This window comes from Schistocerca cancellata, chromosome 8 (genome assembly GCF_023864275.1).
Source record: "Schistocerca cancellata isolate TAMUIC-IGC-003103 chromosome 8, iqSchCanc2.1, whole genome shotgun sequence".
NCBI lineage: Eukaryota > Metazoa > Arthropoda > Insecta > Orthoptera > Acrididae > Schistocerca > Schistocerca cancellata.
The window spans coordinates 133,512,238-133,584,326 of NC_064633.1; positions in this window are offsets into that span (position 1 = coordinate 133,512,238).

Consider the following 72,089-nt stretch of genomic DNA (forward strand, 5'->3'; position numbering starts at 1 on the left):
CTGACAGATTTACAATGCTATCGGCAAACCTGAACGTTTTTATTCTTCTCCATGGATTTTAATACCTACTCCGAATTATTGAACTAAAATAGTTTCAGATATGAAGATTCGTTCAAAAATTACTAGCATAGTTTCTGTTGAAGAGTGTTCCGTAAGCCTAATCACTCTCACGTAATATTTCGTCAATTTTTATCCGTATGTACACTGAACAACGAAATTAAAGGATCTTTTTTTTTGAAACCCCGCAACTATATCCCATAAGTGTGAAATTTAACTGAAAGATGTCTACATCCATTGTAATGCTGCAAAAATGTCGCATTCTGCGACGTCCCCCTCGGGCTCAGTGATGCTTCAGACGATAAGGTGCCGACACACGCAAAAAAAGTGCAGAGACAGAGAGAAGCCACACCTCAAACATTCACGTGGGCTGCGGCGTGGGTTAATGACGCCACATTGGCAGCAAATTTCGCTATAATTATGCCCAATTTCGCCATGCACATGTCACACGCTGGGAGGGTCGTCACATCCGATCTTACCCACATTTCACATCTTCTTTTGTCCCCTCTCTGATAGACATACACTACTGGCCATTAAAATTGCTACGGAGATGACGTCCTACAGAGGCGAAATTTAACCGACTGGAAGAAGATGCTGTGATGTGCAAATGATTAGCTTGTCAGAGCATTCACACAACGTTGTCGCCGGTGGCGACACCTACAACGTGCTGACATGAGGATAGTTTCCAACCGATTTCTAATACACAAGCAGCGATTGACCGGCGTTGCGTGGTGAAACGTTGTTGTGATGCCTCGTGTAAGGAGGAGAAATGAGTACTATCAAGTTTGCGACTTTGATAAAGGTCGGATTATAGCCAATCACGATTGCGGTTTATCGTATCGCGACATTGCTGCTCACGTTGGTTAAGATCCAATGACTGTTAGCAGAATATGGAATCGGTGTGTTCAGGAGGGTAATACGGAACGTCCTGCTGGATCCCAACGGCCTCGTATCACTAGCAGTCGGATTGACAGGCATCTTATTCGCATGGCTGTTCAGATAGTTCAAATGGCTCTGAGAACTATGGGAATTAACTACTGAGGTCATCAGTCCCCTAGAACTAACCTAAGGACATCACACACATCCATACCCGAGGCAGGATTCGAACGTGCGACCGTAGCGGCCGCGCGGTTCCAGACTGTAGCGCCTAGAACCGATCGGCCACTCAGGCCGGCTCGTATGGCTGTAACGGATCGTGCAGCCACGTCTCGATCCCTAAGTCAACAGATGGGGACGTCTGCAAGAGAACAACCATCTGCACGAAAAGTTCGACGACGTTTGCAGCAGCATGGACTATCAGTTCGGAGACCATGGTTGCGGTTACTCTTGACGCTGCATCACAGACAGGAGTGCCTGCGATGGTGTACTCAACGACGAACATGGGTACACGAATGGCAAAACGTCATTTTCTCGGATGAATCCAGGTCCTGTTTACATCATCATGATGGTCGCATCCGTGTTTGGAGACATCGCGGTGAACGCACATTGGAAGCGTGTATTCGTCATCGCCATACTGGCTTATCACACGGCGTGACGGTATGGGGTGCCATTGGTTATACGTCTCGGTCACCTCTTGTTCGCATTGACGGCACTTACGACAGTGGACGTTAAATTTCAGATGTGTTACGACCCGTGGCTCTACACTTTATTCGATCCCTGCGAAACCCTACATTTCAGCAGGATAATGGTCGACCGCATGTTGCAGGTCCTGTGCGGGCCTATCTGGATACAGAAAATTTTCGACTGCTGGAGTGGCCAGCACATTCTCCAGATCTCTCACCAATTGAAAACGTATGGTGAATGGTGGCCGAGCATCTGGCTCGTCACAATATGCCAGTCACTACTCTTGATGAACTGTGGTATCGTGTTGAAGCTGCGTGGGCAGCTGTACCTGTACACGCCATCCAAGCTCTGTTTAACTCAATGCCCAGGCGTATCAAGGCCGTTATTACGGCTAGAGGTGGTTGTTCTGGGTACTGATTTCTCAGGATCTACGCACCCAAATTGCGTGGAACTGTAATCACATGTCGGTTCTAGTATAATATATTTGTCCAATGAATACCCGTTTATCATCTGCATTTCTTGGTGGTGAAGCAATTTTAATGGCCAGTAGTGTATGAACCTCAACAGACAGTGTTGAGATCACGCGGTTTTATTTCGAGTGGTCAAACTAAATAGTTCACACACAACGCTGCTCATCGACACGAGAAGGACTCATGGGATGGCGTAATTGGCGTCAGTGAAAACAGCTCTTCCCTTGGAGCGTTGATTTCGCAGTCGAAAACATAGTTTGCGGTGCAGTGAGCAACAACGTTCGACTCTGCCGCCAACCGCTGGGCGTTTTAGCCCTTAAGATATCTTGGGGCTGCAACATCATTTAATGTGATCTGACCCCTTTGCACAACTGTTGCGCAACCACAATTTTTGCTCTGCTGTACAGCTTGGAAACACTGGGGACTGTAAAAAACCATTCGACGAAATCTAAACGTGATCGGTAATTTGCAAATAGTTCATATGCTTTTTCATCCTTTTCCGCACTTCCTACAGCATGATCACGGGTTGGGGGTGGGGTGCAGGATTAAGATTTGCATGTAAAAACGGCAAAGGGTCTCTCTAAGACCCAGTTCGGCAACGCCCACGCTGCACACACTCCCTAGTTGAGCACGTTGAAACGTACCTGCCGGAAACTTCGACATGCACTCTGCCTTTCGGCTGCTCAGTCCCTTGAAGACAGGCAAACACCAACTGAGGGCCGGCCCGGGTGGCCGAGCGGTTCTAGGCGCTACATCCTGGAACCGCGTGACAGCTACGGTCGCAGGTTCGAATCCTGCCTCGGGCATGGATGTGTGTGATGTCCTTAGGTTAGTTAGGCTTAAGCAGTTCTAAGTTCTAGGGGACTGATGACCTCAGAAGTTGAGTCCCATAGTGCTCAGAGCCATTTTTGAACCAACTCTCAGTGGCTGGCAGTAATGTCGAAGACTGTCAAGGACGTCGTCCTCTTTCTCATTTCACTGAAAACTGACGTTTTCGATAGTGAAATATGTGGGAATCAACGCCGCAAGAGAAAGTGTGCTTTCACTGACTCCCATTACACCACCCACTGAATCATTTTCAGTCCATTCTGAGCGGCACTTTTCTTCTGAAATGCTGTACTCGCCCACCCGTAAGAAAACCGCGTGATTTCAACACTGGGTATCACGGTTCTGACCTCCATCTTAGAGGCAGTAAAAGAACAGGTGAAATGTGGGTAAGAGCGGGTGTAACGGCTTTCTCATCGTGTGATACGCGCATAGTGGCGTTGGACAGAATTATGGTGAAATCTGGTGCCAGTGTGACATCATTAACCAACTGTATATCTCAAACGAACTGGGGCCGCTCTTTTGTATGTGTCGCCCCCTTGCTGTCTGAAGCTTCACTTTGCATGAGGGTGACATCGGAGGGTGCAGTGATTTTGCACCGTTACGGAGGAAAGCTGTAGGCCAGGGGCGGCCAGATTTTGGCTGCCGGGCCGTGCCCTGGCATGAGTGCCGCACCACTCAGCCTTGCCGCGCATTTCCACTCCCCGCCACGGCACCCTGTCTCAGCGCCAGGAAGGGGGATGGATAGCGGGAATCTGTGAACGCGCCGCATTTAAATGGAAGTGCAGTCGCACTCTATATGACGTTTTATATTTCAAATTTCTCAACAGCATAGATCGCAAAGAAACAATTTTTTAGTATTATATAATTACTTTTGTCTCGCTGAGGCATAACATAATTCCTATCTGGCAGAGACTGTCGGCATACAGACAGATTTAACAAGATTTTCACACCCCAGTTGTGACATAATATCTACATCTACATTTATACTCCGCAAGCCACCCAACGGTGTGTGGCGGAGGGCACTTTACGTGCCGCTGTCATTACCTCCATTTCCTGTTCCACTCGCGTATGGTTCGCGGGAAGAACGACAGCCGGGAAGCCTCCGTGCACGCTCGAATCTCTCTAATTTTACATTCGTGAAGCAATATATTCGATACCTCATCCAGAAACACACCCTCTCGAAACCTGGACAGCAAGCTACACCGCGATGCAGAGCGCCTCTCTTGCAGAAGTCTGCCACTTGAGTTTGCTAAACATCTCCGTAACGCTATCACGGTTACCAAATAACCCTGTGACGAAACGCGCCGCTCTTCTTTGGATCTTCTCTATCTCCTCTGTCAACCCGACCTGGTACGGATCCCACACTGATGAGCAATACAAAGGATAGGCCGAACGAGTGTTTTGTAAGCCACCTCTTTTGTTGATGGACTACATTTTCTAAGGACTCTCCCAATGAATCTCAACCTGGCACCCGCCATACCAACAATTAATTTTATATGATCATTCCACTTCAGATCGTTCCGCACGCATACTCCCAGATATTTTACAGAAGTAACTGCTACCAGTGTTTGTTCCGCTATCATATAATCATACAATAAAGGATCCTTCTTTCTATGTATTCTCAATACATTACATTTGTCTATGTTAAGGGTCAGTTTCCACTCCCTGCATCAAGTGCCTATCCGCTGCAGATCTTCCTGCATTTCGCTACAATTTTCTAATCCTGCAACTTCTTTGTATACTACAGCATCATCCGCGAAAAGTGCATGGAACTTTCGACACTATCTACTGGGTCATTTATGTATATTGTGAAAAGCAATGGTCCGACAACACTCCCCTGTGGCACGCCAGAGGTTACTTTAACGTCTGTAGACGTCTCTCTATTGAGAACAACATGCTGTGTTCTGTTTGCTAAAAACTCTTCAATCTGGCCACACAGCTGGTCGGATATTCCGTACGCTCTTACTTTATCATGCCTCAGTGCGGGACTGTATCGAACGCCTTATTTAAGTCAAGGAAAATGGCATCAACCTGGGAGCCTGTATCTAATATTTTCTGGGTCTCATGAACAAGTAAAGCGAGTTGGGTCTCACACGAGCTCTGTTTCCGGAATCCATGTTGATTCCTACAGAGTAGATTCTGAGTTTCCAGAAATGAGATGATACGCGAGCAAAAAACATGTTCTAAAATTCTACAGTAGATCGATGTCAGAGATATAGGCCTATAGTTTTGCGCATCTGCTCGACGACCCTTCTTGAAAACTGAAACTACGTGTGCTCTTTTCCAATCATTTGGAACCTTCCGTTCCTCTAGAGACTTGCGGTACACGGTTGTAGAAGGGGGGCAAGTTCTTTCGCGTACTATGTGTAGAATCGAACTGGTATCCCGTCAGGTCCAGAGGACTTTCCTCTGTTGAGTGATTTAAGTTGCTATTCTACTCCTTGGACATTTATTTCGATGTCAGCCATGTTTTCGTTTGTGTGAGGATTTAGAGAAGGAACTGCAGTGCGGTCTTCCTCTGAGAAACAGCTTTGGAAAAAGGTGTTTAGTATTTCAGCTTTACGCGTGTCATCCTCTGTTTCAATGCCATCATCATCCCAGAGTGTCTGGATATGCTGTTTCGATCCACTTACCGATTTAACGTAAGACCAGAACTTCCTAGGATTTTCTGTCAAGTCCGTACATAGAATTTTACTTTCGAATTCACTGAACACTTCACGTATAGCCCTCCTTACGCTAACTTTGACATCGTTTAACTTCTGTTTGTCTGAGAGGTTTTGGCTGCGTTTAAACTTGCAGTGAAGCTCTCTTTGCTTTCGCAGTAGTTTCCTAACTTTGTTGTTGAACCACGGTGGGTTTTTCCGTCCCTCACAGTTTTACTCGGCACGTACCTGTCTAAAACGCATTTTACGATTGCCTTGAGCTTTTAAGTGTGACATATTGAGTTTCTTAATCGAAAAATGTGTTTCACATGAAAATGTCGATCGAAATATTGTAGCACTTTTGCAACTTTGTTATCGAGACGTAGAAACTCTGCCAAGGACAGCAATGTTTTAACGTACAAGGATTTGTCTATAAAATGGGAATTACCTCGCAGCTCTATCAGTTGCTTTTGTACATGCGCAGGGGCGCTTTCAATTAAAAAGGCAAGTTCTCTAAAACAGAAAACAGAAATAAGATTTAGTGTCCTCAAAACGTTTAGAAAACTGTGCTTGTAAGTCTTTCAAGGCCCCAATGAATTCTTCAGACGTTGCGTTTTCTGTAATGGCAGTGAGCTTAGGAAACTGGTCTGTGTTTGTTACACTGTGCACCTTCCATAAAGCGATTTTCCTTTTAAGTGCATCCTCACCAAATCAGAAAGATGATTTTTCTCACCTTCCAGTGTCTTACTGTGAGCAGTGTGCAGTCAAGTCCACTTAAAATGTGAGGTCTGCAATCCATTCTCGATCTAATTTTTGTTTCTGCACTTCTTTTTCCTTCATAAATATCACATTAGCGGGTTTTAAATTGAAAAATCGTTCGAGGCATGCTACTTTACTTAACCAATGTACTTTGCAGTGAAATGTAAAGTTTCCATACTCTTCATTAAGTTCGCGCCCAACTTCAGAAATTGTACTATTCATACATCCAATTTCTTCACGTCCTGGATGTTGGCAAACTTAGCACAAAGTGCTTCTTGGTGTCCTGAACAATGAATCCCATCTGCTGATCGTTGTAATTTTTTGCTCTTCCTTTGTTAACTATATCTTTAAATTTGTTCTGTATGGTATGGCAATGTGGTTTCATAGCAAATTTGCAGTACCTGTCGATTATGCGACTGCATAATAGCTAGTGAGAATACTCACACTTGTCTTCTGTCATTTCCATTCATATTTAAAGGCTTGTGACTATAGTTCGCTAGACTGCCTGTTTTTGTGCAAACAGCCACTGGACCTGTGAACGTCCTTCATAACACGATCAAACAACGAAAGGTAAACAGTGCTGCTGTGATTCTGTCAAACCGAAGGGAGTTGTTCCAACCGAACAACGCCACACAACAATACCAAATGAAATTTTACACTGTAACAAGTACTTTAGGGAAGGAATGAGTAAAGACGAAACATGCCGAGCTGTGACCGGCATTCGGCCCACAGATCCTGTCAGGCCCTTCTGTGGGAATCTTTGAGACAAAATCTAAACTTATGCATGGAAGTGACAATTACGGGGTTTCGAAAAAGTGAACCTTCAGTTTTATTGCACAGTGCACTTCTTACACCACATCTGTCACTTTTAGATTTTCGAGCTGTAATTCTAACAAAGAAAAGCAAATGGTAAATTAGGTGAAAGAGAGGAAATAATTTCCATAAATTATTACACCTAATTTTATTCATCGTGAAGTGGTTACAACAGTCTCCATGCCTTTGATCCCAGATGGCTTTGCATCCAAAAATAGTTGAATGAAGTGCCTGTGTAGCATTGTCACTTATAAATGTCGCGATATTACTGTCTACCTATGGTGATAAGATACTGGGAAATTACACACAAGCTATGTCTCGATAGACTACTTAGAAAGTGAAGACTCTACTAATTTACTACAGCTCCATAGATCTGTTGCAGCGATCATGCAGATAAGATTAATGTAATTACAGCTTGCGCGGTGTAACGGTTTTTTTATCAATTGAAGATGGTTTTTTAATCAACTGAGGGGTGGTGGAGGGGGGGGGGGGTGCGATCTTTACCTAGCCAGGCCAACAGTTTCTCTGTGGCATCCTGTAACTACTTCCATCACCATATGATACCAGAAGATGCAGTTTAAAACTTGCAAAACCGGTTTTCCGCTCTGCAATTGACTTGAATAAATACAGTTACTATTGGACTTTTAATTTATTTTGATATTTAGCAATTTTAACCTTTTATTAAAAACTATTTACTGTATGAATTGTCAGTCAATCATGTTGAGCACTGTTGTTTAAGAAGTCATTCAACCTATGCTCCATACATTTGTAGGGGATGTAACAGGTACAAGTGATGGTAATTCTACGTGTAGTACCTTAAAATGTACACACATCAGTGTGTTGGTTGTTTTTTCTCTGCATGGAAGACTCTTCTCGCAAAAGCATCGCAAACTTTACAACTTGATGTTTATAGCAAGGTTGTAACTGAACCAGTAAGTGGAGTACACCTGTCAGTGTAGACTAACCCTTGTGCACCAATGCATCCACACTTCAACACCTGACCTGCTGCCCATGGGAAAATAAGCATTAATGGCTTGCTTGTGCCACATGTACTTGGAGGTACTAACTAACCTACAAAAGATACCTTTCCTCATAGCTATAATTATTAGTTCAAAAATGAGGTAAATATTGATGTAACGTTGTTCAGTTCACTGTCCTCAGCCACCAATAAAAATATCTGCCCTTACACATGTTGAGCTGGTGCGCCTTTTCTGGCACACAAGCTCTATGGCACGACTATCTGTTACCCGGATGTACTACGATCTTTGCCCCTGTTGTGATCTGCCGACGGGTATTGGCGATAGGGAGTTGGTAGTCGGACTCGCTACGAGGCGCTAGGACGTGCTTGAGGAGACGACGGAGCAAACACGCGGGCTCGGCCAGCGGTGGCGCCGCCGGTCTACCTTGCAGGACAGTCACGAGTTTGTGGTGGACCTGTCTGATGTCAACTTCGGGCGCAGCTCGTCGCATGCTTTGGTGCCTGTTTTCTCGGATAGACCATTTCCTCGAGACCATCTCGAACAACGCTTTCCATCGGAGGCGTAAGTTGTTTTGGTGCCTTCGTTTCGTGGAACCATTTGCGTTGTAGTGAGTGTAACTTGTTGGTTGGTTGATCGCCCTAATGTATCTGTTGTTGAAGTAAGAGCAGCCGGCAAGAGGTGTGATCGCAAGGAGACCAGCAGTCACTACTTCCTTTAAGGAAATCAGCGTCCCCAAAAGATGTAGTAACTGTAAGGTATTGAAGATATTGGGTCATAGTCTGGTTGTAATTTTCTGCATACCAAGCTTACACAATTGGCAGTTACATTCCAGACCTACACAAGGAAATTAAAGTGCACAAAACCTAGTTTGCGGTGATGTTGTGCATTTGAATAACGCAATATTATCCTGATTTTTTTCCATTTCATCTTTGTACACATTGTCGGCGATAAAGTCTGATACTATTTTATAACCTTGCATTTGTGTACAAGTCTTAGTTTAAATGTTATACAGCCTTGATATTGCTGCAAAATTTAAGTCGTTTTATTGAAAGCACTTATTGTTTTTTTAATTATATTATTATTTATTGGTTCTGAACTTGTATTACTTGATGTTTGCTTGGTGTTTGCCGTGTTTTCTGCGGTCTGCTTGTGTTCCAGTTTTCTGCGACTTGTGGTGTGTGGGAGCGGCGCCACGTTCTGCTTCAGTGCACAGAAGCTGTGACGTGTCGTCTAATGGGAAGTGACTCCCGGTTGGGCCCTGGCGATTAGGTTTTGTTTTGGACGGCTGGTCTGCTGCTTCCGGCATTTTAAGCTGTTACCTTTTGCCCAGGGCAGCCTGGGGTCACTGCCCATTTGGTAGTTATTGAACCAATTTTTTATATATGTAAAAAAAGGTTTTTTTAATTACTTGGGAATTAATTGCATTAATTAGCTTTTTGTACTCCTTGTGTTATTTGGGTTCGTAACGAACTGGATTGCCTTGTAAACCACTTTCATATAATAGGGGAACATTATATGTGACACCTTTTAAAATCACCTTCAGATTGTAGTTTGTTTTTTAAGTATTGAAATCACCAGTAAGTTATTGTAATTGTACATTTTGATATTGTCTTAAGAATGGCCACGTGTTGTTGCCTCTGATTTGTTTTATAAAAGCCGACCGTGATAGCCGAGCGGTTCTAGGCGCCTCAGTTCGGAAAAGCGCGAGTGCTACGGTCGCAGGTTCGAATCCTGCCTCGGGCATGGATGTGTGTGATTTCCTTAGGTTAGTTAGGTTTAAGTAGTTCTAAGTTCGAGGGGACTGATGACCTCAGATGTTAAGTCCCATAGCGCTCAGAGCCATTTTTGTTTTATAAAAGCTTGTTCCGATTAAATTGTTAATAATTCATCTGCTAGTTGTTGTGTTAAGGAGTGACATGGTGGGGGCTTTGACCTTCCATGCTAAGTGCATCCCTCATCCGGATTTCCTAAGTTACACATGTTACATGCTGTAATGGGGACAATGGTAAGTACCCTATGCCGTGAACTTCATAATATAATGTTAGTTATAATCCGTCTTGACTGCAAAAATAGCTTGACGGGTATGGATGTAGGTGGAGATGTGAAAGTAGATGAACACCTATGCGAGAAACCACACTACGAGGATCAGTTAAACACGTCACTACTAGAGTGACCTGGAAGCAGCCGATCATGGCTCAAGTTTCAGGATGTGTGGCCATGGTCGTTACGCAAAACACAAAACAGCTTGACATTATCATGAGGCGAGGATTGTAGCGAACAACGAAGCGAGCAGCGATGATACAGGTTAAATGTGACAGTAAGGCTCCGTGTGCTTGTTCCCTCATAGCCGAGCCGTGCCGACAACCAGCGAAGTGGCGGGATAAACACACCCTAACTGACCTTCTAGAGCCGGCCGGTGTGGCCGAGCGGTTCTAAGCGCTTCAGTCTGAAACCGCGCGACAGCTACGGTCGCAGGTTCGAATCCTGCCTCGGGCCTGGGTGTGTGTGATGTCCGTAGGTTAGTTAGGTTCAAGTAGTTCTAAGTTCTAGGGGACTGATGACCATAGATGTTAAGTCCCATAGTGCTCAGAGCCATTTGAACAATTTTTTGACCTAGATAATATCAATAGCCCACTCAGACTTTTGACGGATGATGTAGCCATTTGCAGAGAGGTCGAATTATAGGAAATTTGTAGCAAAATCTGGAAAGATATGCAGATTATCAGCATCAGTACCAATCAATCGAAGCTGTTACAAAATACAAAGTTACACAGTAACATACATTAGAATGGGCGTAACATCAAGTGATAAAAAAATCGTTACAGCAGCACTGAGCATTTACTGGGCTGTGACAACAGTTAATTGTGGTGGACTGTCCATCTGGAGTCATTTAGTGCATAAACATAGAGGTGGGGAAGACAAATTCAGATCCGACTCCCATTTGAATAATAATATGAAACTGTAACTTCGTAACATCAACCCATCTCCTATCGATTCTCAAATTCTGTTCACCATAGAAAGATGCTTACAGAGACTTTTTAACACTTGGGCACAATATTCGAGGAAGAAATATGAGTTTTATCTTGGGCTCATTCAATCACCACAAGAACCTCACAGTCTACTATTGTACACAGTCTACTGTTGTAGCTACCACATAAAACGTGTCTTGCAACATGTAAAGGACTCCTGTTACGATTCCGAAACATGAGTTCCGTGAAGAAAAGAGGAACATATTACTTCCTCCTAATTACATAGTCCATAGTGGCTATTAAAATAATGTTTAACATGACCTTTATTTATTTTGATTCAATCACTTTTTAAGATATAGTCATAACCGTTCGACTGTTGAAAGAAAATGGATGCCTGTCTTTATGAATGGTAATAAGGCGTTTTGTAAGAACGACAGAGGAATAGCACTACTGCGCCACTGCATGAAGACTTATGAGAGGATAATTTTAGAAAAAGCAGGAGTAAGATAAGACCACAACTAAGAGAGGAACAACAAGGATTTAAATCAGGAAGATCAACTATAGACGCCATATTTACTGCCAGACAGCTTATAGAAAAGTAATGGGAATCTGGAAAAGACGTCGTAGGTATAAAAAATGCTTATGATACTGTTTTAGGGGAAGAGATGCGACAAGGGCGGAACAGACTGGAACTGTCAAAATTAATACGATTAAGAATCAGAAACATGTATAAAAATTCCTGAACTGTGTTATAATACACGCCAAAATATCGGAATGGTTTATAACGATGCAGATGTGATCGCCAAAGAAGTGTGCTCTCACCAGTACTTCTTAATATAGTCATGGACAACATCATGAGGAAAGTTCGCCAAGGGTCAACAGCAGACACTATGAAAATCATAACATGTACCGATGACGTAATCATTTGGGAAGAAAACGAGGAGAAATTGGAAGAGCAACTGAATACCTGTCTGAGAGTATCTGCAGAAGCAGGAATGGAAATAAGTTTAACAAAATTTGACGTCATGAAAATCAACAGGAAAAATAAAAAAAGAATCAATCTAACTTGCAACAGAAAAATTATTAAACAAGTAGATGTTTCCAAGTACCTAGTAAATAAACTACCTAAGATAGGAAACATCAAATATGAAATTTAGGAGTGAATTTAAAATTATTCGAAATTTTGTCATCGCATATTGGACGTAGTTATAAATCGGAAAATACCTTCCAAAGCAATAATCATGATGTACAAGTCATGTTATATTCCAGTTTTGACCTGTGGATGAGAAAATGAAGTTCTCAGCAGAATACAAACAACAGAAGTGCGCTTTCTACGAGGGATCCTGTGTAAAACGAGAAGGGACAGTATAAGGAATGAAACAATACGAAATACCCAGAAGATCAAGCCCCTAAAAGAAGAGTAATAGGCTAAAATGGTTTGGCCACATTAAAAGACCGGGACATAAAGTCTTCAGAGAAGAGCCCTTGAATGCACAGAATCTGTATGAAGACCAATTAGAAGACCACAAACAAAACGAAGAGATCAAGTGAAGGATGATGTGAACCGAAGAGGACTGCAATGGCAGGAGATGCTAAGTGATAGACTGTGGGTGAAAATAGAAGTTTGGAAGGGGCTCTGTGAAAGGTCTGCAGAAGCAGAAACGTTTCAGGAAGAAGAAGAACATAACCGGTTCCAGCCCACGATGCCCATCTTCACATGCTACGGGTTATAGGTCTCATATGGTGAACAAACGTTCATGCATTGTTGAACTCCAATACATAGACGTTTTTTCAGCAAATGCCGTCTATGACCCATTGTATCTGAAGATGGGCATCGTGAGCCAAAGTCGGCTATGATTGTACTATAAAAAGAGATTGTGTCAAAAATAAACAAAAGATTGTAATTACGTCAACTACCGATCTTCTTAAATGGAGTGTCGTTTTTTCCAACAATTAGATACATCTGTGCTTGCAGGGGAGCATATCAGCAGTATATAATCCCATGCACTTCCACTAACAGGACACAATGGAATGAAACGCCCTGCTACGTGCCATACGGTGGCTCCCTGAGCGCTGATGCAATGCCGGTTGTCAATGCTGATGATATTATTATGTATTCTGAGCGGAAAGTAATAGGATTCGTGCCCCAGAGCTGAATTCTGGGTTTTGGTAAATGGCATAATCATACAGATGTGTCATTCTGCATCCTGCATCTCAGTACAAGGATTGGTGACGGCCGATATGCGTATATTAGTCTGTTTATTTGATGATTCTGACATTTTACCTGATTTCGTAGATGCAACATCTGGCCCTGTTATATATGTCATTCAAGTTTTGTCTGATTAAACATATATTGCAAGGTCAAACAAAGTGATAATACCTTCAAAGTGTACAGTATGTGATCAGAAGTATCTGAACGCCCCCGAAAACATACGTTTTCCATATTTTGAGCGTTGTCCTACCACCTACTGCCAAGTACTCCATATCAGCGACCTCAGTACACATTAGACAACGTGAGAGAGCATAATGGAGCACTTCACGGAACTCACGGACTTCGAACGTGGTGAGGTGATTGGGTGTCACTTGCGTCATACGTCTGTACGCGAGATTTTCACACTCCTAAACATCCCCAGGCCCATAGTTTCCAATGTGATGGTGACGTGTAAACGTGGAGGGACCCGTACAGCACAAAAGCGCACAGGACGGCGTCATCTGTTGACTGACTGAGACCCCCGACAGTTGAAGAGGGTCATAATTTGTAATAGACAGATATCTATCCTGACCATCATACAGGAATTCCAAACTGCATCATGATCCGCTGCAAGTGTTATGACAGTTAGGCCGGAGATGAGAAAATTTGGATTTCTTGGTCGAGCGGCTTCTCATTAGCCACACATCACGCCGGTAAATGCCAAACGACGTCCATCTTGGTGTAAAGCGCGTAAACATTGGACGATTGAATGGTGGAGAAACGTTGTGTGGGGTGAAGAATCACGGTACACAATGTAGCGATACGATGGCAGGCTGTGCGTATGGCGAATGCCCGGTGAATGTCATGTGCCAGCGTGAGTAGTGCGAACAGTAAAATACGGAGGTAGTGGTGTTATGGTGTGGTCGTGTTTTTCATGGAGGGGGCTTGCGCCCCTTGTTGTTTTGCGTGCACAAACATCACAGCATAGGCCTACATTGATGTTTTCAGCACCTTCTTGCTTCCCATTGTTGAAGAGCAACATGATCGAGCGCCTCTTCATAATGCACGACCTTTGGCGGAGTGGTTACACGACAATTACATCCCTGTAATGGAATGGCCTGCACAGCGTCTGACCTGAATCCTACAAATATCAAAAAAGGTTTTGCATCACTCCGGTTACCAGAACTGTGGATATTGTATCACAGACACAGTCCCTTTGACTGTTCTGAGATTTCACTAAACCTGCCCAAAGATGTAAACAACCATGCATGAGCAGCGCCTATTATATGAAGGGAAGACGTACAGCCGATCAGTTCCAGTCATTCCATCAGGAAGGAAGTACGCGACGTGTTGTCTGTCGTTCAACCATGCCTAGACGGTCAATACAGCGGTTCGATCACGTCCGCATTGTTACTTGCAAGGTGGAGGTTCCTTGCTGTTTTGGGGTGGCATTATGTGGGGCCGACGTACGCCGCTGGTGGTCATGAATGCCATCCTCCGACCGAAAGTGCAACCATATCGGCAGCATATTGGCTAGGCATTCGACTTCATGGCCGACAATTTGCGACCCCTCCGTGCACATCTTGTGAATGACTTCCTTCAGGATAACGACGTCGCTCGACTAGAGTGGCCAGCATGTTCCCCAGAGATGAACCCTATCGAACATGCCTGGGATAGATTGAAAAGAGCTGTTTATGGACGACGTGACCCATCAACCACTCTAGGGGATCTACGCCGAACCGCCGTTTTGGAGTGGGACGATCTGGACCAACAGTGCCTTGATGAACCTGCGGATAGTATGCCACGACGAATACAAGCAAGCATCAATGCAAGAGGACGTGCGACTGGGTATTAGACGCCACGAACTTGTAAGTCGTTTTCAGCCAAGTGTCCGGATACTTTTGATCACATAGTGTATACGTTAAGTTAGTGTGTTAGTACGCTACAACTGTGTGTCTTAAATAATGTGTTAGTATATTATAATTAAGAATTGTGGAGTGAGCTATAACGTACGTTAAATGAATTTTGTATGTTCTGTCAAATACGTATACTATATTGTCATAACTATTTAACGGATACTACCCAGTATTATTATAGCACAAAATTACGTTTCTAGAACAATACCTCCTGTACACGAATACTATGACTTTCCAATGTTTCTACATCTCGTAAACCATGGGCGTACCCAGCGAGGGGCAGGGGGGGCAGCTGCCCCCCCCCCCCACCCCCAGAAGATATTCGCAGTTTTTCACTAGTTTACTGTTTTATTTAATAAGAAATGCTGCATGTTTTCTCGGATTGTACAAGTGCATTCTTGTATTTAATATGTTTTTTAAAAGCAGTTTTTTACCGGCTTACTGTTTTATTTAATAATAAGTGCTGTATGTTGTCTCGAGTCCTTGTTTCCTGAGACTAGTATGACCCCCCCCCACTAGTTCAGATCCTGGGTACGCCCTTGTCGTAAACACTTTTAGCCCCTTGTAGAGTGTCATGAATCACAGTAGTAAGCAGCGATTTGTAGTATCAACACAAGTCACAGATCACAGATGGTGACAGTTATTGCAAAAACGCAAATTTGTTACAAACTACGGTGTGTAGATACTTTATTGAAAATGTTACGTCACTACAGATATTTGGATTTACGTTGTGACATGTTCCACATGTTGTTGTTGTTGTTGTGGTCTTCAGTCCTGAGACTGGTTTGATGCAGCTCTCCATGCTACTCTATCCTGTGCAAGCTTCTTCATCTCCCAGTACCTACTGCAACCTACATCCTTCTGAATCTGCTTAGTGTATTCATCTCTTGGTCTCCCCCTACGATTTTTACCGTCCACGCTGCCCTCCAATACTAAATTGGTGATCCCTTGATGCCTCAGAACATGTCCTACCAACCGATCCCTTCTTCTGGTCAAGTTGTGCCACAAACGTCTCTTCTCCCCAATCCTATTCAATACTTCCTCATTAGTTATGTGATCTACCCATCTAATCTTCAGCATTCTTCTGTAGCACCACATTTCGAAAGCTTCTATTCTCTTCTTGTCCAAACTATATACCGTCCATGTTTCACTTCCTATACAAGGCTACACTCCATACAAATACTTTCAGAAATGACTTCCTGACACTTAAATCTATACTCGATGTTAACAAATTTCTCTTCTTCAGAAACGCTTTCCTTGCCATTGCCAGTCTACATTTTATATCCTCTCTACTTAGACCATCATCAGTTATTTTGCTCCCCAAATAGCAAAACCCCTTTACTACTTTAAGTGTCTCATTTCCTAATCTAATACCCTCAACATCACCCGACTTAATTCGACTACATTCCATTATCCTCGTTTTGCTTTTGTTGATGTTCATCTTATATCCTCCCTTCAAGACGCCATCCATTCCATTCAACTGCTCTTCCAAGTCCTTTGCTGTCTCTGACAGAATTACAATGTCATCGGCGAACCTCAAAGTTTTTATTTCTTCTCCATGGATTTTAATACCTACTCCGAATTTTTCTTTCGTTTCCTTTACTGCTTGCTCAATATACAGATTGAATAACATCGGGGAGAGGCTACAACCCTGTCTTACTCCTTTCCCAACCATTGCTTCCCTTTCATGTCCCTCGACTCTTATAACTGCCACCTGGTTTCTGTACAAAGTGTAAATAGTCTTTCGCTCTCTGTATTTTACCCCTGCCACCTTTAGAATTTGAAAGAGAGTATTCCAGTCAACATTGTCAAAAGCTTTCTCCAAGTCTACAAATGCTAGAAACGTAGGTTTGCCTTTCCTTAATCTTTCAGCTGTGGTTTATTAAACTGATAGTTCGGTAATTTTCACATCTGTCAACACCTGCTTTCTTTGGGATTGGAATAATTATATTCTTCTTGAAGTCTGAGGGTATTTCGCCTGTCTCATACATCTTGCTCAGCAGATGGTAGAGTTTTGTCAGGACTGGCTCTCGCAAGGCCGTCAGTAGTTCCAATGGAATGTTGTCTACTCCGGGGGCCTTGTTTCGACTCAGGTCTTTCAGTGCTCTGTCAAACTCTTCACGCAGTATCGTATCTCCTATTTCATCTTCATCTACATCCTCTTCCATTTCCATAATACTGGCCTCAAGTACATCGCCCTTGTATATACTCCTATATACTCCTTCCACCTTTCTGCTTTCCCTTCTTGAATGTTCCACATGCCAGCCATCATTGCGATGATGTGGCGCAGACAAACTGCGAAACTCTGCATGACCCGCTGAAGTGTCGGAACATCGACGCTGCCGATGACCTCCTGAATGGCTGTTTTCAGCTCAGCAGTGGTTTTTCGGTTGTTGGTGTACACCTTGTCTTTAACATAGCACCACAAGAAGGAGTCGCATGAGTTCAGATCCGGATAATATTGCGGCCAATCGAGGCCCGTTCCAATGGCCTCTGTATACCCTAGAGCCATAATGCGATCCTCAAACTGTTCTTCCAGGACTTCCAACACTCACCTGCTACGATGAAGTCGAGCTCCGTCTTGCATGAACCACATCTTGTCGAAATCAGGGTCACTTTGGATAATGGGGAAGAAATCATCTTCCAAAACCTTCAAGTGCCGTTCGGTTCCCACCGTGCCATCAAGGAATATCGCACTGATTATTCCGTGACTGGACGTTGCACACCACGCAGTCATCCGTTGAGGTCCCCCCAATGCGCCAGTTTTGCTTACTAACTAACCGATCCAAATCAAAGTGGGCTTCGTAACTAATCCAAACCACACAGCACCTACTAATTACCACCATTGCCCGCGGCCAATTGTGCAGTTTGTACGTCCTAACGCAAACCGTTCAGAAGTTATGACGATTTTATTTCGTATACTTCAATAATTTTCACCCTGTACGTATAACAAAGAGTTAACAACATGATATGTCTTACAAAGAGTATCATTATTCAGAGATATAAATATCCAGACGACTTCAATTTCCAACATCCTCCCTACCCTGGTAAACCTCCGGGGGGGGGGGGGGGGGAACCAGTTGAACAGCACGTGCTATATGCTGTCCTGGCGTGCGCAGTATTATAGTCCTTATTTTATTGTTTCTTTCCTGTACACATCCTTCTATTTTCCCTTGTGTGTTGATGTCAGAGGTTCTGTATTATCTCCTGGAGAGATCGGTCTTGTGTTTACTGCAGACGCAATGCTGACTGAGATGATATAGAGTTGCTCTGCGGTTAGACTTGATCGTTTCAACGCCTTTGGTAACCACCGCTTGACAGTGCCCACCATCCTCTTCCAGCAACGTCCTCACCAAGACGCCCGTGGCGCAATGAATTTCCAAGTGATTCTATTCGTCGTTAAAAGCAAACCGTTCAGAAGTTATGATGATTTTATTTCGTATACTTCAATAATTTTCACCCTGTACGTATAAAAAAGAGTTAACAACATGATATGTCTTACAAAGAGTATCATTATTCAGAGATATAAATATCCCGACGACTTCAATGTCCAACATCCTCCCTACCCTGGTCCTGATGGTGGGCACCTTCCTAAGGAGGTTAGTCAGTTCCATAGTTCCAATGATTCTTGGATAGCGGCGTGAAAGGTCTTTGCATTGCCAGTGCAGTAGTGTGCGTCAATGCACGTCTATTAGCAAATCTCTGTAAAGCCATCAAAAATGTGTTGGTATTCATATTGGAGCAAAGCTCTAAATGTACTGCACGTGTTGTTGCGCAAGTGAAGAGTGTTAAATATTCCTTTTCCACAGTCAAGCCTGTCTCCATGTAAAGACAGCAAAAGGCTTAGATGGTCTCATTCAGTCTGCGGCTGGCGGTGCTTCAATTTGCTTTCCTCTTGAAGTCTTCATGATCTTGCATGGTAAACATGTATGCAGGACTCTTTTAATGGTTTGATGATCTTTAAGTATCCAAAATTCTTGCCGAAGTTTGGATAACACAGAATGGACACCAAATGATGAATATCAATATGTGTTTGAAATATCAGGAGCCTCGTGAAGTGATGTGAAACATCTAGAAGTAATGCATGTCATTCCTCACTGGTGAGGTCTGCAAACTGTAGTGTACCAATCAGACGAATGACGGCGTCTTCAATGAATGGATGAAAGTGTCCGAGTTTAGCGTCTTGCGAGATCGGTTTACCGTTCTGGAGTGCATGAATTCCAGCGTGAAGTTGCACTGTTTTGATCCAGTAAATGCGTGCATTTGCAAACTCTCCAGCAAGTTTATTATTGTGACGAATCTTACGTATGAAGCGAAGGATTCAGCCAGTTGTGGCAATCAGTCTCCAATAGGAACTGAATTTGGAGGTGTCTATGATGCCGGAGGTTTAGCAACTACCATCAAGTGTTTTACATTCCTTTTTCCATCCGGAAGGTCATGACGCATATTTAGAGTACCAGTTCTTCTGGGTGTGGAAGCCATGGCGGTCCTATGCACCAAACACGCACAGACTGCATTTGGTTGCCAAGAAATCCCTGTGTAAAGTGGTCCGGTGAGTTTCTGGGACCATGTCTCCATTGACTGGGGAACGTATACGTATGAATTTCTGTTACTCTGTTACAGATGAAAGTCTTCCATCGGTTCGCATTACTGCGTATCCAGCCTAGTGTCAGTGCAGCGTCCGTCCACAACACTGCACGAGTAATGCAGCTGTGAGCTGTGCAGATACATCGTAGTAGCTTGCTCGCCAGGTTTCGAGAGGGTGCGTTTCTGGATGAGGTATCGAATATATTGCTTCCCCCTACTTATACCTCCCGAGGAGATCACGAATGTAAAATTAGAGAGATTAGAGCGCGCACGGAGGCTTTCAGACAGTCGTTCTTCCCTCGAACCATACGCGACTGGAACAGGAAAGGGAGGTAATGACAGTGGCACGTAAAGTGCCCTCCGCCACACACCGTTGGGTGGCTTGCGGAGTATAAATGTAGATGTAGATGTAGATGTAGTAAGCAGCGCGGGGTAGCCGCACGGTCTCAGGCGTCTTGTAACAGTTCGCGCGGCTCCCCCCGTCGGAGGTTCGAGTCCTCCCTCGGGCATGTGTGTGTGTTGTCCACAGCGTAAGTTAGATTAAGTAGTGTGTAGGATTAGGAATCGATGACGTCAGCAGTTTGGTCCCATAAGACCTTACCACAAATTTCCAATTTTTCCATCTTAGTAATCGTGCTCCCACGAGTGCACCTAGAAGTTCGAGACGTGGCAGTATTATCCTTTTGACAGGTGCAAGTCTACTCTTGCTACAAACCAAGTGAAATATTGCGTTGCCGTGTAAATCATTGTAGGTATACAGAGCTACGCCATACGCTCGTTCCGAAGCATCCCAAAATTTGTCAATCTGAACGTTGTGATCTTTGGTAGTTGATATCCATCGTGGGATACTACTACAAGACAATGAACATAAATTAGACGCCCAAGTATTCCACTGTGTAGCCAGTTCGTGGATAGCATTTCATTCCAGTCAGTTCCCCTACACAAGGTTTACTGGAATAATACTGTGGTTTTGCCAAAACTGACACAGGAAAGAATAATCCTAATGGAGTGTAAAACCTAGATACGATCTTCAAAAGTTTCCTTTTGGTAGTATGTTCATCAGATAATTTTTCTGTGGCATCATCCATGTTCATATGAAAGCTGTCCGTTGCTATGTTCCAATACGCTCCTAAACTTGAGTAGACGTAGCAATCTATCGTCCTTCTGTTCTCCATGTGTCCTGTAACTGATCTTAAGTAGCGGCCCGTTTCCTAGGGGTGGGAAATTGCCCCTAAAGGCGGAAGAATCAGCAATGATCAGCGACATGAGGATGCAGAAGGCAATGAAAAACCGCTGCATTAAAGACACATAACGTGTATCCACAAGACATGTGGCCTGTATTTGCAGAAGTGTCATGATGCTCTCTCCATTGGCAAAAGATTCCGGAATAGTCCCCCATTCGGATCTCCGGGAGGGGACTGCCAAGGGGGAGGTTACCATGAGAAAAAGATTGAATAATCTACGAAAGGATAACGTTCTACGAGTCGGGGCGTGGGATGTCAGAAGCTTGAACGTGGTAAGGAATCTAGAAAATCTGAAAAGGGAAATGCAAAGGCTCAATCTAGATATAGTAGGGGTCTGTGAAGTGAAGTGGAAGGAACACAAGGATTTCTGGTCAGATGAGTATCGGGTAATATCAACAGCAGCAGAAAATGGTATAACAGGTGTAGGATTCGTTATGAATAAGAAGGCAGGGCAGAGGGTGTGTTACTGTGAACAGTTCAGTGACCGGGTTGTTCTAATCAGAATCGACAGCAGACCAACACCGACAACGATAGTTCAGGTATACATGCCGACGTCGCCAGCTGAAGATGAACAGATAGAGAAAGTGTATGAGGATATTGAAAAGGTAATGCTGTATGTAAAGGGGGACGAAAATCTAATAGTCATGGGCGACTGGAATGCAGTTGTAGGGGAAGGAGTAGAAGAAAAGGTTACAGGAGTATGGGCTTGGGACAAGGAATGAAAGAGGAGAAAGACTAATTGAGTTCTGTAACAAGTTTCAGCTAGTAATAGCGAATACCCTGTTCAAGAATCACAAGAAGAGGAGGTATACTTGGAAAAGGCCGGGAGATACGGGAAGATTTTAATTAGATTACATTATGGTCAGACAGAGGTTTCGAAATCAGATACTGGATTGTAAGGCGTACCCAGGAGCATATATAGACTCAGATCACAATATAGTAGTGATGAATAGTAGGCTGAAGTTCAAGACATTAGTCAGGAAGAATCAATACGCAAAGAAGTGGGATACGGAAGTACTAAGGAATGACGAGATACGCTTGAAGTTCTCTAACGCAATAGATACAGCAACAAGGAATAGCGCAGTAGGCAGTATAGTTGAAGAGGAATGGACATCTCTAAAAAGGGCCATCACAGAAGTTGGGAAGGAAAAAATAGGTACAAAGAAGGTACCTGCGAAGAAACCATGGGTAACAGAAGAAACACTTCAGTTGATTGATGAAAGGAGGAAGTACAAAAATGTTCCGGGAAAATCAGGAATACAGAAATACAAGTCACTGAGGAATGAAATAAAAAGGAAGTGCAGGGAAGCTAAGACGAAATGGCTGCAGGAAAAATGTGAAGACATCAAAAAAGATATGATTGTCGGAAGGACAGACTCAGCATACAGGAAAGTGAAAACAACCTTTGGTGACATTAAAAGCAATGGTGGTAACATTAAGAGTGCAACGGGAATTCCACTGTTAAATGCAGAGGAGAGAGCAGATAGGTGGAAAGAATACATTGAAAGCCTCTATGAGGGTGAAGATTAGTCTGATGTGATAGAAGAAGAAACAGGAGTCGATTTAGAAGAGATAGGGGATCCAGTATTAGAATCGGAATTTAAAAGAGCTTTGGAGGACTTACGGTCAAATAAGGCAGAAGGGATAGATAACATTCCATCAGAATTTCTAAAATCATTGGGGGAAGTGGCAACAAAACGACCATTCACATTGGTGTGTAGAATATATGAGTCTGGCGATATACCATCTGACTTTCGGAAAAGCATCAGCCACACAATTCCGAAGACGGCAAGAGCTGACAAGTGCGAGAATTATCGTACAATCAGCTTAACAGCTCATGCCTCGAAGCTGCTTACAAGAATAATATACAGAAGAATGGAAAAGAAAATTGAGAATGCGCTATGTGACGATCAGTTTGGCTTTAGGAAAAGTAAAGGGACGAGAGAGGCAATTCTGACGTTACGGCTAACAATGGAAGCAAGGCTAAAGAAAAATCAAGACACTTTCATAGGATTTGTCGACCTGGAAAAAGCGTTCGACAATATAAAATGGTGCAAGCTGTTCGAGATTCTGAAAAAAGTAGGGGTAAGCTATAGGGAGAGACGGGTCATATACAATATGTACAACAACCAAGAAGGAATAATAAGAGTGGACGATCAAGAACGAAGTGCTTGTATTAAGAAGGGTGTAAGACAAGGCTGTAGCCTTTCGCCCCTACTTTTCAATCTGTACATCGAGGAAGCAATGATGGAAATAAAAGAAAGGTTCAGGAGTGGAATTAAAATACAAAGTGAAAGGATATCAATGATACGATTCGCTGATGACATTCCTATCCTGAGTGAAAGTGAAGAAAAATGAAATTATCTGCTGATCGGAATGAACAGTCTAATGAGTACACAGTATGGTTGAGATTAAATCGGAAAAAGACGAAGGTAATGAGAAGTAGTAGAAATGAGAACAGCGAGAAACTTAACATCAGGGTTGATGGTCACGAAGTCAGTGAAGTTAAGGAATTCTGCTAACCAGGCAGTAAAATAACCAATGACGGACAGAGGAAGGAGGACATCAAAAGCAGACTCGCTATGGCAAAAAAGGCATTTCTGGCCAAGAGAAGTCTTCTAATATCAAATACCGGCCTTAATTTGAGGAAGAAATTTCTGAGGATGTACGTCTGGTGTACAGCAATGTATGGTAATGAAACATGGACTGTGGGAAAACCGGAACAGAAGAGAATCGAAGCATTTGAGATGTGGTGCTATAGACGAATGTTGAAAATTAGGTGGACTGATAAGGTAAGGAATGAGGAGGTTCTACGCAGAATCGGAGAGGAAAGGAATATGTGGCAAACACTGATAAGGAGAAGGAACAGGATGATAGGACATCTGCTAAGACATGAGGGAATGATCTACATGGTACTAGAGGGAGCTGTAGAGGGCAAAAACTGCAGAGGAAGACAGAGATACGTCAAGCAAATAATTGAGGACATAGGTTGCAAGTGCTACTCTGAGATGAAGAAGTTAGCACAGGAAAGGAATTCGTGGCGGGCCGCATCAAACCAGTCAGTAGACTGATGACAAAAAAAAAAAAAAAGAAAAAAAAGCCATAGCTTCATTGTCGCCATCTGCACCAAACTCGAAGTCATCCACGAAAACATTGTTGGCCAGTGTCTGTGCGGCACTTTGTCACGATATGAAACTCCTCGCCCAATAAATGCAACTGTCAGTGTCCATGTAAAGTAACTTTAGTCGTTCGAAATCAGTTTCAGCACATAATGAAATTGGTGAATGTGAGGTTTCGATAGATGCAGTACACACATACCGAAATAAACAGGTTTCGTGAGCTGTCTTGAAACCCTCGCCATCTCCCACAAATCGAATAAATAAATACCGTGAAGGTTCTCTAATATTCTGCATTGTTTCTCGGAAGATTGAATTATTAATTTCTTTATAAAACTCGTTGCCAAAAAACATTTCACGGAAGCCACCTTTCCGGTATTTTTATCACTATACCCTTCAACCAGGGATGCCGACTGAGTGCACTAACCTGGGTGACTTCTCAGTTTCAGTTCCAACTTGAGACATTCCTGAAGGTTTTATAATGTAATATGAACCTTGTTTCCTTCCAGCGTTTTCAGTAACTTTGTAAGTAGGCTGTTTATGTTTTCTTTATGTAAGTAGGCTGTTTATGTTTTCTTATTGGCAACGTTACGTAGCGCTCTATATGAAAATCACTGGCTGTGCTGTGTGCAGTCTGTGGCTAGTTTGCATTGTTGTCTGCCATTGTAGTGTTGGGCAGCGGCAGCTGGATGTGAACAGCGCGTAGCGTTGCGCAGTTGGAGGTGAGCCGCCAGCAGTGGTGGATGTGGGAAATGAGATGGCGGATTTTTGAGTACAGAATGGATATTATGAACTGCTATGTATATTATGCTTTTTCAACATTATTAAGGTAAATACATTGTTTGTTCTCTATTAAAATCTTTCATTTGCTAACTATGCCTATCAGTAGTTAGTGACTTCCGTAGTTTGAATCTTTTATTTAGCTGGCAGTAGTGGCGCTCGCTGTATTGCAGTAGTTCGAGTAATGAAGATTTTGGTGAGGTAAGTGATTTGTGGAAGGTACAGGTTAATGTTAGTTAGGGCCATTCCTTTGTAGGGATTTCTGAAAGTCAGCTTGCGTTGCGCTAAAAAAATATTGTGTGTCTGTTTAAGCACAGTCATGAATAATTGTTGAAAGGGGAAGTTTCAACTTGGTGCGGGAACTGCTTCACAGAACCTGAATCTCTGTATATAATGGCAAATCAAATCACTGTGTCATGTAGACTATTAGAATGCATCAAGTTTACCTCCAACACTTGCCCTGTATCAGAATCAGCTGTCATAGTTGAGAAATCACCAGCCGGCCATCGAAACCATTCATTGTATAGAGTTTGTTGAACAGTGAACAATTACAAGTAATTACATCCAAGAACACGACGTAACTTGAATTGACAAACGGGTTACTGAAAAATTTACCCATTTCCAAGTTATTTGTCTTGATGTGCCTGTGGACACATTGCCAAAGTCCCTCACGCATCCTGTGCTAAGAAAACAGCAGCCTGTCTAGGCCGTTTAAGAGTTTGTGTTAGACACCTATGTGTCTGAGCATGGTAACCCATGAAAGCACTGGTGCAGTTTAATGTCAGGATCCAATGTGTGTTTCTGTGCATACACTATGGAATACAAGTAAGCTTCTTGCATACTCCTGCCAGTCACGCCTTGTACACATATTCTTAATCCATTATGGCATCTCGTGAAAGTTTACTGAAGACGGAAGATATGTCTGGTAATGTGGTTTCATAGAGTTTTTCCATCGAATTCAGATATTTCTATGGGGTGACCTCTTCCCTCAATATGACATGAAACAATTTCAGTGGAAAGTGCAGGCTGAGTGAGATGTGTGTCTTCCAGAGGCATAATTTCAATATGTTTCTGAAGCTGTGCCTGCACAAATCTTAACGATTCCTGGAAGTGAGGCATAATATTCATAGGGACTCCCTTTGAAAATGACATATATTTCTCTGTGCTGTCAGATTGGACACTAATCTCATCAGTGCACAGTCTGACTTCAGCCAAGAGTTCAACAAGGAAATGAGCATCATACCAGCTTAAATTGTGAAAGAGGTGAAGAATGCGTCATGGTTGTCTATGATTCATGTTGAATGACTTGTCTTCTGCACTATGGAACTTCCTGGCTAGATGGCAATGATCCATACACAGTATGTTGCTTGTTGTAGCTAGTGGTACATCACAAATATAGCGGTCAACTGTTTTAACGTAAAGTAATTGAACTTCCTGTACGAGAAAATATTTGTGTGGTGAATCTCATCAACTTCCACCAGAGGTTCTTGAAGCTCATAGAGCAACCAGTTCGCAGGATGTGGCCCATTATATGATCAACAATAATTATGACATGAGTCGTATGAAAACGTAACCTCCTATGCTGTCACTAATGTCGCATATTCTGTGAGGATTGTACATATGGCAGGGGATCACTTTTATAGCCCACCAAAGGGATGAGAAGCTGTTCAAAGTCAGTGTACACTATGAAGGGTACTGCCTGTCTGTGAAGAAAACTTTCAATTCATGGGGTTATGTTCTGTCTATGAAACTAATTGAAGGTAGTTTGTTTATTGCCATACGAAACATCTTCAAGCCCTGTTAGCCCATATATATGGTCCTGCAGATGTGTTCATTAGTCTCCATACAACAAGTGATGTATGCTACATGTTGAATCAAATCTGGGCGAAAGAATGCAAGAAATCGGCCAACTGGAGCACCCACATTAGATTCAACACATCGCTTACATCAAGTGATGTCCGCGATGTGTTGAATCAAATGTGGGTGAAAGAACGCCAGAAATCGGCCAAATGAAGCATAGGGACTAGTAAACATCTGCAGGACCACACATATGGGCTAACAGCGCTGGAAGAGCTTCATAAATAAGAGAAGGGAAACGCGTATGGCAACCAACAAACTGCCGTCAATTAGTTGCATTGACGCAACATACCTCCACGAATTTTGAAGTAGATAAGTAACGACGGAAGAACAAAAAAAAAGAAAAATAACGAAAACTTTTAATATTTCAGAACTTATTGGACCCAGTAGCCACATCTTCACGTAACAGGTCCTTTATAGAGGAATTCAGCTGATGCTCTGTTAATTTTTCATCTGTGGTCTGTTACGTAAATTTAATTTGGAGAAAAAGTGTAAGGATGTAGAGACATATATCACTAGGGGTAAGATAGATACTGCCTAGAGGAAAATTAGAGAGATGTTTGGTTAAAAGAGAACCACTTGTACGAATATGAATAGCTCAGATGGAAAAGAAGTCCTAAGCAAGGAAGGGAAAGCAGAAAGGTGGAAGGAGTATATAGAGGTTCTGTACAAGGACAATATTATGGAAATGGAAGAGGACGTAGATGAGGATGAAATGTGAGATATGATACTGCGTGACGAGCTCACTGAAAGACCTGAGTCGGAACAAGGCCCCGGAACAGACAACATTCCATTAGAACTACTGATAGCCTTGGAAGAGCCAGCCCTGACAAAACTCTACCATCTGGGACGCAGGAAGTATAAGACAGGCGAAATACCCCCAGACTTCAAGAACAATATAATAATTCCAATTCCAAAGAAAGCAGATAGTGACGTAAAATTATCGAACTATCAGTTTTATAATCACGGCTGCAAAATACTAAAACGAATTCTTTAGAAACGAATGGAAGAACTGGTAGAAGGCGTCCTCGGGGAAGACCAGTTTAGATTCCTTAGAATTGTTGGAACACGTGAAGCAATACTGATCCTATGACTTACCTTAGAAGATAGATTAAGGAGAGGCAACCCTACGTTTCTAGCATTTATAGACTTAGAGAAAGCTTTTGACAATGTTGACTGGAATACTCTCTTCCAGATTCTGAAGGTGGCAGGGGGGTCAAATACAGGGAACGAAAGGCTATTTACAATTTGTACAGAAACCAGATGGCAGTTATAAGAGTCGAGGGACATGAAGGGGAAGCTGTGGTTGGAAAGGGAATGAGATAGGGTTGTAGCCTATCCCCAATATTATTCAGTCTGTATATTGAGCAAGCTGTGAAGGAAACAAAAGAAAAATTTGGAGTAGTAATTAAAATCCATGGTGAATAAATAAAAGCTTTGAGGTTCGTCGATGACATTGTAATTCTGACAGAGACACCAAAGGACCTGGAAGAGTAGTCGAACGGAATGGACAGTGCCTTAAAAGGAGGATATAAGATGAACATCAGCAAAAGCAAAACGAGGATGGTGGAATGTAGTCGAATAAAATCAGGTGATGCTGAGGGAATTAGATTAGGAAATGAGACACTTAAAGTAGTAGATTAGTTTTGCTATTCGGGGGCAGAATAACTGATGATGGTCGAAGTAGAGAGGATGTAAAATGTGGACTGGCAATGACAAGGAAAGCGTTTCTGAAAAAGAGAAATTTGTTAACATCGAGTATAGATTTAAGTGTCAGGAAGTCTTTTCTGAAAGTATTTGCATGGAGTGTAGCCAAGTATGGAAGTGAAACATGGACAATAAATAGTTTAGACAAGAAGAGAATACAGGCTTCCGAAATGTAATGCTACAGAAGAATGCTGATGACTGGATGGATAGATAACATAACTAATGAGGAGGTACTGAATAGAATTGGGGAGAAGAGGAATTTGTGGCACAACTTGACTAGAAGAACTGATCGGCTGGTACGACATGTATTGAGACATCAAGAGATCGCCAATTTAGTATTGGAGGGCAGCGTGGAGGGTAAACATCGGAGAGGGAGACAAAGATATGAATACATTAAGCAGATTCAGAAGGATGCAGGTTGCAGTAGGTACTTGGAGAGGAAGATGCTTGCACTGGATAGGGTAGCATGGAGACATGCATCAAACTCGTCTCTGGACTGAAGACCACAGCAACAGGAACAACAACAACAACAAGATGGGACGTTTTCTTGATGAAGTGGTAATATTGCTTCTTCCCCTGAGATATTAGGATCACACTGACCAGAGAATTGGGAAAAGTGTTGAAACTGAACAACCTTATGATTAATGTTCTGCACATCAAAAAATCATCATGCTTATATGGTTTGCATTTATCTATGCCATATGCATGAATAAGTATGTAGGGGTTCTGCCCACAACTTTAGTGACATCCGCGAGTTTCACGGTGCATTCAATACAATCATGTTTATAAAACCCACCAATTTCATGCATTTTTCTTAAAATATCTCTCACATGCCGAAAATGACTACACAAAGCAAAAGTTCTTGTTATTTTGGACATTAATATCGCCCTTTCTATTAGTTATATCCTTTTTCAGAAATATGTGCGAAGGACCGCCATACGATGAATCATACACATCCATATGATCGTCCAGATACAGAACTCCACTAGAGAACCCCTGGATTCACTTTCTTGAAATTCTGGGCTTGTATGAGGTTTGTGATGGTTTCTCATACCATCCAGCAAGAGGATGTTATAAGAGTCGAGGGACATGAAGAGGAAGCTCTGGTTGGGAAGGGTATGAGATAGGGTTGTAGCCTATCACGGTGATTTGATTCCATATAAGTATTAAGATGTGCAGACAACACCGTCTGGTTTCATAACCACAAACTCGCTGTACAGCAAAGCACAGCACATAATGACGGAATATCGGAAATCGTCTACATCTTGAAAACTATTTTTAAAATTGCCTGGCATGTGTTTAAGAAAAGGTTAAGATTATGAATACAGCTGAACTGTTGATCAGGGCAAGTGAGATCCTGTCCACAAGAGCATCTTGAATACTGAAATTTACTGTACTTTAGCACAACATAGCTGATGCTCATCACCACTAACTGTTCAGGCTGAGAAGCTGCTCCTGGCCTATAGCGCATTGTCATTAGTACTCATGTTCCTACCATACTCCCAATCAAAAGTTGAGGACGTGTGCATAGTCAGCAGTCTGACACTTATGTTTGTGGGGTCGATGCTGACATCAGTGATTCAGGTGCTCCCAATTCCGGCAGTGCAGGCACAAATTTTGTGTGTGTGTGTGTGGGGGGGGGGGGGTGTGTATATACAACTGTTCAGAGATAGTCAAATATGCAAAAACTCATTTGATGCTGCCTCACTCCAGGTTGCCTGTGATGTACACCTCTCCAGCTCATTCTCAAGTATGCACATGCATACATCATGTGCTACATCAAGCAGTGGCCTGGGAGCTTGTTAGATAGTCGCCAAATACTTGTGTACCTCAGGTTGCGAGCTCTGTTATGATGACTGTGTGAACTGGCTCACATTTTTCCAAGGAAAACAACAGCCTGTATTTATAATAAATCAATACAAACAGACACATGCATACATATAGTGAGACATGTTACTTATTCATACAGTGGACTGTGTGTCACATCAGGTCCCAGCTGTGTGATGGCTTTTTAGTTTAATTTTTTTTTTTTTTTGTCATCAGTCTACTGACTGGTTTGATACGGCCCGCCACGAATTCCTTTCCTGTGCTAACCTCTTCATCTCAGAGTAGCACTTGCAACCTACGTCCTCAATTATTTGCTTGACGTATTCCAATCTCTGTCTTCCTCTACAGTTTTTGCCCTCTACAGCTCCCTCTAGTACCATGGAAGTCATTCCCTCATGTCTTAGCAGATGTCCTATCATCCTGTCCCTTCTCTGTATCAGTGTTTTCCACATATACCTTTCCTCTCCGATTCCGCGTAGAACCTCCTCATTCCTTACCTTATCAGTCCACCTAATTTTCAACATTCGTCTATAGCACCACATCTCAAATGCTTCGATTCTCTTCTGTTCCGGTTTTCCCACAGTCCATGTTTCACTACCATACAATGCTGTACTCCAGACGTACATCCTCAGAAATTTCTTCCTCAAATTAAGGCCGGTATTTGATATTAGAAGACTTCTCTTGGCCAGAAATGCCTTTTCTGCCATAGCGAGTCTGCTTTTGATGTCCTCCTTCCTCCGTCCGTCATTGGTTATTTTACTGCCTAGGTAGCAGAATTCCTTAACTTCATTGACTTCGTGACCATCAATCCTGATGTTAATTTTCTCGCTGTTCTCATTTCTACTACTTCTCATTACCTCCGTCTTTCTCCGATTCACTCTCAAACCATACTGTGTACACATTAGACTGTTCATTCCGTTCAGCAGATCATATAATTCTTCTTCACTTTCACTCAGGATAGCAATGTCATCAGCGAATCGTATCATTGATATCCTTTCACCTTGTATTTTAATTCCACTCCTGAACCTTTCTTTTATTTCCGTCACTGCTTCCTCGATGTACAGATTGAAGAGTAGGGGCGAAAGGCTCCAGCCTTGTCTTACGCTCTTCTTAATACGAGCACTTCGTTCTTGATCGTCCACTCTTATTATTCCCTCTTGGTTGTTGTACATATTGTATATGACCCGTCTCTCCCTATAGCTTACCCCTACTTTTTTCAGAATCTCGAACAGCTTGCACCATTTTATATTGTCGAACGCTTTTTCCAGGTCGACAAATCCTATGAGAGTGTCTTGATTTTTCTTTAGCCTTGCTTCCATTATTAGCCGTAACGTCAGAATTGCCTCTCTCGTCTCTTTACTTTTCCTAAAGCCAAACTGATCGTCACCTAGCGCATTCTTAATTTTCTTTTCCATTCTTCTGTATATTATTCTTGTAAGCAGCTTCGATGCATGAGCTATTAAGCTGACTGTGCGATAATTCTCGAACTTGTCAGCTCTTTCCTCTTCGGAATTGTGTGGATGATGCTTTTCCGACAGTCAGATGGTATATCGCCAGACTCATATATTTTACACACCAACGTGAATAGTCGTTTTGCTGCCACTTCCCCAATGATTTTAGAAATTCTGATGGAATGTTATCTATCCTTTCTGTCTTATTTGAGCGTAAGTCCTCCAAAGCTCTTTTAAATTCCGATTCTAATACTGGATCCCCTATCTCTTCTAAATCGACTCCTGTTTCTTCTTCTATCACATCAGACAAATCTTCACCCTCATAGAGGCTTTCAATGTATTCTTTCCACCTATCTCCTCTCTCCTCTGCATTTAACAGTGGAATTCCCGTTGCACTCTTAATGTTACAACCGTTGCTTTTAATGTCACCAAAGGTTGTTTTGACTTTCCTGTATGCTGAGTCTGTCCTTCCGACAATCATATCTTTTTCGATGTCTCCACATTTTTCCTGCAGCCATTTCGTCTTAGCTTCCCTGCACTTCCTTTTTATTTCATTCCTCAGCGACTTGTATTTCTGTATTCCTCATTTTCCCGGAACTGTACTTCCTCCTTTCATCAATCAACTGAAGTATTTCTTCTGTTACCCATGGTTTCTTCGCAGCTACCTTCTTTGTACCTATGTTTTCCTTCCCAACTTCTGTGATGGCCCTTTTTAGAGATTTCCTTTCCTCCTCAACTGTACTGCCTACTGCGCTATTCCTTATTGCTGTATCTATGGCGTTAGAGAACTTCAAACGTATCTCGTCATTCCTTAGTACTTCCGTATCCCACTTCTATGCGTATTGATTCTTCCTGACTAATGTCTTGAACTTCAGCCTACTCTTCATCACTAGTATATTGTGATCTGAGTCTATATCCGCTCCTGAGTACGCCTTACAATCCAGTATTTGATTTCGGAATCTCTGTCTGACCATGATGTAATCTAATTGAAATCTTCCCGTATCTCCCGGCCTTTTCCAAGTATACCTCCTGCTCTTGTGATTCTTGAAAGGGTATTCGCTATTACTAGCTGAAACTTGTTACTCAATTAGTCTTTCTCCTCTTTCATTCCTTGTCCCAAGCCCATATTCTCCTGTAACCTTTTCTTCTACTCCTTCCCCTACAACTGTATTCCAGTCGTCCATGACTATTAGATTTTCGTCCCCCTTTACATACTGCATTACCCTTTCAATATCCTCATACACTTTCTCTATCTGTTCTTCTTCAGCTTGCGACGTCGGCATGTATACCTGAACTATCGTTGTCGGTGTTGGTCTGCTGTCGATTCTGATTAGAACAACCCGGTCACTGAACTGTTCACAGTAACACACCCTCTGCCCTACCTTCCTATTCATAACGAATCCTACACCTGTTATACCATTTTCTGCTGCTGTTGATATTACCCAATACTCATCTGACCATAAATCCTTGTCTTCCTTCCACTTCACTTCACTGACCCCTACTATATCTAGATTGAGCCATTCCATTTCCCTTTCCAGACTTTCTAGTTTCCCTACCACGTTCAAGCTTCTGACATTCCACGCCCCGACTCGTAGAACGTTATCCTTTCGTTGATTATTCAATCTTTTACTCATGGTAACCTCCCCCTTGGCAGTCCCCTCCCGGAGATCCGAATGGGGGACTATTCCGGAATCTTTTGCCAATGGAGAGATCATCATGACACTTCTTCAATTATATATATGCCAAGAAGAAACGCCTACATTAATAAAACTGACAAACTGTAAGGACAGTTTTCTGACTGGAAATGGAGGAGAAAAGGTCCTAAAACACAACAAATCGTCCCAGAACACAGTACATAGCTCCATCACATACAAATGTTCAAAGTGGCTCCATGGGATTGCGTGTAATAGGGATTGTAGCAGTTGTCATGCAGGATACACATAATTGTACTTTGACTTACACCTCCAAATCTGTTGTACACACAGTCTGCAACCTCCCTGTATACTCATTTCCCTGAAATTACCGATGATCACACAAACGCCCAAAAGGGCTTGAAACATAGTATGATGTGGTTGGAATTTGTGAGGGTACTTGTTATGATACAGCTGTGCTACCTCTCTACCATTTCCATCTCTTCGCTGTACCCAAACACCATCTTGGCTTGTTTCCAACGTGAATACTGTACCATTGTGCTGCTCACAGTATGCTGTGTCAGTCACACAGCCTGAAACACACAAGAAACACACGACGCATGCTCCGAGAAATTGTCATTTCTTCAGTGCTATCTACTGTTGTGACAGGGAATTTGAACACATATGTTCCTCATTTCCAGTCAGGAATCCATCCCTGTAGTTTGTCAGGTGCCTGCATGCAGGGACATATTTGCAGTGAGTGGAGGGCACAGTCTGTGCTATATGTCACATCACATCACATCTGTAATTACATCTACGTTTATGTAGCATATTTATCTGTCTCTATATCTATATATATGGGGTAGTCAAGAGATAACGAGACAGATGGTGGACAAGTAAGTGAATTGTTTATACTTACAAAGTGAACGCCATAACTGTTAATACTTTTATCCCATCATGAGACAGGATGGCAAGTGCCTTGAGGGAAATATGTTTGTGGCTGCCTACAGAACCACTATTTTACCCAAGCTTATGTATTCCAGGATCTCCTCCCAAACCTCTGGAGCGATTTCAGCCAAATTTGACACACAAACAGCAAACCTCACAAGTATCAGCACAGTGGGACTTAGAACTTCCTTATTCCAGTGGGAGCAGAGATTGGGCAAACACATGTTTTAACGTGTTGTTGCGTAGGCTGCTCTCCACAAGAGGTATGCCATATTGGCCAGTTTTATTGACATGATTTGCAGGACAGCCTACATGTCAGGGGCAAGAAAAATGCAGTCTGGATGTCAGAGGCTCATATGTTATGAGAAAAAGGTGATTATTAACCCATGACAACAGGCAATTTTTGGGACTAGTACATGCCCCTGTTTTATCGACCTGTTTTGTAGGGGGTATAAGTGTAAATGGACACAGCTGGGGGTGATAGGGATGGATAGTGGTGGAGCTGGAGAGAGACAGGAGGCATGCATGAAGAATACATGAGAGAGAGAGAGAGAGAGAGAGAAAGAAAGAGAGGAGGCCAGGATTTGATAGACAGAGGGGGCTGGAAGGATTGGTGGGACGGAGAGTAGGGGAGAAGATGATGGGTAGGGAGAGAGGGAGAAGGTGCAGAAAGCAATGAACAGAGAGAAAGGGGGGAGGAATGTCAGAGAGAGGAGGAATAAGAGATGGACAGAGAGAATGGGGGAAGGATACTGAAAGAGAGATATGAAGTGAGTGGAGAGGTGAGAGGTAGGTGGAGATTGTAGCAGTGTAGCTGTTAAGTGGAAAGGGAAGAGAGGGTAGCAGGAGGTGGAGGGAGAGAAGGTTAGTAGAATAAGGGCAGAAGGAGGAGGTATAAGATATGGTCAGAGAGGGTCAGAGAGGGTGAGACAGAGGGGTTGGAGATATGGAGAGCGGTTGGGTGGAGGGACAGATAGAAGTGTGGGTATTATATGGACAGAGAGGTGGGGAGGAATAGGTGGACACAGAGTGGAGGCAGCAGGAAATATGTGCAGCATATGTGTCAAACTCATTCGTGTCTGAAGCCATAAGAAAAAGGCTAATCTATATCTTCTCTATGCATATATACAGAACATATGCATTTTTGTGTGGTTTGGATCTCCTCCCAAACCCCTGGATCGATTTTAAACAAATCTGGCACAGCAAGCCTCACGTGTATCAGCATCATGGGGTGTATAGCGTCGTAGCTCTTATAGAAATAGGACAGAAACACGTTTTTTTCCATCCCCTGGTATATGAGCCACCCAAGAAACGGTTTTCTAGCCCCAATATGTAGACTGCTCTGAATGGCAGGCTTGCTGTGATTGTATAGTAGAGAAATGGTTTTCCAGCCCCCAGCATGTAGGCCGCCTTGCATGACATGTGCATTGTATTGTGTTGTGCCAGCCTCTGTTCAGAGATGGATAGGGAGAGAGGGAGGACAGAGGGATGGACTGAGATAAGGGGGAAGGATAGTAAGCACAGAGAGTAGGTGAGAAGGAAAAGGACAGAGAGTGTGGAGGACAGCAAGACATTGTAGGGATGTTAATTTCAGGAGAAGAGGTTGAGGGTGTTCCTTCGATGTGAATAAACGCCTGCCATACATTACAAAATGTGTTATTGCTTTACACTGGTGACAGTGTCCTTTATTTCTTTAAAATACTTCATCAGCCTTTTGAGAGATATGCGTGTGCTGAATTGTTTGTTTCATTAAATGACGTCGATTTCTCCACAAATCTTCCTCATTTTCTAAAGCATTTAACTTTTAGTGCGATGTGGAAACATATGTTTTTAAGGATGATGTTATCCTTAAAGTCCGTGTGCAATCAATCTTAACCCAAATTACTCTGTATCTTATTTCCTGAAACAGCAATATGAATGCATTACCTGTGAGATGAGATGTAGCTTATATCCACTTCTTTCACAGATGCTTGCGCCAAGTGTAGGAAACTGTTCTTTGGTATCATGTTGAACCACACTCTCATCTCATCATTGTTATCAAATGTTGCAGAAGGAGAAAGTTCTTGGAGATTGTAGAGTTTTTGTGTTAACACATTATGTTTCCACTGTGAAATGGTGCATTGTGGCTGTGTGTGTTGGTTTTATACTGTGCATCCATTCTGTCTCAAGTGCAAGTGTATTATGATTTCTTCACCACAAAAGTTGACAAGACATTTTTGTTGGTCTACAAAATTCAATTGAATATGATCTAATGTCTAAACAGTCACTAGGAGGTATACAACACTTCTTAGCATCTCAGCAATTTTATATACTTGATGAAACTATAGGTAAGCATCTGAAGATTGTGTGAACCAATTTGTTGTTGGGATATAAATTTGTTGCAATACTTCACTCAACATACATTGTGTTTAATGTTAATACATCTGTTGATCAAGCAGTTTTGTGAAATTAATATGTATTCACCCACAAAATTTGCCCTTTGAGATGCCTAATCGCACTTCTGTTGTCCATTAGTGCAGGAAACTGTTATCTCTTTGGGAGTTCTTATTTCGATTTGAAGCATTTCGTCATTCACACATAACTCAAACCTTCTACAGACTCTTTTACATATTCATTCAAATCATCAATGTCATGTGCTCCATGGGTTCACACTCAGAACTCTACCACTTTGATGCTGTGGTGTTAGAAATGTTGTACGAAATTATTTGTGATCATTGTTCGTTATATACAATTCTTCTTTGCAGTCATCAGGAGGAAAATGGGCCATGGTTGTAAGTCTCCACAACTGTAAATTTAAATGTTGGGGGATCGAAACAGTAGACGTTATTTTGGTTTCTTCTAATATCTGCCACCACTAAGATTCAGGTCCTCCAACAACATCTGAATTTATAGTTCCACATTTGTTTGCTTTCCATATAGCCTCAGGGAGTGTGTTTCACTTACACACTCTTTTAAATGGTCTCTCCAGTTGTATAGCTAGTACCTTTTTTCCTTTACTGAACAATCCAAGCCCTTGGCGACATAGTTTTAAATATAATGCTTTCCCAGTAGTCTCAGATTCCATAACGCATTGCTTCTTTTCACATAGGCGAGCTGCTCTTGAGCGTCCTCTGCATTTTTCACTGTTCTGGCAATACTTACCTTGTTACTGGCTAAAGATCTTGCTGTGAGAAGACACTCAAGTGCTTGAATTGTGAATAGAAGGGTTCTGCCTGATGTCCTAGGCAGTGATAAAACACTAGGCATTTTAATTACTTTTGAGGTGCTCTCAGCTGCTACGAGTGATATTTGAATACTTTTTAAACATTCTGATGATGTTTTATTCTTCTTATTCTTATCGTTTAGCATATAATGAGCAAGGTTCATAACGCAGATTAAATTTGACCATAAATCCGATTTGAGTTTGGGGCACATTGCTTTATCAACAACATATGCTGCAGTATGTTCTTCTATACCAATACCTCTTCTTGCTAGCATTTGATTGGCTCTGTCTACAGTCTACAGTCTACAGTTTGATGATATTTGGTAGATGCATACACAATATCATGTTGTTTGCAGGCTTCAACCAATAGAATGATTCTCTCATGCTCACACATTAGTCGTCCTTCCAGCTTAGTTTCTGGTCTGCAATAGTTATGTATGGGGAGGTGCAATCCCACACGTAACTTGCTGAGTAAGAAACTACCTCTGCTATTGCACTTCTTAATATGTGTGCTATACTAATTCACAGTTTGAGGTTTGTGAGCCTTGTTGTTTACCAAATTATAGGCATCCACCCAGCTGTTTTGCAATGAATGGAATCCAAGCCGTTGAACAAATAACTCGCTCCATTTACGGCCTATGATGTAATAAATACATCCGTTACAGTGCTTTCCATAATTATTCAGCTAAAAGACCCAAATATTTAACTACCTCTGCTATCTATTATGATGTAATTTTCAGAATTCGTCCTATAAACCTTATATTCTGTAAATAGTGCTATTTGCCCAGATTGGTAGGTATGATATCTCAAATACAATCCGGTATATTGAAATTCATACTGTATCACCATATTAAAATTTTAACTGTCTGTATACAGTGCTTAGAATATTAGTGGGATTCAGTTTTATTGTCCACCTTACGGTTTGGTTATGCCGATTAATTGTTTGTGGGCAAAGTTCAGTGCATTTATGTGTTTCACAAAGATTAAAGCGCATCCACATTCATGTTTTTTCGTTGTTCAAAAGTTCCATCATACTCGATCTGGAAGAAGGCAGAGTAGTGGTGAATTTCATTCAATTCCGTTAAAGCCTTGAAATTTGTGTTATCGTTTTGAATGCTGTCTGGGATGTGACTGTTTCGCATCTGAAAAATCATCAGTCACCACTGAAATTGTTTTCACAGGTATTGCCCAAGTGATTTTGCAGAACATATCAGTGAGCATTAAAATATATTTGAGACCCTTGTTCTCCTGCAAGATTCGTTTGCCTAAGTTGTCTAAATATCGTATTATATGATGCGACTATGTTGGAATGGCACGTGTGCTGATTTATTGAGCTCTTAAACTACTGTCTCTTAGATTATTCGATAATACCTCCTTCTCAAACCTCCGAAACGACTGAAATGATGTGCCACATTTTCTATTGCAGGTCACATGTCCTGTGATGTACATTACCTCACTTTAATATTACAGTTGCCATTGATTACTACACCCATATGCCATGATCAGTGCTGATTCTTCCGCCGTTTAAGAGCAGTCTCCCACCCTAAGGCCAACAGGTTGCCCTGAAACTCTGTCCGCTCCTGCGCCTTCTTTGACAAGCTTGTTGGAAAATCAGGACAATTCCAAATACCAGAAGTATTTTGACACCATTCCTAATGATTTTTGTTTAAAATTTATCCTCTGCCTGGGTTCGAACGCGCGATTTTTGTTTCTTCATTTATTGTATTATCAGCTAGTTGTGCTACATACAGACCTAACAATCATCTGACCATAATTAAAATACCTGGACACATGGAAAGCCAGTGTCAGTAGAGTTCATCACGTTGCTCAGGTACAAGGGTTGCCCAAAAACTAATACACTGCATTATTTCTTCAACAATTCTTTATTGAACATAATAAGAATTACACACACAAAAGAACGGTGTTTAACTTAAACAATATTTTTCCGCATAATATACGTATATGGCCTCCCTCCAGTGCAAAACAAGGGCGTGTATGCTCTGTCGGTAACAATCCTTGTTCTGGCGGCGGAGCCAGAGCTTCACTGTGTGGACCACCTCCTCATTGTCCTCAAAATGCGTTCCGTGAATGGCATCCTTTAATGGACAAAACATGTGGAAGTCCGAGGTGTCTAGGTCAGGGCTGTCAGGTGTGATAGCCATGGATGGTGTTTTTTTTCTTTACTGTTATTTCACTCCCCATAATGGGGTGGGCTGACAGCAGCACAGTACACCACTCTTCAGCCAGGAGAGTTACAATAAACATAAGCACATGAGAAAAGAATACTTAAACAGGATTGGTAAAAATGGGTGAATAAATGATAAGAAAAACAGATGAGTATAAAAGGTAGATTGAAAAAAAAAACAACGTAGATGAGAGCCACACACACACATGTGGAGAATGATCACTGTAGACCGAAGCGAAAACAAAGAAGCACCACAGCGGAAACAGAAATGTGTGACACTGGCGACACTGTTGGTGGCGATGAAACGTAGCACTGCACACAGCACTGGAGAAACACTACCACCACAACAAAAACGATAAAAATCACTGCATCGAAGGGGGGGGGGGAACTACCAATTGGGTAGGATAGAAGATAAGGGAGGGAGGAGAGACAGTAGGGAGAAACCAGGAGGAAGGAGAAGGGGGGCGGTGGAGGAGAGAAGGAAAGGAGCCAGAAGCCCAGGGGGGAGGTTGGAAAGGAGAAAGAAGGCAGGCAGCAGGGGAAAAGGAAAAAGAAGGGAAGGAGGGATAGGGAGGGAGAGAGGGAGCCCTGAGGAGGGGGGTAAAAAGGGGAGATTAGATCTGGTAGGAGGGGTAGATGGAAGGTGTGAGAAGATAATCCAGCAGGGGGAGTTGGCAGAAGCCACCTTGGACGAGGGTACGGATCATGTTAAGATGGAGACCAGGTGGGACACTGTGGTACAGGTGTGACAGTGGGCTGCAGTGGGAGAGGATGAGGGAAACCAAAGAATGGGGAGGATCCAATTTGTGGGACACGTATAGGATTCGTATTCGTTCAAGGAACAGGAGGAGATGGGGGAAGGGGATCAAATCATTGAGGATCCTCGTGGGGGACGGGAGATGGATGCAATAAGCAAGTTGGAGTGCATGGCAATCAAGAATTTGGAGGGATTTGTAGTAGGTGGGGTGGCGGGGGTGTAGATCCAAGCAGGTTGGGCATAACACAGGATGGGGTGTATGAGGGACTTATAGGTACGTAGGATAGTGGAAGGGTCCAATCCCCATATTCAACCGGAAAGGAGTTTGAGGAGATGGAGACAGTTACGTGCCTTGGCTTAGACTGTGTGGAGATAGACTCCAGGAAAGGCAGTGGTCGAGGGTGATGCCAAGGTACTTGAGGGCAATGCGGCGACCATAGATGGTGAGACAGAAATCCAGGAGGCGGAAGGAGGGGGTGGTGCGGCCCACGATGGCCGTGGGTGCTCTATCCGACGGCTGCAAATTGTGGAGCTCTGCCGAACCACCTTCTGATGAGCTCCATGCCCGACTAACTGTACTTCTGTCGACAGCAGATGATCCATAGATTTTGCGCAAGCTTTTGTGATTATTCCTCACATTTTCTTTCTCTGCAGTGATAAATTCAATGACGGCACGTTGCTTGTAACGTACATCACCTACAGACGCAATTTTGAAACTGTCCTGCAGCTACGCTATCTCTCAGAAGTGACGGAAGGCTGTCGCGCTCACTCAGAAGACTTCAAATTGTACATACATAACGTTTCGCATTCGCAGCATTCTTTTCGGCTGAGAAAAAAAAAATGCAGTGCATTACTTTCTGGATAACCTTCGTACATTAACTGTGGTCAGATGATGGTTATAATAAGCGAAACTCATCACGAACAATAGAAAGAAAAGAAATTGCGACTTATACTGCTCCAATTTATTCTGAAGTTTCAACTTGTTTCCAAATTTATTATTATACAAGTATCAGTTCCAAGAGGAGTCAGTTAAGTGAGCAGCCCAAAACTTTCTCAGTGCCCCCGATTTTTCCTGATTACAAACTACATAGGAACGTACCAACATCTGAACGCCAAACACTCTTTTATTTTCGTTGAGTTCTATATTAATGGCAAATAGGTCACTAGCTGTTATCTGGCAACCTGATAATATTGTTTTGTTTAATGTTTGTTAAACATATGGCTTCTTGGAGTAGAATCGAATGCCGATTTTACTCTTCTTTCGTACGTTTGTAGTATATGCTTAGGTGTAACAACCGCTGCTCTAGTGCGAAGCGATTCTCAAGCCAAAATATCGATGTTCAAGCGATTCTGAAGCTAAGAAATTTACGACACTGTAGAACACGATACGAGCGCGCTATCCATGAAACAGCACCATTAGCACAAGGGGTATCGAGTAAAAGTCTTCTAGCACTTCTTCGAATCTCGTAGTTTACTTACTTATTTCCTTAACTTCCACCAAATACTCGCATGTTGATTTTTCAGTCGCCATTAAAGGGCCCGGTTGCGGCTCCGTTTCAAAACTCATTAGATGTACGAGGGCAGTTCAATAAGTAATGCAACACATTTTTTTTCTCGGCCAATTTTGGTTGAAAAAGCCGGAAATTTCTTGTGGAATATTTTCAAACATTCCCGCTTCGTCTCGTATAGTTTCATTGACTTCCGACAGGTGGCAGTGCTGTACGGAGCTGTTAAAATGGCGTCTGTAACGGATGTGCGTTGCAAACAACGGGCAGTGATCGAGTTTCTTTTGGCGGAAAACCAGGGCATCTCAGATATTCATAGGCCCTTGCAGAATGTCTACGGTGATCTGGCAGTGGACAAAAGCACGGTGAGTCGTTGGGCAAAGCGTGTGTCATCATCGCCGCAAGGTGAAGCAAGACTGTCTGATCTCCCGCGTGCGGGCCGGCCGTGCACAGCTGTGACTCCTGCAATGGCGGAGCGTGCGAACACACTCGTTCGAGATGATCGACGGATCACCATCAAACAACTCAGTGCTCAACTTGACATCTCTGTTGGTAGTGCTGTCACAATTGTTCACCAGTTGGGATATTCAAAGGTTTGTTCCCGCTGGGTCCCTAGTTGTCTAACCGAACACCATAAAGAGCAAAGGAGAACCATCTTTGCGGAATTGCTTGCTCGTCATGTGGCTGAGGGTGACAATTTCTTGTCAAAGATTGTTACAGGCGATGAAACATGGGTTCATCACTTCGAACCTGAAACAAAACGGCAATCAATGGAGTTGGCTCCGACATTGACCAGTGGAATGGTACCGTGCAGGCATACAGGCCCTCATTTCAAGGTGGCGTAAGGCCGTAGCATTGAATGGAGATTACGTTGAAAAATAGTGTTGTGTAGCTAAAAGATTGGGGAATAACCTGGTGTATTTCAATGCTGAATGAAACAACCGCTGTTTCAGAAAAAAATGTCTTGCATTACTTATTGAACTGCCCTCGTATGTAGTGTAGAGAAAAGAATAAGTGACGTGAGCATACTGTTGACCAACAATTCGATTTCTTCGGTTATCGAAATCAATAGCAAAGAGGGAACTCTGGCTCATTACACGAAATGAGGGCACATATGCTGTTTATTGAAGGTCCAAAAGAAATATCTTTCCCGTGTATGTTATTCGAAGCACAGTTACCCGGGCATGACTTCCTGCGATAATTGCATGAATTTATCGATGAATAAACATTCATTTCATCATGACTTCTTACTATATCTTGAATATACCAGGCAAGGTATACCCAATCATTATTATTGTTTCCTGACGAAAAACACAAACCACTGTAGTGATACAAGTGTTTGTTGGAAGATAGGAAAATGACTACACTCGAATACAATGAAGGCTGGTAAGCTGCACAGATCAAACGAATACACGAGAAAGGGAACAGAAGTAATCCTCTGGCCCATATCCGCTGACCCATATCATTGCCATAATTTTGTAGTAGGATTTCGAAACATATACTGTGATCCAGCATTATGAAACCAGAGAAAAAATGCTCCTGTCAAAGCACAAAAAAAGGCGAATATGCTCCAGTTCGAAAGACTCGGACTGAAAAGTGTGCCTCACTCTACCTTCCTCAACACTAACAAAAATTTTCCGAAAAATTTTGGCATGCGAATACATTCGCGCACTTTTTTACATGCAGCTCACATCTAACTACCATAAGCTTCCCTAACTGTCATTCGCTCACACTCACTAGTTCGGTTCAAACCCACGTCCAGCCATCCTGATTTAGGTATTCTGCGATTTCCCTAAATCGCTTCATGCAAATGCCGGGATGTTTCCTTTCAAAGGGCACGGTCGACTTCCTTCCTCATTCTTCCCTAATCTGATAGGGCCGATGACCTCGCTGTTCGATCCCCTCTCACAAATCAACCAGCCAACCACTAGTCGATCGCTGTAAGTCGCTCTTACCCATCCATTCCAAATTGCCCATTCTCATTCACTCATTCAGACCATATCTCTAATATCTATTAACTGTCAGAGTCTCCTGTCTCACAGCCACAGTCTCCTTCGTTCTAGCCTACTACTACTGTCTCCTCTCGCTGTGACTGTCTCCCTCTTGCGCTCTTACTGCTACTAATTCATTCATTCCTTCCTGCTGCCGTTGTCTCTTCTCAATGTCACTATCTCTCTCTTCGTAGACTCTGTCTCTCATCATCACTAGCTCTCATCCACTTTTACCTGACCCTTCTCTTTGGTCCTCTGTCAGTGGCACTGTCTCCTTCACTCTTTTCCTAGCCTGTTCTGTCACTGTCAATTGTGTTTTACTGCCATTGTGTCTATCTTTCTTTATCATTGCCATTGTCTCCTTCTCTCTTCCTATACCACAAGCACTGCCTACCGTCTTGCAGTATTTTTTACTTTTCCAAATGTAATGTTACTTAAAATCCGTCTTGATTGCAAAAAATTTTTTATTATTTATTTTTTGCAATCAAGACGGATTTTAAGTAACATTATAAAATCACTGATTGCTGTTCTCCCATAAGACATTATGTCTGTTTTTGCAAAATTTTCCAAATGTTTCCCATTGCCATTGTGTCCTCTTTGAACATACAAAAACTCGAATATGTTCCCAAGCCACCATTTTTCGTAAAATTTTTAAAAGTGCTGCGGAAGGTAGAACGAGGCATCTGGTACCCCACTTCTCGTACAGAGTCTTTTCAACAGGAGCATATTCAACTTTTTTGTCCTCTAATAGGAGCACTTTTCGGGTAGTTCCCTTCTTATTCCTGCTACAGTCGAGCACATTACCCATACGGAAAGAACTTAATGGATCAGTGAAATTTTGATAATTTGTGAGATTTAAATAACGCGAAACTAATTTTACACCTGAGACCGGATTTTACATGCATAAAATATTTTTCATACGGCTCAGTACTACAACATGGGGTTACCATGACGAGAAAGGAGACACTTTATAGCATGTTTCTCCCTGTTACTTCACTTTAAAAACTGCGTTTTCACCTCAGAACGGATTTTACGTGTACAGGTACGGTATATTTCAACATATGTATCTCGGAAACGGATAAAGATACCAAAAATTTTCAAGTTTGTTCAAGATCGGGATCTTAAGAATACGTCGTAAAAATTACAGCCGTTTGCTCTGCATAGTCGCCTTCGAATCCGCGGCTCGGCTTTGGGTGCCCAAAACCATGTTTTGGGATATTTGTCGATAATGGATAAAGATTTGTGAAAACGGAAGATGGCGCTTCTAGATAAATGCATAAAGAACATGCCATTAAAATTTGAGCAATTTGCTGCGGTTAGATATTTAGATGTCTGCTGCTGACGGGGAAAGAATGGTGAAAACGCTTTTCTCGGGTTTTGTTGGGAACTGTCCATGAAACAAAGATGCCTCCTAAGCCCCTCATGGCGGTATGTGGACTACATCTAATGCAAAACGCACCAATCGATTTGCTCAGTTTGCCTAAGCTGGAGGAAATATATAATATTCAAATTTTGACCCTGTACTATAGGATAGTTAGAGTAACACAATTCGTCTATTGGGTGCACAAATAGTCCGTAGCCCAACGGCTACCCAGAATTCTTTGCCCTCCCTATATAACACCAATATAATACAAGGTATGAGTCGCGGAAAAATTCCCTTATTATACCTGGCGTTTTGGAGCAAAAAGTGTCACTTGCGCACGGATGCCGCGAAAAAATCAATTTATTGACAGAGAAGCACGGATTCTGAAAATATCATTCTTGTGCAACACAACTGACTCTTTCTTCACAGGTCTTAGCGAATGCTATCGCCAGGATATCTCAAGTTGACTTCATATTTATGTATTTCCTAAAGGCGTCCTTACAAGCGATCCTAATCAATGTCGTTCCAGTGGAGTATGATCTTACGACTTATCTTAGAAGAAAGATTAAGGAAAGGCAAACCTACGTTTCTAGCATTTGTAGACTCAGAGAAAGCTTTTGACAATGTTGACTGGAATACTCTCTTTCAAGTTCTGAAGGTGGCAGGGGTAAAATACAGAGAGCGAAAGGTTATTTACAATTTGTACAGAAACCAGATGACAGTTATAAGAGTCGAGGGACATGAAAGGGAAGCAGTGGTTGGGAAGGGAGTAAGACAGGGCTGTAGCCTCTCCTCAATGTTATTTAATCTGTATATTCAGCAAGCAGTAAAGGAAACAAAAGAAAAGTTAGGAATAGGTATTAAAATCCATGGAGAAGAAATAAAAACTTTGAGGTTCGCCGATGACATTGTAATTCTGTCAGAGACAGCAAAGGACTTGGAAGAGCAGTTGAACGGAATGGATAGTGTCTTGAAAGGAGGATATAAGATGAACATCAACAAAAGCAAAACAAGAATAATGGAATGTAGTCGAATTAAGTCGGGTGATGCTGAGGATATTAGATTAGGAAGTGAAACGCTTAAAGTAGTAAAGGAGTTTTGCTATTTGGGGAGCAAAATAACTGATGATGGTCGAAGTAGAGAGGATATAAAATGTAGACGGGCATTGGCAAGGAAAGCGTTTCTGAAGAAGAGAAATTTGTTAACATCGAGTATAGATTTAAGTGTCAAGAAGTCATTTCTGAAAGTATTTGTATGGAGCGTAGCCATGTATGGAAGTGAAACATGGACGATAAATAGTTTGGACAAGAAGAGAATAGAAGCTTTCGAAATGTGGTGCGACACAAGAATGGTGAAAATTAGATGGGTAGATGACATAACTAATGAGGAGGTATTGAATAGGATTGGGGAGAAGGGAAGTTTGTGGCACAACTTGACCAGAAGAAGGGATCGGTTGGTAGGACATGTTCTGAGGCATCAAGGGATCACCAATTTAGTATTGGAGGGCAGCGTGAAGGGTAAAAATCGTAGAGGGAGACCAAGAGATGAATACACCAAACAGATTCAGAAGGATGTAGGTTGCAGTAGGTACTGGGAGATGAAGAAGCTTGCACAGGATAGAGTAGCATGGAGAGCTGCATCAAACCAGTCTCAGGACTGAAGACCACAACAATAACAACAGAGTATGATCTCAGCGGCGCGACTGGATTCGTGATATTGGGTCAGGCAGAAAACAGTTGCTGGTAACTGACTGGAAGCAATCTATTGAAACAGAAGCTGTACACTGAAGAGCCAAAGAAACTGGTACATATGCCTAATATCTTGTAGGGCCACCGCGAGCACGCAGAAGTTCTTCAACACGACGTGGCATGGACTCGACTAATGTCTGAAGTAGTGCTGGAGGGAACTGACACCAAGAATCTTGCAGGGCTGTCCATAAATCCGTAAGAGTAAAATGGAATGGAGATCTCTTCTGAACAGCAAGTCGCAAGGCATCCCAGGTATGATCAGTAATGTTCATGCCAGGGGAATTTGGTAGCCAGCGGAAGTGTTTAAAGTCAGAAGAATGTCCCTGAAGCCATTCTGTAACAATTCTGGAAGTGTGAGGTGTCACATTGTCCAGTTGGAATTGCCCAAGTCCGTCAGAATCCACAACTGGCATGAATGGATGCAGGTGATCAGACAAGTTGCTTACGTACGTGTCACTTGTCCGAGTCGTATTTAGACGTATCAGGGGCCTCATATCACTCCAACTGCACACGCCCCACACTATTACAGAGCCTCCACTAGCTTGAACAGTTCCCTGCTGACATTCAAGGTCCATGGATTTATGAGGTTGCCTCCATACGCGTACACGTCCATCCGCTCGATACAATTTGAAACTGGACTCGTCCAACCAGGCTACATGTTTCCAGTCATCAACAGTCCAATATCGGTGTTGACGGGTCCAGGCGAGGCGTAAAACTTTGTGTCGTGCAGTCATCTTGGGCATACGAATGGGCCTCCGGCTCCGAAAGCCCATATCGATTATGTTTCATTGATTAGTTCGCACGGTGACACTTGCTGATGGCCCAGGATTGAAATCTGCAGCAATTTGCGGAAAGGTCGCGCTTCTTTCAGGTTGAACGAATCTCTTGAATCGTCCTTGGTCCTATTCTTGCAGGATCTTTCACCGACCGCAGCGATGTTGGAGATTTGATGTTTTACCGAATTCCTGATACGGTACACTCGTGAAATTGTCGTGCGGTAAAATCCACACTTCTTCGCTACCTCGGAGATGCTGTGTCCCGTCGCTCGTGCACCGACTATAACTCCACGTTCAAACTCATTTATAACTTGATAACCTGCCATTGTCTCAGCATTAACCGATCCAACAATTGCACCAGAGAATTGTTGTCTTACACAGGCGTTGCCGACCGCAGCGCCGTATTCTGCACGTTTACATATCTCTGTATTTGAATACGTGTGCCTGTACCAATTTTTTGGCGCTTCGGTGTATCTGGGATTCCGCAAGGATGCCATACAAGTTCAAAAACAACTGGAAAGTTGTCAATTTCATTAACTAGGTATGAATTAGAATCACAAAGAGCTTCGATTAGAACCGTCACATACAAAATGTTGTTGGGAAGGCCAACTAAAGACAGCGTTTACTTGGCAGAACGCATAGAGAGTGCAACAGGCCTACTAAAGAGACCGCCTACACTACGCTAGTCCATCCTCCTTAGGAGTATTGCTGCGCTCTATGGGATCCTTATCAGTTAGGATTGACGGAACACATCGAAAAATAGTTCAGAGAAGGGCAGTTCGTTTTTTACTATCGTGAAATTGGGAAGGGAGTTTCGTGGGAACGCGAATCGAGTTGAGGTGACAATCTTTAAAACAAATGCTTTTTTCGTTGTGCTTGATGTCTACGTGAAATTACAATCATCTGCTTCCTCTTGTGAATGCCAAAATGTTTTGTTGACACCGACCTACATAAGAAGAAATGATCGTCATGCTAGAATAAGAGAAATAAAGACTTGCAAAGAAGTATTTAGGTGTTTCTGTCGAGAATGGAAATTTAGAGGAGTACAACAAATTTTCTCTGGTTGCGTCCGCGACGTTTTGAAAGGCACATTCTCTCCTTCCAACGAAAACGTTGTGGACTGACGCGGCGAAAAGTCCAATAAGATTATTTTGCACTGATAAACCATGGAACTTTGCATACCGATACAGCGATACTCCAAAACAGTTCTGTGTTCCCTGTACCAGACAAGCGTGAATAGCAGAGTATTACTGTAGATACGTAATTACGTGCTACAGCCTTCCGAAAGGTGATTGAAATCGGTGAGTCTTTGGGAGGAGTATGCCTCCCTCATGCCCATCAGTCCAACTGTTCAGATTTTCAGTCCTGTCACTGTAGACGTGGATGAGGTGGAACCGCCCCGGACGCCCTTGACTGGTGACAGGTGTGTGAGAAGCGACGGGAAGGCGCTGTCCGCAGGTACATCGGCCGCGGCCGCAGCGCCGCAGCGGTTTTTCCCGGGCGAGCGCTGCCCCCTCGCAACACCATGCCTCCCCCCCCCCCCCTCACTCCCCCGCCCACCCTGCCAAGTGAATTATTATTAAACTCCGCGCGGCGTAGCGCGGCCCGGCCAACCGGCCGCCAGCCGCGCTAGACAATTGAGTTTGAGAGGAGCGCTATATGAATTTCAGAGCGGGCGATATATGCATATTGATTTTTATCGCAGGAGCTGTGCACACCCTCCTCCTCCTCCTCCTCCTCCTCCACCTCTTCTCGTTCCTCTCCCCCCGCCACCCCACTACCTCGCGGTCCGACCGGCCCCCCTCTCACCACCTTCCCCCTCCCCCTGCACGAAGCGGCGAACGGCCACCCCTGCGCTCAAACCCTTCCACCTCTGCCGCCGCCTACGCCGCTGCCGCTGCCACCGACGCCCGACCCAGCGAAAAAAAGGCACCTTTTCCTCTCCTACCGCCGATCCCTCCCTCCCGCCCCGTACCACTGGACATATATGCGCGAACGAGTGCCGCTAGGGGGTGGAGGGGAGGAGGCGGCAGGAGCGAGGAGGAGTGCTCGCACGCACCGCCGGTCATACTGGCGCAGCGCTGCGTGTGTTTGCGTGGGTGCGAGCGCGCGTGAACCTTGTAAACGCGTGGCAGCATTGTTCCGGCCGATAACAGACGCTCACAATAAAAATGGTAATATTCGCAGTGCTTTGTGCGCGCCAATTAGGCCGCCTTCGGCTATCTGCGCCGCAGCCTCTGCCGCGGTTGCTGCCCCTTTCCCCGAGTTCGAACGTACCGCTGCCTATCTGGCAGAGCTGGCCTGAAGACCAGCTACAGTACGTATAAAGCGTCACTACCATGCACCTCCCTGGAAACACAGAGCCGTTAGCTCCAGGCTGTGTGTGTGTGTGTGTCCGTGTGTGTGAATGTGTGACGTTGCGCGCACACGTGTTAGCCACACGTGCTAATTCGTCTCCGCGCTCCCATTCCATTTGCCATCTATACAGAGTCGCGGCGCACCTGCTCACCCGAGGCCGTACGCTTTGTGGCAAGTAACGAGAGACGAAACCCTGCAAGAAGGGTGCCAGGTGCAGGTTTCACGGTAACTGCTGCGTCGTGTCGCTGTTCGCTGAGTAAAAGAGGGAAGAGTCGTATCCTGGATGACGAGCAAGGGAATTGCCTTTCGTCTTATGAAGGCACCCACAATTCGGCGTGAACGAAGACAGAGAAACCTACAGCCATACTATAACAATAGTTGTAAAGTTATGCCATACGCAAAGATCCTTAACAGAATCCTCCTTCATCGTGTCACTTTTAAGTTGTCGAAAAACTACATTTAAAAAATGGTCAGTCAACACAGGACAGTGACAAACCACCCTCTCGTGTCCGTTATAGCTCTCTCCATAATACACTACTGGCCATTAAAATTGCTACACCAAGAAGAAATGCAGATGATAAACACGTATTCACTGGACAAATATATCATACTAGGACTGACAGTTTCGCACAATTTGGGTGCATAGATCCTGAGAAATCAGTACCCAGAACAACCACCTCTCGCCGTAATAACGGCCTTGATACGCCTGGGCATTGAGTCAAACAGAGCTCGGATGGCGTGTACAGGTACAGCTGCCCATAAAGCTTCAGCACGATACAACAGTTCATCAAGAGTAGTGACTGGCGAATTGTGACGAGCCAGTTGCTCGGCCACCATTGACCAGTCGTTTTCAATTGGTGAGAGATCTAGAGGTTCTGGCGCTGCAGTCCAGAACCGCGGGACTGCTACGGTCGCCGGTTCGAATCCTGCCTCGGGCATGGGTGTGTGTGGCGTCCTTAGGTTAGTTAGGTTTAAGTAGTTCTAAGTTCTAGGGGACTTATGACCTAAGATGTGGAGTCCTGTAGTGCTCAGAGCCATTTGAACCATTTTTTTTTTTTTTTTGAGAGATCTAGAGAATGTGCTGGCCAGGGCAGCAGTCGAAAATTTTCTGTGACCAGAAAGGCCCGTACAGGACCTGCAATACGCGGTCGTGCATTAACCTGCTGAAATGTAGGGTTTCGTAGGGATCGAATGAAGGGTAGAGCCAGAGGTCGCAACACATCTGAAATGTAACGTCCACTGTTCAATGTGCCGTCAATGCGAACAAGAGGTAATCGAAACTTGTAAACAATGGCACCCCATACCATCACGCCGCGTGATACGCCAGTATGGCGATGACGAATACACGCTTCCAATGTGCGTTCACCGCGATGTCACCAAACACGGATGCGACCATCATGATGCTGTAAACAGAACCTGGATTCATCCGAAAAAAGGGCGTTTTCCCATTCGTGCACCCAGGTTCGTCGTCGAGTACACCATCGCAGGCGCTCCTGTCTGTGATGCAGCGTCAAGGGTAACCGCAGCCGTGGTCTCCGAGCTGATTGTCCGAGCTGCTGCAAACGTCGTCGAACTGTTCGTGCAGATGGTTATTGTCTTGCAAACGTCCCCATCTGTTGACTCAGGGATCGAGACGTGGCTGCAGGATTCGTTACAGCCATGCAGATAAGATGCCTGTTATTTTGACTGCTAGTGATACGAGGCCGTTGGAATCCAGCACGGCGTTCCGTATTACTCTCCTGAACCCACCGATTCCATATTCTGCTAACAGTCATTCGATCTCGACCAACGCGAGCAGCAATGTCGCGATACGATAAATCGCAATCGCGACTGGCTACAATCCGACCTTTATCAAAGTCGGAAACGTGATAGTGCGCATTCCTCCTCCTTAGACGAGGCATCACAACAACGTTTCACCTGGCAACACCGGTCAATTGCTGTTTGTGTATGAGAAATCGGTTGGAAACTTTCCTCGTGTCAGCACGTTGTGGGTGTTGCCGCCGGTACCAACCTTGTGTGAATGCTCTGAAAAGCTAATCATTTGCATATCACAGCATCTTCTTCCTGTCGGCTAAATTTCGCGTCTGTAGCACGTCATCTTCGTGGTGTAGCAATATTAATGGCCAATAGTGTAATTACAACTAGTTCCGATCCATTAGAATATACAAAACTATTATTCTACCAGTTATGCTGTATGGGTGTGAGACTTGGTCTCTCACTGTGCAAAACGAAAAGCCGTTTCGAGTATTTGAAAACAAAATTTTGATGAAAATTGTCGGAGCATGAAGTGATGACATTGGCGGAGAGTGGCGAAAACTGCATAACGAAGAGGTTCACAAACTCTTTTCAAGCCCGGACATAATCAGTATTATTAAATCACGTAGGCTGCGATGGGCGGGTCACGTAGCTCGAATGGATGAGGGCAGGGCAGCGCGCAGAGCACTGGTAGGGCACTTAGAGGGAAAACGTCCTGTGGGGAGACCGAGGCGTAGATGGGAGGACAATGTGAAGGCTTATTTGAGGAGCCTAGGTATTGAAGGTAAATGGAAGGAAATAGCCCAAGACAGGGACAGATGGCGAAAATACGTTGCCGCGGTAGTGGACTCTCGAGTCCGGTATGAGCAGTGAGTGAGTGTGTGTGAGTGTGAGTTCCGATCCACACGCAGCTACTCCGCATACAGCTACAACTCATTACAATCCTCCCGATAAACAGATACTGATTATACAAGTGTCCCATTGCCACATCTATTGAATCCACTGAACTCTTGCATCCTGCTACCACCGAACAATAACTTATCAATATTGTCACCGTTGTCCAAAACACCCAGAGGGGGTTTTCACCATTATCAAGCTAGATGAAATAAATATCGGGTGAACAGCCTGGTATGAGTGTGCATAGGACACAATATTTCGGCAATCGACCACGTTGCCATCATCAGGTGTACTGATGATGGCAACGTGGTCGATTGCCGAAATATTGTGTCTATGGACCCTCATACCAGGCTGTTCACGAGATTTATTTCGTCATAAATACGCCTGGAGAAATTGAAGAATCACATCAAGCTAGATATTTAAAAGCCGTCTAGCTCCCAAACCAATTCCAATCTAACATCAAAAATCAAATGCATACAAACACCTAGAATTCATCCTTTATACCACAGCCCTTACCAAGTTGGAACAACAGATCCATACAGTCCAGTTATTATAAACTCATTTTCCACTTACTTTCGCTGAGTGATTCCACACCCAACTAGTATACCGAGAAACGAAGAAATATTAGGGTTCATAATATCGTCCCAGTGATATCGTTAAGGACGGAGAACTAGTTCGAGTTGGAAAATAATAGGGAAAGAAATCGGCTGAGTCGATTTCGAAGGAGACGCTCTGACTTTCGCAGCAGAATCAAGAAAACTTGAGAGATAAGCTTTAAATGCGAAAATTTTAGGTTAGGCTTTACCGTGACTGTTATTGACATTAAATGAAACAACAAGTTTACTGTTACCAGTCACCGTTTTATTTATCACCACGACGCGTTTGAAAGGTTTAAACCTCCATCATCAGGTGGATTTACATTAATTAGTATGACATTTGTGTGTGTGTGTGTGTGTTGTGTTACGATTTTTTGGAGGAACTTGTGGCACTGTCTAGTGGAGAAACAAGACACTACTTCAGAACATGGTTTCGGGTTTCTTCTAACAAAAAATTAAACTTATGTCTAACGGTATTCTTCTGATAAAAAATTAAACTTATATCTAACGGTAAACATAAAATAAGTAAAATAGAGCACCTGCAGTGGTCACAGGTTCCTTTCACTGTCATAACACATCACATGTATAGACAGCGAAAGGAAACTGTGACCACTGGAGGAACTCTGTTTTACTTACTTTATGTTTACCGTTAGAAATAAGTTTAATTTTTTGTCACTAGAAACCTAAAACCATGTTCTGAAATAGTGTCTCGTTTCTCCACTAGACAGTGCCACAGGTTCCTCTAAAAAATTCCTAACACAACACACACACAAATGTCATACTAACGAATGTAAATCCACCTGACGATGGAGGTTTAAACCTTTGAAACGCGTCGTGGAGATAGATAAAACGTTGACTGGTAACAGTAAACTTGTTGTTTCATTTAATTGAGAGAGTAGGTTAATATAAATACAAACATACGAACATCATAAGGAGAACAAGTAACACCTTGCGTAGGCCATTAATACTCCACAAATACACATAGTTTTGAGTACTTATCATTCCCACATCAGTAAAAGAAAATTCTTTAGCGAATGCAATAACGGGCTATGTATTGCTGTAGCTGACACACTACTGGCACCAGTTACGGGTAAGCATGATCATGGTCCAACCGTCAGTGACGCTATAAAATGTCAGGATGATAACTCAGGCTGGTGAACAGGGCAATGAGTGCGAAGCACCAGCTCCCCAGCGGATGTGAAATCAGAAACGCAGTGAAGTAAACATCGCACTCTACTTAGGAAGAACTCGTACAGCAGCAGCTGGCGGCATCTCCATAACGTGCGTCGACCCCATGTGGCAGAGCCCATGTCATTATAACACAAGGCCGTGGCTGCCAGCAGGCACAAGGGCAGCCTCGGTAGCTTCGCTCTGTCAACAACCTTACATGCGCTTCGAACGTCAAGCATTCCACTGACAAAGGGAGGAAGTGACAGACCGGCAGCAGCCCCTAGTTGCAGGTCAGATGTAGGCTGCACCCAGGGGCAGGCTTTGAACCATGTTCCGATTGGAGAGCTCCAACAGTCGGCTGATTACAGCTAGAACGATATCACAGCCAGACTGCAATCATTCAGGCACCCCTAGTATCATCCCTAGAAACGACCCTTGTGCCAATATCTGATGGGGGGTGACAAATAATTGAAGACAAGCCTATGTGACCGGCTTCAGAGAGATACAAGGCGTGGAGTTGTTCCCGCTGTAGGCAAAAGTCAACGGCAGACACTGGTAGGGCGGAGTGCCTAGTATTTATACTTACTTGCCACCGCTTCTGAACGCACAGAGGGGCCATGGCACTGCAGTATAAGGTAATTCCACTCACCACTGATCTGAATGAGTGTCTTGCACAATGCTGTCTCAGCACCATTCAGTCCCTGGCTGCAGAATTTTCCAGGCAGCGCCCTTCTCGCCTGAGTACGGGTTGTGGTGTCTGCTAGGAAAAGGTGTTGACGCAGCAGTACCAAGCGCCAAAATACGCTATCATTCCCTGGGTAATATAAATCAAGTTCTCAAATTGACAACATGTGTGAGAAAAGTTATCATTAGGGCTGTAAATCTCAGGTGTGAATGTTGATAAATGCTAATGAGTAATATGTTACAATTCCAAGACGTTAATCCTGCAAAAAATTTAGACACAAATGGTGTTTCAGAACATATGTTATATTTGACCATCAGGTGTAAGGAACTGATACCCTAAAGTTAATGAAGAGAATTCCACAGTTTTAACAATCTCGAAGAATGGAAGGTGAAAGGAAATAAAAAAGGTATTAAGGTGGATAGTACATAGAAGAATGCAGAGACAGAGATAGATACAGGATGGGCAAATGGTCTACAGCCTGGCATCTTTGACTGGTAAAGTAAACCTACAGTGTCCCAACATATCTTTATATTTAGAATGATATCATTTGTGGTGGCCTAAGACTTGCCTTGTAAGGAGTTACCGCTATCATGCGATCGATAGAAGTCTAACGGCCAGATAGAGGTCAAAGTCACACCCTCTTACCCGTGAAGTGGAAAACTACTCATCAAGATGGAAGAATCAGGAATGATCAACGGCATAGGGATGCAAAAGTCAATGGAGACCAATGCATTAAAGACACAAAATACGAGCATATCTCCAAAGAAAACGTGATCTTTAAATAAAAAGTGTCTTGGTGCTCTCTACACTGGCATAGGAATTCAGATTAGTTCCTTATTTGGATGTCCAGGAGGGAACAAACCAACTGGGACACCACTATGGCAAAAAGAATGAAAATAAAATAAAGGGGGATACTAGGAGTTAAGATTGATATGTCCAAAACCTGAATGTGGTAAGGCGACTCTTAACTGTGAAAAAAGAAATGCAAAGGCTGAAAGTCAATGTAGCATCTCTCACCGAAGTGAAATAGAACTTGGATACAGGTACCTAATCAGCTAATTGCAATGTAATGTCAATATCATACAGGAAACTCTATAGTAGGGTAGATTCGTTATGAGCTTTCTATTAATACTTGAGCGACACAGATGTTCTGATCAGAGATGAAGTCAAACCAGTGCCAACAGAAGTTCAGGAATACTTATCAGTCTCACAAGTAGAAGTTTTTTATCTACATCCACACCTACACTACAAAATCCATCTGTGTGAAGCAGATAATATTTTGTATACATATGACACTTTGTTATAGAATAGGTTAAAAAAACAGCTCTTTGACCTTATTAATAAACCATTATTCAGATGAAGATACCCAAGCCATTTAAATTATAAATGCTACATGAAAATATGCAAGCAATTAAAACTTATATAAATGATTGCAAATCTAAGTGCTACTGTTTCCTTTATTCTATACTGTGACAGGACTTTTTAGTGTTTTTCTGAAGCTTGGGATGGCTAGGCAGCTGTGAGAACGCACAAGAACTCCGAGGGGAGCATGAATCACAGACCATAAAAATGTTTCTGTTGAAAGGCAGGATTCAGTCACATATATGCTGTGACCCAAGAACGGTTTTTCGACCGTTGAAGTGGTCTTGAGTGATCACCATTAGGGGGGGGGGGGGAGGGGTTATGAGAGCAAGAGCATCCAGTACCTTGTAAACTTTCAGTGTGCAAGTAAGTTAAAGGGTGTTTTTTAGAGAAGATAAGCTATGCAAAGGGAAGTAAAAAACACAGTGCACTCAGCATGGGACAAATCCATTGCAGACTGGAGGGGGCCGCAATTGTAAATGTTTCTTTTTGTAAGGTGACCCTTGATCGGTTCATATCAATTAATTTCATAGTGGTGGCAGTTCGTGAGTACGGGCATGCAGCCGTTCCTATTGTACAAGACGTGAAAACACCTGTATAGGGTCGGCCCCTGTGACCGAGCGGTTGTAGGCGCTTCAGTCTGGAACCGGGCGACAGCTACGGTCGCAGTTTCGACTCCTACCTCGGGCATGGATGTGTGTGGTGCCCTTAGGTTAGTTAGGTTTAAGTAGTGCTAAGTTCTAGGGGACTGATGACCTCAGATGTTGAGTCCCATAGTGCTCAGAGAAATTTGAACCAATGTTTTGTTTTTCTAAATGAATAAATGCAGCCGGCTAGTTGGACACAGTAAGCTCTTTGGCGAGGGAACTGGTGCCTATACATATTTTTATGTGTCCTTTCTTCAGGCTGTCAACTTATTCAGCAATCACTGGTGATTTTCGTGGACACAGTTTCTGTATCATTTCTGTTTGAAATCCACCTACCTGTTCCAAGGCCTTTAATATATTTTTTTCCCATTTTGTACCCTTCTGTATTTATTTGTACTGTTTATTCAGCGGCTAGAATCACGTTAATGTATCTAGCAATGAAATGGATTTTTATAGTGATCCATAGTTCCATTTAGTAGGTTGATGGCAACCTTTATCAATATATCTGCGTGAGTTGTGGTTCTAATATTTCATGTTTAATCGGTTCACCCCTGTTTCAGATATTTTAACAGTTATCTACTGTGCGACTTTGCTTCTCCATTTCACACGATCTCATGGGGAACCATCTGTTCGCTGTATAGGTCACTGGGATCTTGTAGCATTTCATGGATACGCTAAATGCTCAATCGATACTTGACAACTTCCTCCTTTCCTGGTCCAGTCACTGTTGGTCCATGGGAGGGACGATTGTTGGTAAGCTTCCGTGCATTTTCAAATCTCTGATTTCACCTTCGTGACCTTTTCGCTGGATGTACGTAGGGAGAAACACTGTAGTAGCTGATTCTTCTGGGAAGGTGCTTTCCGGAATTTCAACAGAAAGCAACAGAAAGCCTCTCTGTAATGTCTGCCGCTGGAGCTGGTTGAACATTTCTGTGGCTCTTCTGCACTTATTAAAGGAACCTGTAACGAAACGCTCTGCTTTTCCGTTAATTTTCTCTAATTCCTCCTGTCTGATACAGAGCTCTGACTGAAGAGTAATATTCGGATACAGATCGAACGAGGGATTTGTAAGCTGCAGTCAAATTGTAATGTACAGGTAGCATCTCACTGCTATTGACATCTGGTTTCAGCCAGCTTTCTGCCCCTAGTTCTATATCTACGTGGGCGTGGAAGCCCAACGCAGCTGGTCCGGCCCTTAAGCCGAACACGTGAGCGCACGAAAAGGAAGAAAAACTAACGAATCCACAGACCTATTTTCGCTAACTGCAGACAAAGCGGTCCAGCTAAACTGTACAGCGGCCAGCCAACTGACGGTTGTCTACGACCAGTCCTGGCTGAAATAAAATTAGGGCCAAGTCCGAACTCATTCAAATGATGTTAAATAACGGAAATAATATAACACTTGATTAAAGACACAACATACTTCAATGTAATTCACCCTTATAATGTTACTTAAAATCCGTCTTGATTGCAAATTTTTTTTATTATTCATATGACCGGTTTCGGTTCATTCAGAACCATCTTCAGATCTGATATTTCAGTTACAGGAGTAACCCATCCAAATCAGCCACTTTCACATGCTACGTCACATCATGTCTTTTTAGTTAGCAAAGCACTGAAAGTAGAAATGACAGGAAATGATTCATATGCACATTTTGCAAATTATCAAAATACACAAAAAGTTCAATTTCTTATTTATGCTGATTTTGAAAGTTTTCTTTTGAAAATGGGTAATTGTTAATGATAAGAAGCAAATTCATATACAATGAAACATCGTTAACATGAACCAAATAGATTCAGGTGTTATATCAAGTACATTAATGGACATTATATAGATCCAATTGTATACAGAGGACCAAATCATCATAAAAATTTATTGAATGCATAAAAAAAGAAGTTGATGATATTGGAAAAATTTATTCAAAAATTGAAAAAATGAAACCGCTATCTCCTCGAGAACATTCAAGATATAAAAGATCAAAAATGTGGACTTTGTAAATTTCATTACTCACAGAAAAAGGGAAATGTTCATCATCACGGTCATTTCACTGGAAAATATTTAATCTGTTATGTAGTAATTGTTATTTGAAACTGACACAGCCAAGTTTTTGTACCAATTTATTTACATAATCTCTCAGGATATGCTTCATATCTGTTTGAAAAGTAACTTGGTTATAATAAATAAGAGACAGATTTAATATCTAATAATGAAGATAGATACATCAGTTTTGGTAAGAAGATAGAAAATATGAAGATGAGGTTAATCGACATACTTAAATATGTGCATCCACTACCAACAACTTTTGTCAAATCTGTAGAGAGGTCAAATGAGGCGCACAATTCCATAACCCACCTCATCCATTTTTGCAATTTTTTGAGGAAACGAAAAACATTGCTCAGCCTCAGTAAAATAAATATGTTTATTCGTATATATCTGAGAGCTGCATATAATTCGTGACATGTAAGGAAGATATTTACAAATTAAGATTGGAAAAGGCATGTTGTGGTACTCACTATTGGCAAGGAGGGTTTTGGAACTGTCATCGTGGATAAGAGCAGGTGTTGCAAACATAGCTAAAACTTAATAGTGATAATTTTTGTCATAAATTAGAATTATTACCAACACCCTTTTATTATGTATATTGTTTTAATTCACAAAATATTTCAGTCATAGTATATAAAAAAAGAAATGCCAATAATAAGCTCAATATCAATCATAATATAACAAAATTTTCCGAAAATGACAAGTAAATGTTGCATGATACACATTACTTTGCTACATATTTTTAAAAATGTGATAATGTGTATCCAGGAAATAATCTAAGTGACGATTTAACAGCATATCACTCATATTCTGAAGTCAGTGCCTTCTTCATCACCAAATGAATTTTCCCCTTTGTCTAGCTGTTCAGCAAAATCTTCAATCTCTGCATGTTCCTTTTCCATTGGGCTGGAATGCAAGATGAGGTCCTCATTACTTTGACATGCTTTGCCAAACCCTTTCGAGAGCAGTTTATCGATGTCCTTTAATTTTTACACTTTTAGTGGGACACCTTTTGGCAGAGTACTTAAAGTAATATATCCTCGGTTTTCTCATGTTTCTTCAAGAGAGCACAGAAAACACCAATGTCACATTTGTAATTGGGATCACCTCTAACCAAAACTGCAGACTTGCTTATCTTGAAGATAATTCTTTTACACTGGTGAAGTCGGATATACTATCCACTTAGAGATTTATTTATTTGAGATACAACATGTTTCCAGTTTTGTAGTGGGAAATTACATCTGAGCCTTAGAACAGTAACTTCTTCTTCAAACAGTTCAATATATTCTGCAGGATCCACAATGACATTTCTTCTCAACACCTTCTTCTCTATTCTTCCAAATCCACGGTATGGAGGCAGCAAAGAGTGTTCGACAACAGGAAATGTTAGATGTGCTTCCAGAATGTTACTGGAAGATTCAACCTGCAACCAATAACACAGCATTCCAATCATTGCAGAATTCTTATTTTGGCCAGGGCATTCATCTGCATACAGTTCAGCTGTTGCAACCTCCCATAGATTAGAGTGGTTCAGGTGATAGTGTAAAACAGAAGCAATTTCATTGCACCCTTTGGGGCATTCATGTTCGAGCCAATTATAGATCGTAACCGTTCTGAGGAGATTTGGATCCACCTCAGCAGATTGTAAGGTTATATGAATATAACTGTGTGTAGTAATATGCCACTTGATCTGGTATCTTGGTTAAGACCATATTCTTCTGACAGTCGAATGAAAATTTGATCATTGCTGACTCTTCTTTCTGTATCACGGCTTCAAAAGCAGCTGCTTTGAGATTACAGACACGAAATTGGTCATAGCAGATAACTTTTCTTTTGGTGATAGGTGAGCTGGCTTCATTTGCAGGGTGAGCAACTGACATTCAGAACATACATCACAGCTGGTGTCTTGAAACTAATATTATAATCAGATGCAAAAATTCTTCTGAAATAATTGTACTTCACTTTCATTTCTGGGAGGGCTCCTTGATTATAACTTCGCCATAATTTTCGAATACTAAGTTTTGTAGGCAAGTACAAGCTTGTAGATATCCATCTAAAATAGTGACAATCGACTGGTTGAAGTTTTTGAATGAAGATTTTAACCTCTACTCGTATTTTGAGAAAGACTTCATGTCACCTCCTCTATACACCTATGGTAACAGACCAGTGGTGAATGATTTCTTACACACTGCTTTCACACATTCTTTGCTATGCCCAGTACTGATCAGAAGGTTTTTTGACAAATCTCCGCTAATGTAGGTCCACTGCTTGCCTTGACTCTGATGAAATACTTGACAGACCTGCATTTCCCAGAACAGTTCAGCTTCACTGCTGCCTTTCTTTTAGGCACTTCTTGAATTGTGTATCTCAGAATAAATTCATCTTGTCACTAAGATCATAATACGCTTGATGAAATCACCGTGCATATTGCATTTTAAATTCATTCCACTGAAAGAAAGTTTTCATGCATTTGCAAGTGAGCATGGTTGTCAGGCCTTTTTAAACATACCTGAAATGAGGGATTAAGAGTAAGGGTGTGCCATCATTTCCAAAATAAATCCAACCAATTTCAACTGTTCTTATAGGGAAAGACTGAAATAGAGAAAAGGTTACATTGATGCAAAATATAGGTAAGTGTGTTTACCTGTTCCATTTAGCTGTATTCTCTTCCCATCTTGAAGAATCTCTTGTCTTCTTTCTGCTATGTATGTGGTTGATCTCCAGTGCACCTACAGTTTCCATTACTACAGAAAATAAGGTACACTGTTTTATTGGAACTCTAAACACATGTGTCTGAGAAACTGGCGTGAAATAATGGGGAACAGTATTGTCAACTGTTTCAAAGAACAAACAGTTAACTTGGCTCTTCATAAATGTCGTACTAACGTTTACTTCATACGGAATTATTTGAGATACATTCCATTTGTGAAACCACATGTTTGGATAAGGTGGATTTTGGAAACATCATATTAGGATAAGGCGGATTTTGGAAATGTCACCAAAATTTGTGCTGTATTTACACGGGAAAAAAACAGGTTTAGGAACAGTCTTCTTGTTGGAAAACATTCCTAATAACATGAGCTATAGAGATAAGCCAATAACTATATTTTCATAAAAACGGATAAGTAGGATTTTGGAATCGTGCACCTCAAATGAAAAAAATTAGAAAACTTTTTCCAGAGGATTTATTTAATCTATTGATCAGAATAGGTGTTTATCCATATGATTACATGGATTCTAGGAAGAAATTTGAAGAGACACAATTACTAGCAAGGGAAGAATTTTACAGTAAACTGAGTGACTGTGAAATAAGTGATGAAGATTATAAATATGCAAAAATAGTTTGGGAAAAATTTATTATCAAAATCTTTGTGAATCTCACGATCTCTAACTTACAACTGATGTTTTGTTACTGGCTGATATGTTTGAAAATTTTAGAAAAACTTGTTTAAAAGCATACAATTTAGATCAAGAATGATATTTTTCTTCGCTTGGTTGGTTGTGGGATGAAATGTTAAAAATTACTGAACAACAGCTACATTATGACATGATTATTGTGACTGAAAAAGGAAAAAAGAATTTTATACCAATGTGTTGTAAAATATATGTCAAAGCAAATAATAAATATATGAAAGATTATAATGTATAAAATAAATGAAAACTATCTAGCACATTCTAAAAAAATAAGTGAAATTTCTGGTACTTCTCAATAGATCACATTCTTAAAATTGATTATTTAAAGTACCCAAAAGAACTAAATGATTTACATAAAGATTTAACTCTTGGTCCTGAAAATAAAATTCTACAAAGAACTAATTGAGAGTTGATTAATGATTGCTTTAAATGACAAATGTAATTATGTAGTTCACTACAGAAATCTCAAACCTGTATCTAGCATTAGGAATGAAAATAACAAAAATGCATAGTCTGATATCTTAAGTGTTTTGACTGGTTGAAAATGTACACAGAATTAAACACAGAAATGAGGATAAAATCAACAAATGTTTTTGAAAAGATTTTTACAAGTTATTGGTTAATCCTGTGTTTGGAAAAACGATGGCAAATATAAGAATCAGAGTGCGTATAGGATAAGTATGATAAATTAATTTCTAAACCAAACTTTAAACAAAGAAACATATTTAATAAAAGTCTGGTGACCATCCATATGAATAAGACAAAAGTCGCGTTTAATAAACTTGTCTATGTTGGAATAAGTATACTTGATTTTTCAAAAGAACTGATGGTTTATTTTCACTACAGAATAATGGAAACAAAATATGAAGAAAATACCCCATTGTGTTTGAAAAATATGGACAGTCATAGATACAATTTACAAATTGAAGACTTCTATGAAGACACAAAATCGATGATTGATCACTTTGATATGGGTGATTATCCAAAATATAATTCAAAGGTCTCTGTTGGATTCCTTTCATGTTAATTTCTTAAATCTGTTGTCATTTACGGCATAAATTCCTCTTCTAAATTTACTGTGGCGTTTCTGACTAACTGGGAGGAGACTGAGTAGTGGAACGTGTTACTTTTACACACAAACAAGAACGATCTGTCAAACTACTACACTTTAAAACACAGTTTATATGTAATTCATGTTCACACAGTCTCATACGGAACCTACATCCGCTTTCCTTTATATACTGTATATGATAAGGTACTGTCATCCCCCTTCCCTTCTGTGTGAGAGGATGAATGAGCAAATGTATTTCTAGTTGCATGCTTGAGGATAGCAGACAAGCCTGTCTGCTAGAGAACAGTAGGACCAACGTCAGAATAGGTAGCTACGCTTTCTAAAAGCAAAGAGGTTTCTATCCTTAGTATGGTCCTGTCCATCGCTTGTCATGTTGGTATAGGAAGCTGCCCCTCTGGCCACTTCCGTTTGTTATTTGTGAGCCCCCCTCATGAAGGGACCAGGGCAGTCGGTCTGTGGCGAGCGTCTGAAGTGGTAAGGTCTCCGGCTAAGCACGTGTCTGCTAAGTCCGTAGGACAATGGATTTCTTAAGTTCAGCCTAACTGAAAATTTAATCACCTTTATTTCAGGTTTAGCTCTAAAATATCTAATGTTATCTTAAATTGCAACGCAGTGTATTTTGAGTGTGAAATTCAGAATATTTTCCAGTAGTTGCTTTGTCACTACTTTGTGAGTAAAGTGGAACAACGTGTTGATCAGTAACCCTAACTAAGATCATCAGTCCTAAATGTGAGTGTGCGTGAGATTATAACATCTCGTCTTGACAATATTTTTCAATATAGCAACTTTTCTTGACGTTCAACCCATGTGGGGTGTACTTTGTGAGACCACTACCACGTGCTTATATAATTGTTTGACCCATCAGGTTAATAGTAAGACGTTAGTAACCAGTTCGAGGTTTTTCTTTTGTAAATTGCTTTTCGATCTAATTTATTTTAATTATCAAAATTATTGTGGAGTTACACGCTTTGTGTAAACCAAGTTGACCACGTGAAGCATGTGGTGTAATCATCAAAGTAGCCCTCAGCTATTCTTTTCGGGAAGATTTCACAGAGAGTTAGTATGAATTTAGTATACCAGTGTGTGGTATTTACATGACGGACAGGATTGTGCTATGAACGTAACTTCTTTGGGTGAAAATTGAATCGGTTGGTTGTGGTTAATTTCCTCTTGCATAGGTTTCAACGTTCTTCGTGTGTTATTTTATGAATGCAGTGTTGTATGCAGTCTCCCAATCTTGGCTCCATATTTGGTGTGTTCCATAAGATTACAATCTCACATTTTCAGAATCCTAAATAAGGCACCGGCTTAGTTACGACTCAAGTTTAATATGCTGAAATTTCAATGATCAATGTTAAAATAAATTTCCAAATACAAACTGATTTATTTCTTTTTATTTAAATTCTCTTTTTTTATATATATATCACCGGTTGTCATATGACTATTAAAAGATTATAATTAATGTTAGTCTGGTTGGGAATTTGGTAAGCTAGGCTGGATACCTGGTGAAACAGTTGTGCAGTAATGCAAGGTTAACTTCCCCAGACAGCTCACAGCTTTTAACCCACTTTTATTGTCTATCAGTTCCGCTTACACCACAAAATAAAGCAACAACGTTATATAATATTTATGTTATTTCATGAGTAAACAAGGAAGTTTTAGAAAAATTAAAGGTGAATGTAATGGAAAACGAATGGAAGCATTCTGTGGTTTGATATAAAAAATGTATGTGTATAAAGTTAATCACAAGTAAGAGAAAAATCCAAAGGCATTAAAAAATGTGTTGTTAAAAACTGCAAAGATTATAAAGTTTGTTTGTTTAACAATAGGGAACAATACAGAATGTTGAATTTAACTTGAAGTGAAAAACATTAAATCAACACAATTGTGGTAAATAAGAAAGCATGGAGTCTTCATGATAATAAAAGAAAGGTTTGTGAAAATAAGGTAGATAGATTACCACATGGACATGACACATTTTAAAAGATCTAATAAAAAAATTTCTGTATGTATGGAAACATTTCTGAAAAAACTCAACAACATTAGCACTACAAATTTGTTTTAAAAGATTAGTGAGTTAAGAGTAAATGCTTTATATAATATTAGAGGTTCCACATATTTATCTGACAGATATGAAGAAAAAATATGTTTGGAACTCAATAATGAATTTAAAATTATTTTACATAATAGATACTTTAAAAAATTAGTAATTGGGATCTTCAGTGTTTTGAAGAAGGGAATATTAAATTGAGGTGTAAAGGAATGAAGAAATTTAAAAATGATAAAGAATTTCATGACTTTGTGATTCTTTATTTTTCCTATTAAATTTTATAATCATTAAATGAACAATACCAAACAGCTAAAGCACTGTGGTGACTGTCTGAAAGAGTATATTATTGAATTTTATAAAGATAATTATCGAACAGACAGATATTGTAGTGTATGAAGGAATATAAAAAGGAAAAATAATTCTGAAAAACTAACAATTGAAAAGGGTAGAACTGTAGTCAAGAAATCATTATAAAGAAGAAAAATCAATAGGTCATATCAATCTTATGGGTGCTTAAGATGAAAGAATTGAAAAATATTAGGCAAATAAAATTTAATTGTAGTAAAAGGATTCATTTCCCGTATTTTCTTAGATGCGAATTTTTTTCTTACATTCACTTTTTCCAGAAAATGTTAAATATTTTTATTATGATCATCTTTTCATAAAATTCAAGTTTCTTATGATCTTTCTATTAAAAAAGTGAGTCAGACATGAATAAAATGTATGATATTAGGTAAATCGAGCAGATTCTTAGTAAGTTTTCTTTAAAAAGCTGAGATAGAAACTGCTGAATTTCTCTACTGCTGGTCTCAGAAATTTTTCTTAGTATATATAGTTTTTTAATGGTAATAACGTTTGATAAGTGGTGAATGATATGTACTTAAAACCCCAGCTCAGTCCTTTCACCAGTATGATTTTCGTTAAGCCATATTCTGGGGGTTGGCATTTCAGTGTCTATGTAACTATTTATTTCTAGAGAAGCGTCCTGTTTTACATGTTTGTCAAACCATAGATGATCCAAGTGTCAAATGGGTGTGGTTTATTAGTATAAACTTTTTTGTTGCTGATGAATTATTTTGTAGATATATTTAACGAGATAAGTCGTTGATTCTCTGCTACTGCCTGATTTGCTGATTAGGACCATGAGTCGTAGTTAAGGTGAGATTTCCTTATGTTGCCAGTGACTATTTTCTTCCTAATACGCTGAGAAATAATTAATTGTTCTACTGTGCTAGACCAGATACAGGCCCTGCTCATTCTAATGTGATGACGATGATGATGATGTTTGGTTTGTGGGGCGCTCAACTGCGTGGTTATCAGCGGCCGTACAATTATCCAATCTTTGCTCAGTCCAATTTCGCCACTTTCCTGGATGATGATGAAATGATGAGGACAACACAAACACCCAGTCATCTCGAGGCAGGTGAAAATCCCTGACCCCGTCGGGAATCGAACCCGGGACCCCGTGCTCGGGAAGCGAGAACGCTACCGCGAGACCACGAGCGGCAGACTCATTCTAATGATTATGATGATTAACAAATGGGTGATGAACATTAAAACAAGGCAATTGAAGTGATTCTGTGTAGATAATTATGTAGATGGATTTGGATTGCTTAATTTGAGTATGATAAATCATCTCTGATTACTCTGTGTAATGTCATGTAATTAGTTGGATTGATTTGTATGTGTTGTGGGAGTAGTTAGCTGTAATGATGCAAGATTACAAGTCACCACTTTCCAGAGTTAGAACAGTGCTGCGTTGCTGATGAACGATCTGGGACTACCATCACCAGAGACCAGTGACCCCTGTATCATAGGCACTATCATATTCGCCTCACAGTAGGTGATTAGATACCAGATTGTCGTATGGTTCAGCATGATCTCACTATACTACTTGCTAGCCATCCCCTAAAAATCATTCAGGGGTCCATCCAGGGCCATTCACTCCTCTTAGGGTTTGTGACATGTCACTGCAACCTCCAAAGACCTTGTGATGTGAGTGTTACTGTACATAGTACACAAGTATGTGCCTTGTGTGCCAATTAAATATCCACTTCTTTCTCCCTTAAGAAAACAATTTATTGCTAGTATATTTTGGCTCAAATGGCTCTGAACACAATGAGACTTAACATCTGAGGTCATCAGTCCCCTAGAACTTAGAACTACTTAAACCTAACTAACCTAAGGACATCACACACATCGATGCCCGAGGAAGGATTCGAACCTGCAACCGTAGCAGTCGCGCGGTTCCGGACTGAAGCGCCTAGAACCGCTCGGTCGCCGCGGCCGGCTAGGATATTTTGTTTTGTATATGTCATATCTAATCGCAAATATAGAAGCCATTTTTTTGACATCTAGCTAACAATAATCTCGAGGACTGTCTTACTAATTAGAACAAGATTTTTGATTTCTTTAATGTTCTCATTTTTCCTTGTGTGTATTAAAGATGTTCCTAGATTTCTTCATTCTTGTGTTATTTGTGAGGGGCAGACATCCGCCATGACAAGACAATGCACTGGGTCCTTTCGAAAGAAATTACCACTCACGTTCAGGTATTTATCCCACAGGAAGGTGGACGAACATTTCCAGTCACATAGAAAGCAGTCAACTGCTGACGGATCAACAACAGCTTCCACTCTTGCACTTCCTTGTCCAACTGAAATCGACGTCCACGCATTTCTTTCTTCAGGTCACTAGAGATGTTTTCCAACCAAATCGCTGAAGCGTAGCCTTCGTTCGATTGGCAGTGTGGGAGGGGGCTGTACTTCAGCGATTTCTTTTGGAAACACTACATCCTCCGTGGATCCCAAATCTTTCACCGTCTTAGTTTCACAACTCTTTCGGCCTGAAAAAAGATATGCGTGAACGTCTGCTTCAGTACGACGAGGAAGTGCCAGAGTTGGTCCGGTTGTGGACCCGTCAGCGGCCAACCACTTGCTAAAAACGTAAATGTCCTGTGACTAGGGCCTCCCATCGGGTAGACCGTTCTCCGGGTGCAAGTCTTTCGATTTAACGTCACTTCGGCGGCTTGCGCGTCGATGGGGATGAAATGATAATGATAAGGACAACACAACATCCCTGTCCCTGGGCGGAGATAAGTCTCCGACGCAGCCGGGAATCGAACCCGGGCCCTTAAATTGACATTCTGTCGCGCTGACCATTGCGCTACCGGGGGCGGACAACCACTTGCTAAGAAACTAGGATTGATTGCTCCGTCTTCCAGTGGGATAAGAGTCTTATCACGAGTGGTGATCACATTTGAATAGAATCATTCCAGGATAACGTTGTGGTGGGTGTTTGGTTTTCATTTGGCTGCCTCTTATACCAGGTGATCAAAAAGTCAGTATAAATTTGAAAACTTAGCAAACCACGGAATAATGTAGATAGCGAGGCAAAAATTGACACACATGCTTGGAATGACATGGGGTTTTATTAGAACAAAAAAAAACAAGTTCACAAAATGTCCGACAGATGGCGCTGGACAGCAAAACGTCAGTGACTGCACATGACAATCGTGTACAAAAGGAGCTGTAATGAGAGAAAGAAACAGATGCGCCAGCAGTCGCAGCATGTTGATTTTATCTGAAAAGGCGCTTTTAGTGAAGCTGTATTATCAGAATGGGAATATGCTAGTTCAGCGTTACGATCCTATCGCCATAAGAAGGGGATTCGAACGGGTAAAGGTCCGTTGACAAATGCAGCTGTGGCGAGAATGGTTTCGAGGTTAGAAGCCACGGGTTGTTTAGACGATAGACCCCGTAGTGGCCGACCGAGCACGAGGCATAATGCTGCTGAGACAGGCGCACCGGCATTCCATACACTATTGTTTGGTTGGCACTGATGCGTACCCTCCGATGCTATCCGTACAAAATCCATCGGTATCATGAACTGTTACCGGGCGATTTAGTGAAGCGGAGGGCGTTTGCAGTGTGGGCGTTTCAAAAGATGGTGGAAGATGACGATTGGTTGAGTAACGTGTTGTGGACCGACGAAGCTCATTTCACGCTCCGAGTGTCTGTCAACGCCCACAACTGCAGAATTTGGGCTACCGAAAATCCTAGAACTGTCGTGGAAACTCCATTGCACGACAAGAAAGTCACGGTATGGGTTGGATTTACCACATCTACCGTTATCGGGCCTTTTTTCTTCGAGGAAATGCGTGATTCTGGTTTTTTTAACTGCTACCGTGACGGGTGAGAGGTACGCCGATATGTTACAGAATCGCATCATCCCCAACCTGGCTGATAAACACCTGCTGGAACGTACGATGTTTACGCAGAATGGCGCTGCACCCCATATTGCTAGACGCAAGAAAGATCTCTTGCGCACGTCGTTTGCTGATGATCGTGTCCTCAGCCAGTCATGCTGGGCCTCCCAGGTCCCCAGACCTCATCCGTGCGATTATTGTCTTTGGGGTTACCTGAAGTCGCAAGTGTATCGTGATCGACTGACGTCTCTATGAATGCTGAAAGACAACATCCGACGCCAATGCCTCACCATAACTCCGGACATGTTTTACAGTGCTGTTCACAACATTATTTCCTCGACTACAGCTATTGTTGAGGAATGATGGTGGACATATTGAGCATTTCCTGTAAAGAACATCATATTTGCTTTGTCTTACTTTGTTAAGCTAATTATTGCTATTCTGATTAGACGAAGCGCCATCTGTCGGGCATTTTTTTAACTTTTGTATTTTTTGGTTCTAATAAAACCCCATGTCATTCCAAGCATGTGTGTCCATTTGTACCTCCCTATCTACATTATTCCGTGATTTATTCAGTTTTCAAATTTATGCTGACTTTTTGATCACCCGGTATATACCAAGCATATTTTAATTCTTTAATAGATAAAAATGAGAAATGAAAAATTGCAGGAACATCTTGTTGTTGTTGGGGTCTTCAGTCCTGAGACTGGTTTGATGCAGCTCTCCATGCTGCTCTATCCTGTGCAAGCTGCTTCATCTCCCAGTACCTATTGCAACCTACATCCTTCTGAATCTGCTTGGTGTATTCATCTCTTGATCTCCCTCTACGATTTTTACCCTCCACGCTGCCCTCCAATACTAAATTGGTGATCCCTTGATGCCTCAGAACATGTCCTACAAACCGATCCCTTCTTCTAGTCAAGTTGTGCCACAAACTTCTCTTTTCCCCAATCCTATTCAACACTTCCTCATTAGTTATGTGATCTACCCATCTAATCTTCAGCATTCTTATGTAGCACCATATTTCGAAAGCTTCTATTCTCTTCTTGTCTAAACTATTTATCGCCCATGTTTCACTTCCATACATGGCTACACTCCATACAAATACTTTCAGAAGCTACTTCCTGACACCTAAATGTATACTCGATGTTAACAAATTTCTCTTCTTCAGAAATGCTTTCCTTCCCATTGCCAGTCTACATTTTATATCCTCTCTACTTCGACCATCATCAGTTATTTTGTTCCGCAAATTTCAAAACTCCTTTACTACTTTAAGTGTCTCATTTCCTAATCTAATACCGTCAGCATCACCCGACTTAATTCGACTACATTCCATTATCCTCGTTTAGCTTTTGTTGATGTTCATCTTATAACCTCCTTTCAAGACACTATCCATTCCATTCAACTGCTCTTCCAGATTCTTTGCTGTCTCTGACACAATTACAATGTCATCGGCGCACCTCAAAGTTTTTATTTCTTCTCCATGGATTTTAATACTTAAGAAATATCTTATGTCACACAAAGGAATATATTCCACACAGTTTTTTTTTCAAATGAGAGGAGGAGTGATTGAACGCGTCTGATTGTTTCCTAAGTTCGCACCATTCTTACATTAACATGAGATTATCCTCTTTGAACCAAAAAAGCAAACATGTAGATATCCTGGAATCGATGCTGCCCTGTCCTTTTAGTTCTTTGGCGTAGCGGGATGCCTGACATGTGTCATGGAGGACTGTTTTTTGATGGCCAAGCAGACACTCGTCACGAGAATTCGCTTTGAACTTGGCTTGATGTGAGACCCAGTTAATCTTCTTCTTGTCTTCCTTATGGTCGAGCACGTGGTCGTTGGTTGTTGTTTCACGTCATGTTGCTACAGATCTGTGTATGACATCGCTACATGTTTGGGCTTAAGCAACTCATGTAGTCGGCTACATTCATATAAGTCTAAATTGATTTTCAGCTGTCGCTG